The 71169-nt window shown below is 45.7% G+C and overlaps 2 protein-coding genes across 3 annotated transcripts; both read left to right on the top strand.

Moving 5' to 3' along the window:
* Positions 1 to 23009: 23009 nt before the first annotated feature.
* Positions 23010 to 23453, top strand: LOC130850206 (threonylcarbamoyl-AMP synthase-like). The gene has a single exon (XM_057729603.1). It carries the CDS (start codon positions 23073 to 23075, stop codon positions 23451 to 23453), a length of 381 nt encoding a protein of 126 aa, XP_057585586.1. The 5' UTR covers positions 23010 to 23072.
* Positions 23454 to 27697: 4244 nt separating this feature from the next.
* Positions 27698 to 70754, top strand: PARP1 (poly(ADP-ribose) polymerase 1). 2 transcript variants are annotated; one of them, XM_057728511.1, is made up of 23 exons: positions 27701 to 28046; positions 32423 to 32588; positions 40445 to 40560; positions 42141 to 42355; positions 43947 to 44046; positions 45876 to 45992; positions 46605 to 46781; positions 49195 to 49339; positions 50861 to 51001; positions 51897 to 52139; positions 52462 to 52530; positions 52723 to 52855; positions 54753 to 54948; positions 59038 to 59166; positions 62046 to 62129; positions 63611 to 63733; positions 64277 to 64405; positions 66047 to 66145; positions 66638 to 66790; positions 67719 to 67846; positions 68623 to 68684; positions 69803 to 69917; positions 70198 to 70754. In XM_057728511.1, exons 1-23 carry the CDS (start codon positions 27927 to 27929, stop codon positions 70277 to 70279), a joined length of 3042 nt encoding a protein of 1013 aa, XP_057584494.1. In that variant the 5' UTR covers positions 27701 to 27926; the 3' UTR covers positions 70280 to 70754. The 2 variants fall into 2 exon arrangements, with proteins under 2 accessions (XP_057584495.1, XP_057584494.1); XM_057728512.1 differs by lacking the exon at positions 66638 to 66790 and having other exon boundaries at positions 27698 to 28046.
* The last annotated feature ends 415 nt before the right edge of the window (positions 70755 to 71169 follow it).

The following is a 71169-nucleotide window of genomic DNA, read 5'->3' as shown; positions in this document are numbered from 1 at the left end:
TCCAGCTCTAACAGCCTATGGTCCTATTAGATCACACTCCTCCTGCCAACCACAGCTCTCCTGGAAATGGGGTGACCATATAATTTGTCATCCAGGCAGGACTCTCTTCCAAGAGAAATACTAAATAAGACAGACACCAGGACTGCAGATGTAAACTGAACTTTCCAATGCAAACCAGGACGAATGGCTGTTCACCTATAAAGAGGCAACTCTTTGGAACTATCAGTCACAGAATGAGGACGTACTCTCATAACCTCAACACTTTCCATGTTTGTCCCAAGGATAGAGTGAAGAGGGAGAGAGTCCCTCTGTCCAGAGTGCCTTGATTTGGGTTCCCAGAAGCAGACCTGACACAAGGATTTGGGTAGTGGTTTATTTTGGAGTGGGAGGAAGATGGGGGAAGAAGTGAGATACAAGGGGACTGATCAATGGGACTCCCTGGTAGCAAGTGGTTGAGAATCTGCCTGCCAATGCAAGAGACAGGGGTTTGATCCCTGGGCCAGGAAGATCCCACATGCCGTGGAGCAACTAAACCCATGCACCACAACTCCTGAGCCCACGAGCCACAACTACTGAAGCTCGTCCATCTAGAGTCCATGCTGTGCAACGAGAGAAGCCACCACAATGAGAAGCCTGAGCAACGCAACGAAGAGTAGCCTCCACTCACCACAACTAGATAAAGCCTGCATGCAGCAAGGAAGACCCAGTGCAGCCAATAAGAATAGATAAATAAATAAATAATTTAAAAGAAGGACTATCACGATAATAGGCTGCTTTATCAAGCTGCTTCCCGCTGAGGGCAATTGACACTTAATCCAGAGGAGAAACCCTGGGAGTTCCTGAATGATCCCACCCCCAGAGCGAGGGAGCTGAGGTATTTCTACATCATCAACCAGAGCAGATCCCAGCTGCTGGAATGGAGGTGGGGGGGTGTCCTGAGTAGAGGAGGCAAGGAAATGTATTGGGGGGCACCCACAGAGACTACTGTAATGGGCTTGGGGATGTTTTCATGGTATCGTATAGGCAATGTTTCAAGAAAAAAGAAGGAAGGAATAAGAGATGGCTTTGCCTCATACTTATTTAATAAAAAACTGGGGCTCATAAACATACAGTGAACCCATGAGCACCCCCAAACCCACCACCATCACTGATAAGAGGGAAGGATTCTTCCTCACTCTTGATGAGAAAGATTTTCTAAGCACAGTCTTGGCCTTTCTTTCCTCCTTAAGGATGCTCCACAGGAAGTGGTCCTATGGGGAAACACACAGGTCCCCCTGGGCCAAGGACACCTGCCCCTCCCTGTCTTTGTTTACCCTATGGAAGACTCCTGCAATCAGAGGGACAGCCCTCAGCAGACAGGCACTGAGATGGAGGGGGTTTCCAGCCCAAGCGGACAAACCCGTTACATGTAGAGTCAGACTTTTCAAGGGCCATGGGCTCCCCAACAGGTTCCTTCCCACCTCTGTGGACAGATTGGGTCAAAAGTGCTACGGAGAGCTTCCATGTAGCTTTGTGTGTTTGAAACTTTGTATTCTGAGCTATGTGAATGTGTATATTATGTGTAACCCTTTTAAAGAATAATGCTAGTCATGTACTCATCATCCAGCTTGAGAAATAGAATTATACCAATAACTTTCAAGCTCTCTGAGTTGTATTTCCCTCTATCCCCCCAGAAATAACTGCTACTGAATATGTGTGTGAATCACTTCCTTGCTTTTTTGTAATGTATTGTAACATATATGTGCAACTTTAAACAATACGTTGTTTTGTTTTCCCTGGTTTTGAATTTTATATAAATGGATCCAATACAAATGAATTATTCTCTGACTCTTTTTTTCACTCAGCATTGTGTTTCTGAGATTCGTATGTATTGATATGTAGGCTGTAATTCGTTCAGTTACATTGCTGTGTAATATTCCACTGAAAGATGGGCGGTTTCTGTTTGGGGCTGTTATGAACAATCCTGCTGCCAGCATTTCTGTAATGTTCTCGTCTTCCTGATGCTCGTGGGCAGCGGAACTACGGGTTAGAGAGATAAACAAGTTCAACTTGATTAGGCAATGGCTGGTTGTGATTTCATTCTGCACTGGGGTTGGCTCTAAATGGGGCAGTTGCCATTTATTTATTCTGCAAACATTTGTTGAGTTCTTTTTGTGCCAGTCACTGTGCTAGGTGGAGTTTCAAAAATGAGCCAGATACTGCCTTTGTCCTCAAGGATTCACAGGTTAGAAGGAAACACCAGCTGTGTGAGCAGATTATTATAAAACAGGACTTGGCATATGGTTAAGGAGAGTTTAGCCTAGGCCCTAGGCAGCTTTGAGAGAAGGCCTCTTTGGCAGTGTCTCCAGGGCACAGTCCCTGGGTGTGGAGAGGGGCCTGGCGCATCCTACCTCATCTGCGGTAGAATCCAGCTGACCAAGCCTGTCTCGGGTTGACCTGGCTTCCTGGGTCTGCATCGTCACTAGTTTGCTCACTGCCACTTCTGTATACCCCTGCCCATGCCTTCATCTCACAATAAGACAATGCTCCTTTCCAGAACACTAGCCCTCGGCTCATATAGATTAATCATATTCCTTGTTGGGGCACAGTGGGGAATCCTGTGCTGGAACTGCTGTGCTTTCTCTACTCTGCCCTCGCTAGCTGGATGACCTTTGGGAAATCACATTACCTCTGGCCTCAGCTGTAAAGCCAGGGGACCAGAGACAGCTCCAAGATCCCTCCCTATTTAAAAAGTCTGGAGGTGGAGAGGTGGGGGGGAGGAGGTTGCTATTATTGCATTCCAGAGAATTAAATTTGACTCAGTTTTTTCTCAGTAAGTCAAATAAGAAATCACACTGCAATAGAGCTCTACTGTAATTCAAACAATCAAATCTTAAAACATTAAATTATTGGTATGTATTTAGTTCTAACTAAATTTCCTGCCCTCTGAAACTGTTCAGAAAGAAGAATCACTGATTTTGATGCTATATTTTTAAAAAAGAATAGTTATTGAATAAATCATAACAGTTGAAAGGTGCCTCTGTGTGAATGTGGTTAGGAAATCTGCACTCTGATTAGAATTATGTAATGATTTCCAAAGCAGCTCTGTTTCATAAACACCAAGATTCCCAACCGCATCGTAATGTAACTGTGACTTGGGGAAGCTAATACTCTGTTGAACTGGGCAGCTACATGTAGCTTTATTTTCTTCCCTTTCTTCCTTTATATGTTTTTTAAAAGAACAAAGGAGTAAAATAAGATCAGCTCAGTCACTGAGAGAACAGGAACAGAGATCTTCAAACCAGAAATGTGAGAATGAAAATGTACATTATTTGTGGCTTTGCTCTCACCCGAGAAATGAGCTTGCTGCCAGCACTTAAGTTCCTGCATTGGCCCCAGACCTAGAGACGAAGCTTTGATCTCCTGGCAGTTCTTTCTAGAACATTTCAGTCCATCACAACAAAGCCCCATTCTTGACAGAAAATCAGCATCCAGGACAATTGTGTGGGCTTAGCAGGGAACATAATTTTTTGAGGCAATTGCGAGTTTCTTTATGTCAGCCTTGCGTTTCAAAATAACTAGGCTTATTTGCTTTGTGAGAAATGCACTCAGGAGAAACTGGCCTCCGTGGGCAGGGAGGTGGGGCAGAGGCACTGGGCACAGTGCTGGGGCTCAAACCCACCAGCTGAACTGCATCCTCTGCTGAGGGGCTCTGTTCTTCACCAGGCCCTGTTGGACTTGTCCCCACTTCTTTAAAGGCAAGTCAAAAAACACTTTTTTTTACATATTTATATATGTGTTCAATCATTCATTCATGAAACGAATGTTTACTAAGTGCCTGTCATGTGCAGATGTGAGCCTAAGGGTTAAGGGTACAAGAGAATTCATGTGTTAAAACTTACCTATATTGCCACGTAGGAGAGCTGTGTTACTCACTCATTCATTCATCCATTCATCCATTCACAGGGTGTTGCAGAAATCGATCCCACGAGAAACCAAGCACCACACTCGGAGGGTTGGAGAACTCAGGTTTATTGAGCTGGCAGACCCAGACGAGCTAACGCTCCAAAGTTCTGGGCCCTGTTCCAGGTGAATTCTCTCCTTATATAGGTTAAGACACATAGCTACAGTTGGCATTAATTGATTGGCTACTCAGTTTTCATAGGTTACAGGTGATTACAGAGCAGGGGAGTTGCTAGGGGTTACATGCAAAGGGTTTTCAAACAAAGGCGAGCAGGGGCAGGAACAGAACATTCCATACTTATCATCTTTTAGGTTCCAGTTGATTGTTAAAGTATTTTGTCCTCACTCTAGTGCAGCAAGCAGGTTTTACAGAAGCAGAGCAGGCATAAAGCTATTTTCTAGCTGTGTATGAACTCCAGGCTTCCCTCATCAAGGGCACTGCAGGTATAATATGAGTAAGACTCTCAAGGAGCAAGTGCCAGTCCTCAAAGAATTTGCAGTTCAGTAGGAAATGCAATTGCCATGGTGAGGGTCATTGTAAGAGGCTGCCTTCCATTCATTCACTCATTCATTTCTCGAGAAATGGTTTTTTCTAGATTGCCTGACCCAGGTGTCCCTTTGGAATAATTTACGTTAAGTGTTGCCAATCACTCAAAAAGTCCAGAGGGCCCTGTTACCCCTTTTTGGGGTGCGGCCTCCAAGGGTGACCTGCCCAGGACTCCTTGGCATGTAGATCTGGTATTGGGGAGTGGGAGAGAACAAAACTGCAGAGGCCCAAGAAGACTCTTGGGAGAAAAAGCAGACCCCCTCAACCTCTCCACCCACTCACCAAAACTTCTCTGACTGATAGAAATGGTTCCATCGGGAAAAAAAAAAAAAAAAGAAAAGAAATGGTTCCATCTGAGGTCCACAGCAACAATTGCCACTAGGGCCCCGAAGATGCCAGGGCTCAGACTGATGGGGGAGGGGTACTAGTTATAGCACAACTGTGGCCTATGTTTGGAACTAAACAGCTAGACTCCCATGGACATTCCCTGTCCCCCACCAGGGGTGCCATGAGGGCTCCAGGCTCAAGGTGCTCCTTCGGCTCATACTACATGTCTTCCTCGTGGAAGAGGAAGGAGGTAGTCCTTGAAATGAGGGGGAGCCCTGAAGTCATTCATGCTGCCACGTTTATGCCAGGTACTGCTCCAGGCACCTGGGACCTAGCGGTGAACAAGACGCACAGAGGCCCTGCACGTGGGCAATGTTAACAGATGCAGGAGTCTTGCATCCTTCCTCATCCTCGAAGTCACATGGCTTTGCTTTGTTTCTACAGGCTGCACATATTACTTATATAATCAGGAAAAACAAGGCTGTTTATATTGTAGCTTTTTAAAAAGGAAGACAAGCAAAGAAGAGTGAGGCCATATACGGCAGAGGCAGCCATGGAAACAGCCCTTCTCCACCCCTCACTCTGCACAGACCCCTGGCTTCAACCGCCCACCACAGTCTCCCACCATCTTTTCTGTCTTTCCTCATCGTGCAAAAGCATTTTTTCCTCTAGTCTCACTCTGTTAATAAACCAGGCAACACAATGTATGGTTAAGAACATTTGGAAGTTAAGAACAAACAGGGAAATAAAGCAAGACACGCTTATATCATTTAAAAAGAACTATGACTCAGAGTAGACAATATGGGGAATGTTTTTTAATAGGCAAAAGGTAGAACAAGAAATTCACAGAAGAAATTGAAACAGCCAATGAATATAAAAAAGATATTCAGAGACTTCCCTGGTGGCACAGTGGTTAAGAATCTGCCTGCTAATGCAGGAAACACGGGTTCCATCCCTGGTCTGGGAAGATCCCACATGCTGAGGGGCAACTAAGCCTGTGAACCACAATGACTGAGCCCCCGAGCTGCAACTACTGAAGCCTGTGTGCCTAGAGCCCGTGCTCTGCAACAAGAGAAGCCACTGAAATGAGAAGCCCGTGCACCACAATCGAGCAGCCCGCACTCGCCACAACTAGAAGAAAAGCCCGCGCACAGCAATGAAGACCCAACGCTGCCAAAAAATAAAAAATAAATGAATAAATAAATAAATAAATTTATTTTTAAAAAGATATTCAACCTTATTGGCAATCAAACACTATTTTTTTAAATTTTTGTTTATTTATTTACTTATTTTTGGCTGTGTTGGGTCTTCATTGCTGGGTGCGGGTTTCCTCTTGTTACAGCAAACAGAGGCTACTCTTCACTGAGGTGCATGGACTTGTCATTGCGTTGGCTTCTCTTGTTGTGGCACATGGACCCTAGAGCACATGGGCTTCAGGAGTTGAGGTGTGTGGGCTCAGTAGTTGTGGGACACAGGCTTAGTTGCTCTGCGGCATGTGGAATCTTCCCAGACCAGGGATCAAACCTGTGTCCCCTGCATTGCCAGGCAGATCCCAACCACTGGACCACCAGGGAAGTCCAATCAAACACTATTTAAGTGTTGGTAAAAATGTGGAACTAATGAAACTCTCAGTGTTCTTGAGGGTGTAAATTGGGACAACCCTTTTGGAAAACTGTCTGGCAGAATCAAGTTAAATGTTTGTAAACCCTATAATTTAGCAATCCCATGCCTAGGTAAATATCTAACAGAAATTAGTACAAAGAAGCACCAAAAGATATGTACATTCCAGTGGGTGGTAATGAGACTTGAACCAGCCAAAAACAGCCTGAATACCCATCAACAAAAGAACAGAAGTACATTGAGGTGTGGTCACCCAGTGGAATAGTGCAGAGCAATCAGATGAACAAAGTGCAAACACACACCACCATGGGGTGAATCTCACAGACATACTAGTGAGCAAAAGAAGTCAAGCACAAGAGAACACAGAGTGTGAGTTTCCACTTGTATGAAGCCTAAAAACAAGCAAAACTATAAAGACAGAACCCGAGCCGTGGTTGGTGGGAGGTGATAGTGGGGAGGAGGCATGAGGGGTGCTTGTGAAGGGCTGGGAATGTTCTATATTCTGAACTGGGTGGTGGTCATGCGGGTACATTCACTCCGTAAAAATTCATCAAACAAGTTGCTCAAGATGTGTGCACTTTATTCTTCAACGACATCATTACAAATAAAATCAGGGAATCATTAAAGTCTCAGAACTTAAGGGATTGTGCATTTCCCCACACTTTCACAATTTTCAGTGGATATTATTAGTCTCAAGCGCTGCTGGAGGAAGTATACATCGGTACAGCCTCCTCGAAGAGCAATTTGCCAGATTCTCTAAACATGTTTAATTCATCATTCCACTTCTAGAAATCCATCTTAGAAATCACAGCGGAGGTGTACAAAGACAATGTGTAAGGGTGAAAATGGCAGCATTTTTTTATTTTTTGAAGAACAAATAAAGAGTAGGGAACAATGTAAGTATCTATAAAAGCCAAGAAAATTAAGGGCAACAGACTGATAGCATGTCATCTAATATCCATCCCACCCCATACCCCATGAAGTCAGAGAAGAAATACTTTAAAGTAATTAACAGGCCAGTAATAGCACAGGAAGACAGGAAAGTGCGCCATCGGTGGGTTCTGATCACCTTCTCATCACACCGTTGGTGAAGGAGGGATCCCCTGCCCTAAATCGTATGAGATGGCTAAACACATGACATCTGACACTGGGCAGATGAGGACGACACAGTCTATTGGTCACCTACATCACAGCCCAGGGCGGAGGACACCAGGAAGGGCCACACTGGGGCTGCACTGGGGAGCAGAGTGAGCAGGCAGTGACGGTCAGAGGCAGGCTTTGTAGTGACGAGAAGGTGAGGTGACCCTTGGTTCCCACAGGAGGATGTGATTGGCTTGTTTGAGCAGATTTTCAGACGGGCAGGAAGGTGAAACCCCCTCATTTGAGGCTGTGGACAAAGCACGTCTCTTGCCATTTCGGAAAACAAGGATGTTGTGGCCTTCAGGTCCTCAGCTACTGCAGCCACCCCTGATGGTGTATCCTGAGGGTATTCAGGATGAAGAAAAACTGGATACTGATCCTAGATAGTTAAAGCATAATTTTATTAAGCCCAGACTCTTGCATCCTCCCAAACATAGAAAAGCACTAAATTCATTAATTTGAGATGTCTGGTTTTTCTTTAATTAGCAGTAATCTTTTGATGTTTGACTACCTGTTTTGTTTTTATTTTTTTGTTGTTGTTTTGTTTTGTTTTGTTCAAAAACTCCTACAGATCCTGGCTCCTCCTTTGTCTCTTTCGAACAGGCCCTCAGAGCTATCTGAGAGACTGGCTGCCTCCTGGGCTTAAGTTCTCAGTAATGCAGCAAATACAATATAATTCTCAACTTTTAGGTTGTGCATTTTTTCCAGTCAACGAGATTCAGGTGGGTAGGGTGCCGCTGGACCAGCTGATAGAGGAACTAGCCAGTGGGGAGGTTTTTCTGCTTATGGGTGGGGGAACACACTGGTGAGAGCCGGGGAACTCAGAGTTGGGCCCTGGGAGGCCGAAAGATGGCAAAGCAGCACATGGCATCCCAGGCCTTACAATACACGGTGGACCAATACCTCAGGAATTCCCAAACCATAGAGAGCAGACAGGGCAGGGTGTGTGGGGAAACCCTCAGATGACATCACAGGAGAAGTTGCTGCTGGGGCAGGAGTGCGTGTTGGAGGATGGAGGGGATGAAAAACTCTCACCTAACTGAGAAGACATCTTGAGACTAAAAAAATGAGGCAAGCAGCTGCATACAATCAATGGGTCAGTTTATTACCGGGTCACTTATTCACAGGGTGGGATCGGGATGAGTGGACAGTGATCCGGAAGCATTTGCAGCTGCACTCTGCACCTGGGACAATTTTATAGTTAACCTAGGGAACAGGGGTAGGTGCTTGGAAACAGGATGTGCATTCCTAAGTCAAGATTTACAAATGGGTAACTAGCTTCGTGGGCGCCAGGAATATGTCAGGGAAAGTTTTCATCATTGTCTGGGGGATAACAGAGCATAGAGGCTACCTGGTCCTAATGATTATTGAACAATATCTATTAACTACAGGGCTTCCTAGGTGGCACTCTGTTTGAGAGTCCGCCTGCCAATGCAGGGGACACGGGTTCGATCCCTGCTCCAGGAAGATCCCACATGCCGCAGAGCAACTAAGCCCGGGCGCCACGGCTACTGAGTCTGCGCTTTAGAGCCCGTGAGCCACAACTGTTGAGCCCATGTGCTGCAATTACTGAAGCCCACGCGCCTGGAGCCCATGCTCCGCAACAAGAGAAGCCACGGCAATGAGAAGCCTGTGCACCACAACAAAGAGTAGCCCCCACTCACCGCAACTAAAAAGAAAGCCCGTGCACAGCAAAAAAGACCCAACACAGCCAATAAAAATAAATAAATAAATAAATTTATTAAAAAAAATATATCTATTAACTACAAAGCCCTTGACAACAGAGAAGTGATTCACTGCACAGGACAGTCCTGGGTAGGGTGAGCAGAAAGATAGGAGAAACTGTCAGGGCCCAAGATGGGGTCAGTTATTCTAATAGCCATATAGGGGGTAAGGAAAGCTGCACACCCAGACAACAGCTAAGGGGAGGAAGAGGGGTTCAAGGGCATTCGTCAAAGCTATGAGGGCACATCTAGGGTAGGTGTGGGGACTGGAGAGGCTCTCATGGCTCCAGGCTTCTGCTGACCCCAGGAGGGTTGTGGGAACTCCTGCAGGCAGAAGACACCCCCCCCCGGCACCCCCATCGCAGGAGCATGCACCCACCCTCACCTCCCCACCCTGCTCCCCACGTACAAAATCACCAGTCATGGGCCATGGAAAACAAAACTGGAAATAAATATGTATATAACCTCTAATACACAAATCAGCAGATGACCAAGAATCACTTAACATTTGAAGACTGCCAACACTGTGAAAACCACACACAGCTACAGTAAAACCCAGCAACAGCTCTGGCTCAGTTCAGGCGATTGGCCATGGCACCCTTCTTCCCCACACCTCGATTCGCTAATAGGGGCAAGGTAAATCTTATCTTTGGAGGAGACGGAGGGTAGGGGTATGGAGGAGAGAAGAGCCAGGTAAGGAAACAGCAAGTGACCCTCTTCAGAAGTGGAAGGCGGGGGTTGGATCCCTGTGTCCCAAGTATTCTTCAAATCCAGTTTTCTCAATCAGACCAACAAAAGAGGAGATTCCTGGAAATACTACTGCTGTCCAGAAGTCCCAGGCAGTTGCAGAACTCCAGACTGTCCCCATCGATATGTAAGCCAGAGAGGACAATTGCGACCAGGTAGTATCAAAGCACAGCTATGACCAGGATGAATTTGGACCCACAGACACATCCCTAGAAACACCAGCTGGTTGTGGTTGAAAGGCTCAGAGCAATCCTTTTATTAAGCTCACAGCTACACAACCCCAACATTTTACCATTTGTGTTTTTGGGGAGACCCTTATTGTACTATGGTAGGGTCTAATAGTACCAAACTCAGAAGAAGAACTAATACCTAAAGAAACGCTATTAAAAGAGCAGTAAATGCAAGAGTATACCCCCCCAAAAAAAATCAACTAGAGATACTAGAAAGTAAAACATGTAATGGCTAAAATAAAAAAGCCAATAAAAGATGGAGTGGAGAGCACAGGTGACACAGCTGATGCTCTCATTAGTGAGCTGCGAAACTGAGCTGAGAAAGTTTCTCGTCAACCTGCAAAAAGTTAAGGAAATAAACAAAATGTTATGAATTTGTGAAGATATTTCTAAAATGGAACAAAGTAAATAGTCAAAGAAATAATAGGGAAAATATTTTCCCAAAACTGAAGACCCAGATTTTTAGATGCAATGGCCACTTGGTATTAAGGAAGAAGAATAATTCAAAACATAACTGTAGGGGCTTCCCTGGTGGTGCAGTGGTTAAGAATCTGCCTGCCAATGGAGGGGACATGGGATCAAGCCCTGGTCCAGGAAGATCCCACATGCCATGGAGCAACTAAGCCCGTGCGCCATAACAACTGAGCCTATGCTCTAGAGCCCACGAGCCACAACTACTGAAGCCCTTGTGCCACAACTACTGAAGCCCAAGTGCCTAAAGCCCATGCTCCGCAACAAGAGAAGCCACTGCAATGAGAAGCCCGTGCACCACAACCAAAAGTAGCCCCGCTCATCGCAACTAGAGAAAGCCTGCGTGAAGCAACGAAGACCCAACACAGCCAAAATATAAAAAATAAAATTAATAAGTTAATTGATTAAAAAACAAAACAAAACGTAACTGTAGCAGACTGCTGGTTGTCCACAGAAATCTGTTCCATCCTTCTTCTGGGACCCAGACTCAACTGCATCCCCATCTCCCTTGTACCTAACGTGGCATGTGACTATTGGAATGGGAACTCAGGGCATATGTGCAAATTTTGACTCACATGCTTGATGATGAAATTCCTGGCACTGGCTTTGGGCCCTCTTTGCAGTCAAAATTGCACACTACTGTATACAAAATAGATAAACAACAAGGACCTACTATAGCACAGGGAACTATGTTCAATATCTTGTAATAACCTACAATGGAAAAGAATCTGATGAAGAATAGATGTATATACATGTATATATATATATATGACTGAATCACTTTGCTATATACCTGAAATATTATAAATCAACCATACTTCAATAGAAAAATAAAAAATTTAAATTAAAAAAATTTAATCATGTTTCTTTGTGTTGTCTTTCATTTCTTGATCAACTCTCTCAGTGTGTTTGATTTTTTTTTAAACAACTTTTGAAAAAGAAGAATAAGGTTAGAGGTCTCACATTTCTTAATTTCAATTCTTATTACAAAGCTACAGTAAATCAAAACTGTGTGGGACCTCCCTGGTGACACAAAGCAACTAAACCCATGCGCCACAACTACTGAGCCTGTGCTCTAGAGCCCGAGTACCACAACTACTGAAGCCCGTGCGCCCAGAGGCTGTGCTCCGCAACAAGAGAAGCCACCGCAATGAGAAGCCCACACACCGTAACAAGGAGTAGCCCCAGCTCGCTGCAAATAGAGAAAGCCTGCACGCAGCAACGAAGACCCAACACAGCCAAAAATAAATAAATAAATTTATTAAAAACAACAACAACAACAACTGCGTGATAGCAGCATGAAAGCAAACATATAGAGCAATGGAATAGAGTACAAAGCCCACAAATAAATCCTCACATGTATGGCCCAAATGATTTTCAGCAAGGATGCCAAGACATCCAGTGGGGAAAGGACAGTCTCTTCAACACATGATGCTGGATATCCACATGCAAAAGAATGAAGTTGAACCCTTACCTTGTACTGTATACAAAAATCAACTCAAAATGGATCACAGGCCTAACCATAAGAGCAAAAACTATAAAACTCTCCAGAGAAAAAACATAAGGGAAAAGCTTCATGAAGCTGGATTTAAGAATGATTTTTTGGATATGACAAAAAGCACAGAACAAAAATAAAAATAGATAAAGTAGACTACATCAAAATTAAAAACTTCTGTGCATTAGAGGACACATCCAACAGAGATGGAAACCTGTGAAATGAGAGAAAATATTTGCAAATCATATATCTGATAAGAGGGATAATATTCAAAATATACATAGAAGTCCTACAACTCAACGGTAAGAAAACAAACAACTCAATTACAAAATGGGCAAAGAACTTGAACAGACATTTCTCTAGACATACAAACGTCAACAAGCATATTAAAAGGTGCTCAACGTTACTAATCATTTAGGGAAATGCAAATCAAAGCCACGTTGAGTTACTATCTCATACCCTTTAGGATGACTACTATTAAAAAAAAACCCACAGAAAATAACAAGTGTTGGTTAGGATGTGGAGAATAGAAATCTTTAAGCATTGTTGATGAGAAAGTAAAATTGTACGGTTGCGTGAAAAACAGTATGGTGGTTCCTCAAATTTTTTTAAATAGGATTACCATATAAGCCCAAAATATCAATATATATTCTGGGTATATACCCAAAGTAATTGAACATAGGACCTCAAACAGATATTTTTCATAGCAGCGTTTTCCACAATAGCCAAAAGGAGGAAGAAACCCAAGTGTGCATGCACAGATAAACAAAATGTGGTATATACGTACAACGGAATAGTATTGTCCTAAAAATGAAGGAAATTCTGACACATACTACATTACAATATGGTTGAAACTTGAGGACACTATGCTGAGTGAAATAAGCCAGACACAAAAGGACATATACTGTATGATTCCACACTTGTATGAGGTACCTAGAACATACCTCCAATTCACAGAGCCAGAAAGTAACATGAAAGCCAGGGGCTAGAGGGAGGAAGGAATGCGGAGTTGTTGTTTGATGAGTATAGTCTTCCAGTTTTACAAGATGAAAAGCGTTCTGGAGATTGATTGCACAACATGAATTTAACACTACTGTTGAATATATTCTCCTTAAAATGGTTCATACACTTAAACACGGTTAAGATGGTAAATGTTATGGGTATTTTATCACAATTAAATTTTAAAAAAACCAACTTTTGGCTAGTTGATATTTTCTATTTTACCTTCATTTTCTATTTCACTGATCACTGATGTCTGCTCTTATTTATTTTACTCTGTCTTTATACTTACCTTGAATTTATTCTATTGTTTTTTGTTGCTTCCCTTTTTTAACTATTTTTTTTAAATTGAAGTATAGTTGATTTACAATTTTGTAAAAGAATATATACATTCTTTTTTTTTCAGTTCTTTTCCATTATAGGTTATTATAAGATATTGAATCTAATACCCTGTGCTATTCAGTAAATCCTTGTGGTTCATTGTCACTTTTTTAAACTTTTTATTGGATATTTTTGATTTACAGTGCTGTGTTAGTTTCTGCTATACAGCGAGGTGAACCAGTTATACATATACATGTATCCACTCTTTTTTAGATCCCTTTCCCATATAGGTCATTACAGAGTATTGAGTAGAGTTCCCTGTGCTATACAGTAGATCCATATTAGTTATCCATTTTATATATAGTAGTGTATATATGTCAATCCCAATCTCCCAATATATCCCTCCCCTCTTCCCCCCTGCCACCGGTAACCATAAGTTTGTTTTCTACATCTTTGACTCTATTTCTGTTTTGTAAATAAGTTCATTTGTATCATTTTTTTAGAGGTCACATGCAAGTAATATCATATGATGTTTGTCTTTCTCTGTCTAACTTACTTCTCTTAGTATGATAATCTCTAGGTCCATCCATGTTGCTGTAAATGGCATTATTTCATTCTTTTTTACGGCTGAGTAATATTTCACTGTATACACATACCATGTCTTTATCCAGTCATATGTGGATGGGCATTTATTATCACTTCTTTTTTTTCTTTAAGAACATTTATTGAGATGCAATTGACATACAATAAACTGCATATATTTAAAGCATACAATTTGATATTTTTTTCTTATTAGTAATGTATGTATAGCAATCTCCCAATTCATCCCACCCCAACACCCCCTGCTTTCCCCACTTGGTGTCCATATGTTTGTTCTCTACATCTGGATCTCTATTTCTGCCTTGCAAACCAGTTGATTTGTACCACTTTTCTATATTCTACATATATGTGTTAATATACGATATTTGTTTTTCTCTTTCTGACTCACTTCACTCTGTGACAGTCTCTAGGTCCATCCATGTTGCTGTAAATGGCATTATTTCATTCTTTTTCATGGCTGAGTAATATTCCATTGTGTACATGCACCACATCATCTTTATCCATTCATCTGTGGATGGATATTTATTATCACTTCTTAAATATGGACATTAGCTCACTCATTTTGAGGCTTTCTTCTTTTCTAATATAAGTATTTAAGGTTATACATTGCACTTAGAGGGCCAGTCTGGCTGGATTCCACAAATTTGAAACAAAATGTTTTCACTATCATTCAGTTCTGGGCAATTTTAATGTTTTTAATTTAGTCTTTTTTTTTTTTTTAAGAATTACCATTTTTTTTAATCAAGGTATGATTTACACACAATAAAATACACAGATCTTAAGCGTCTGGTGAGTTTCAGCACTTGTAAACCCCCAAGTTGTTAAAACCCAAATACAAAACATTTCCATCACCCCAGAAAGATGCCACATGCTCCTTCTGGTCAATACCCGCCCACCCACTCCTGCTGCAATTACTGTTCTGGTTTCTATCACCAGAATCATACAGTATTAATATTTTGTAGTTGGCTTCTTTTACTCCATATGATGTTCTTAATATTTACCTTTACTGTTATCAGTGGTTTATTCCTTTTTGCTGCTAAGGCACAGTCCTTTGTAAGAATATAGTGTAACTGGTTCTCTATTATCCTATTGATGGATGTTTGGGTTGTTTGCAGTGCCTGGCTATTGTAAATAAAGTTGATTCGATTCTTTAAGTCTTTTAACGAAATATATTTTCACTATTCTTGAGTATCTAGGAATGGAATTCCTGGATCATGGCACAGACGTACATATATGATTTTATAAGAAACTGTCAAAGAGTTCTCCAAAGTGGCTGTTCCATTTATAATCCCACCAGCAACGTAGAGGAACTTCACTCCTTCCACATCCTCACAAACACTTGAAATCGCCAGCCTTTTTAATTGTAGCTGTTCCGTTGGGTATGAAATAATATCTCATTACGGTTTTAATTTGCACTTCCTGCTGACTCATGCTCTTGAGCTCCTCACATGTGCTTGTAAGCCATCCACACATTTTCTTTCCTGAGATGTCTATTCAGGTCTTTTGCTTATCTATATTAGGCTGCTTGCTTGTTCAATATTAACATACAGAAGCTTTTTATATAGTCTGGATTCAAATTCTCTGTCAGATACACCTGTTGCAAATATATTCTCAAAGTCTATAACTTGCTTCTCTGGTGCCTTAACCGTGTCATTTGAAAAGCACAAGTTTTAAATTTTGATGAAGCACAATTTATCAGTGTTTTCTTTTACTGAAGCTCTCTTGATCATACAGACTGATACTTTACTTTTAAAATGTAACTCACATTCTTTCTCTAGGTCCTCACACCTTTGTCTGTGTTCAGACCCTCCCCAAACTCCACCTCAGATGTTTCTCCAAGTTGAAGCACTTTAAATCATGAGTGCCTCCTTCAAATTGGTGCTTGTTTCACTAGCATGTGGGTTTTTTAACTACAGTAGTATCATCATAAGAGGGGTTCCTTTGCCAGGCCCATCAAGGTGTGCAATTTCTACTTCCACTGACACATCAGCTTTTCCTGTTCTTGCCTCCTTTTCCTGTGTTGTCAAAATGTGGAAAGCATCCTGAGGCCTTGCCTGTTTTCTCCCTATTTTGTCTCTTTTTCCTCTTAAGGTCTTCCTGATCTCTACAATTTATGGTGAACGTGTTAATTTGCTAGTTAATTCTGTCTTTTCTCCTGTAACAGACATATTTCCCTCTGAAGTCTCTCTCTGATCAATACTACACGATTTTGCTGTTGGAAAATCTCATGGCAAATTGATTCTTGTTTCTTTGTGTGATCTTTTTCTTTACATAGGTTTTTGCAATTTTCTCTTTATTTTTGGTATTCTTATACCTCTGTAGGAGTCTATGGGTGGGTTTTTCCTTTTCTCTCTGGAATTCTGTGGATCTTGCAATTGAAGGCCTTTCATGTTTGTTGACTCCTTTTTTTTTTTTAATTTTGAGAAATTACCTTCATTATTTCTTTTTCCTTTTTTTAATTTTATTTTTTTATGGCAGTATAGTTGATTTACAGTGTTGTGCCAGTTTCTGTTGTACAAAGTGACTCAGTTATACACATATAGACATTCTTTTTTTTATATTCTTTTCCACTATGGTTTATCACAGGACATTGAATATAGTTCCCTGTGCTATACAGTAGGACCTTGTTGCATTATTTCTTTTTTTTAAATTAATTAATTAATTTTATTATTTGGGTCTTCATTGCTGCGCACAGGCTTTCTCCAGTTGTGGTAAGTGGGGGCTACTCTTTGTTGTGGTGCACGGGCTTCTCAGTGCAGTGGCTTCTCTTGTTGCAGAGCATGGGTTCTAGGCTTGCGGGCTTCAGTAGTTGCAGTGCGCAGGCTCAGTAGTTGTGGCGCACGGGCTTAGTTGCTCCGTGGCACGTGGGATCTTCTGGACCAGGGATGGAACCCATGTCCCCTGCATTGGCAGGTGGATTCTAAACTACTGCACCACCAGGGAAGCCCCTATTACTTGTTTAATTAAAAGCAACTCTATTTGTAATTAAAGTATTTATGGAAAATAAGTGAATAAACTGTTTCAAAAAACAAACAAAAGCACAATATACATATAAAATCTAAAAAATATAACAAAAATATAACTCAGGATAAAGTATATAGCCTTAAAAACACATTGGAAAAAAAATAAAAATAAGTGACAACTCAGGGAGGGAAGGAGGTCAGATGATGAAGTAGAACTTTTGTCTTTTGTTCTGTACATGTTTGTATTCTCTAAATCAACTCTACCCAAAAGAAATATAATGCAAGACACATATGTAATTTTCAATTTTCTACTAGCAACATTTTGTTTTCTTGAAATATAGTTGATTTACAATGTTGTGTTAATTTTTGCTGTACAGCAAAGTGATTCAGTTATACATATATTGCATATATTCTTTTTAAAATTCTTTTCCATTATGGTTTATCACAGAATATTGAATATAGTTCCCTGTGACTACGAGCCACGTTTTAGAAAAAGAAACATAAAATTAATTTTAATAGCATACTTTATTTAACCCAATATTCCAAAATAGTAGCATTTCAACATGTAATCAATATTAAAAAATTACTAATGAGATATTTTACTTTATTTTTTTCATACTAAGTCTCCAAAATCCAATGTGCATTTACACGTACAACACATTTCAATTCAAAGTCACTACATTTTGGATGCTCGGTAGTCTCTTGTGGCTAGTGACTGCTGCATTGAACACAGGTCTAAATATTTTACACAAAGAATGCATTTGTATATCATGTGTGAAATATGAAACTCAGTATAGATAAAATACATATAAATAACATTATCACCTCTCCAAACAAACCAGCAAACCAATGAAATTATGGTTCATCTATATTATAAATTTGCATGCAGCCATTGAAAGAAATGATATCTCTGGGATATTAAAAGATGTAGAGTATAATATGTACCTAATACGATCGTGTGTGTGTGTGTGTGTGTGTGTGTGTGTGTGTGTGTGTGTGTGTGTGTGTGTGTGTGTGTGTGCAGAGAAAGAATATGGCAGGATATAGGAGGAACTATAACCAGTGATGAGTGATGACCTCCAAAGTGTGAGAACAGGGAAGGACTGAGAGTAAAAAGGCTTTCATTCTTTATTCTATTTATGTCTGTATTATTTAATTTGTTGTTTGTTTTTGCTGTTTAGTTTTATCAAAGGAAAACCACAATAAATCCCTTAAGCTCAGCCTCTCTCTCACACACATCCTTCTCCCACAAGACAACAATATTTGGGCTCAGAGGCTCCTCAGGCATCTCTTTAGGTCCTGAGAGACGGGAAGCAGGTGGGGACACATTTCCCTGCTCCTACTCAGTTGCCCATCCCCACACACACCAGGAAGTGGGGTTCCTTTGTTTGTTTTTCTTTTTTAATGGTTTCTTTCTTTCTTTCTTTCTTTCTTTCTTTCTTTCTTTCTTTCTTTCTTTCTTTCTTTCTTTCTTTCTTTCTTTCTTTCTTTTTTAGCTGTGTTGGGTCTTCCTTGCTGTGATGGGCTTTCTCTAATTGCAGCTTGAGTGGGGCTACTCTGTTGCGGAGACGGGCTCTAGGTGCACAGGCCTCTGTCGTTGTGGCACATGGGCTCAATAGTTCTGCCTCACAGGCTTAGTAGCTCTGCAGCATGTGGGATCTTCCTAGACCAGGGATCAAACCCGTGTCCCTTGCATTGGCAGGCAGATTCTTAACCACTGCGCCACCAGGGAGGTCCCCTGGGGTTTCTTTGGAGCTGGCTAGACGGCTAAGAAAATTGAGGGTGCTTGAAAAACAAGGATTTGGTTAAATAAATATTTTCTGAGGGCCAACTAAGAGCCAGGCATCAAGCTGGCATAGAGACGGCTTCCCTGGTGGCACAGTGGTTAAGAATCTGCCTGCTAATGCAGGTGACATGGAATCAAACCATGGTCCAGGAATACCCATAGGCCTCAGAGCAACTAAGCCCATGGGCCACAACTACTGAGCCCACATGCTGCAACTACTGAAGCCCAGGTGCCTAGAGTCCATGCCCCCAACAAGAGAAGCCACTGCACTGAGAAGCCCACACACCACGACTAGAGAAAGCCCATGCACAGCAATGAAGACCCAAAGCAAAAATAAATAAAAAATAAATTTAAAAAAAAAGAAGCTGGCATAGAGAAAAAAAAGGAGCAAAACAGAGTTTCTGCCAAAGAAGAGCTGAAACCTAGTGAGGGGCCAGCTCTGGCCACAGCTGGCTGAAGTACAAGGAAGGGCCTCGGGGACAATAGAGCTTTCAGCACAGAGAGAAGGATGGAGGAGACAGTGGCCTAATCTGTAAACTGAAAGGGAAAAGGCAGAGGCTCAGTTCTCATCCTGGCTTTAATGCCCGGTGAGCTTGAGCACGTCCATTCATCTCTCCACGTCTCCATTTTCTCATCTGAAGATGAAAGCATGTAACTTGAAAAGTGAACCCAGAGCACTGAGCACAGGACTGAGTCTACCCTGAGAGGAGAGGGCAGCTGCCATGCTGTGAGGGAGCCCAGGCCACACGGAGAGGCTGCGTGGAGTTGTTTCAGCCGGCAGCCCCGGCTGACATCCCAGCCAAGAGCCAGCTGCAACCACCAAAGGAAGCCTTTGAGTTGATTTCAACCTCATTCCCCTCTGACAGCGACCACCTGAGAGCCTGCGGGAGACCCACCTGGCTGAACCCAGCAAACCCCCAGAAAAATGACAGGTACTGATCAGGAGTGACTTTTCTTGTTTTTCACCTTGTAGTTTTGAGTGGTCAGTTAAGCAGAGAGAGAAAAATACAACAGGGAAGCAGCGAGAGGTGGGAGGACAGCAACAACTGAATACTCCATTTAAATGAGAAACTTCCATTTGGCTCCAGCCAATTGTTGCCAGCTGAGAATGCAAGGGCCCAGGGTCCCCACATTTCAACACTTTCAAGTCAAAACAGGAATTCAGGGTTTGAAATGTTGATAAACAGTTCACAACCATTTTAAGCCTATTCAAGACAATGCCGTAGGCCACAGGTGGCCTTCAGGCCACCAGCTGTCTGGGTCTGGTTTGGCAAAGAGGGGTGACTATTGTCTGCCTAGCCCCTTCTTTCTCTGGGGACCTCCCTTACCCCATCCACATGGCTGTAGGCAAGTCCCCATGTTCTTACATGACTGTACCTCTGGGTCCCTGTCAGCTGGTCCAGGGGTGGACATCTGACTCACACTGGTTTCATCAGAATTCTCACCTGCAATGTCTCATGCAAAAGGGAGGGGTAAAGACCCCCCCCCCCCCGGTGGTGGAAGCCATGAGAAAGAGAGGTCTGGAGACGATGGTGGCCTTGATCTCTGCCATATGTGGCAGAAGCCAATCTCCTATGAGAGGAAGATGCTCCAGAGAAGCAGAGAGAAGAAGCAGAGAGAGTCCCAGAGGCATCTCAGTCCCCAGATCCTTCCATCTCTACTGTCCAACTGCATTTACTCCTTCCCATGGTCTGGCTGATTCTTCCCTCTGTTCTATAGCTACCCCAATACCCCCTCCCCAGATCCTCCTTTTGGCCTATCTTCTTTCAAGCCAGGTTTCTGTCACATATAATCAGAAAGTTTTAATACAGGGATTCAACAGAGGGTTTTGAGTAGGGTAGAAGTCATGATCAAATTTGTTTTTAAAAAAGATAACTTTGGCACTGGTTACGTTGGAAGAGGGTGAAAAGAATAATGCTGAGGGGTGACGTGGTAAAAACAATGGCAGAGGGTGGGAGAGGAAAGGGCAGGTGAGGCAGCAGAGACCAGGTCTAAATGACCAAGGGATGTCACAGACCTGTCGGGGTCACGTTCTTATATGAAAACTGCAATTAAAAAAATACCTAGAGACTCTGCCGAGGCAAGTGAGAGCAAGGGGCACGGAGCAACTCTGTGCCTCCCTGAGGAAAAATAACTGAACACGGGCAGAGGAGGTCCTAAGAAGCCTGAGGCCAAATGCCATCACAGGCACTCTGTGTAAACTTGCCGGAAGGAGCCCAGGAAAAACCATCCAGATGCTTCGGTCAACTTCTCAAGATGTTCTTTAAAGTGCTCAGGAAGGTGGAAAGCCTTGTCTGCCAAAAAGGAAGGAAATGGGAGACATGTCAAGAGTGAACAAGGCCCCTTATAAAACAGAAATGAAAACTTTGATTCCTCCCAAAATGGAAACAAAAAGAAGTTCAGGGGACTTCCCTGGTGGCACAACGGTTAAGAATCCACCTGCCGGGCTTCCTAGGTGGCTCAGTGGTTAAGAATCCGCCTGTCAATGCAGAGGACATGGGTTCGAGCCCTGCTCCAGGAAGATCCCACATGCCGTGGAGCAACTAAGCCCGTGTGCCACAACTATTGAGCCTGCGCTTTAGAGCCCGTGAGCCACAACTACTGAGCCCATGTGCTGCAACTACTGAAGCCCACATGCCTAGAGCCACTGCTCCGCAACAAGAGAAGCCACGGCAATGAGGAGCCCACACACCACAACAAAGAGTAGCCCCCACTCACCGCAGCTAAAGAAAGCCTGCGCACAGCAAAAAAGACCCAACACAACCAATAAAATAAAAAATAAACAAATTAAAAAAAAAAAAGAATCCACCTGCCAATGCAGGGGTCACGGGTTCAAGCCCTGGTCTGGGAAGATCCCACATGCCGCAGAGCACCTAAGCCCATGTGCCACAACTACTGAGCCCTTGTGCTGCAACTACTAAAACCTGTGCACCCAGAGCCTGTGCTCCGTAATGAGAAGCCCATGCACTGCAACAAAGAATAGGCCCCGCTTACCACAACTGCAGAGCCTGCGCACAGCAATGAAGACCCAACTCAGCCAAAAAAAAAATTCAGGGATTCCCACCACCCCAAAAGCCTCCTTTGGCCTCTTTCTCATCTTCTGAGTACCATCCTCAAACCAAAGGAGATCCTGGTCTGTCTATTAACAATGATTCGAAAAACTGGGAGAGATGTGAGTGACTGTGCTGCAGACGGCAGGCAGCCTGAAAAGAAGGCTGCCCAAAAGAAGGAAAAGTATCAAAAGGATCTTGCTGCATCCTGAGCCAAAGGAAAGCTCAAGTGGCAAAAAAATAAAAGGATGCTGTCAAGGCTGATCCAGACAAGAAAAGAAAGGTAGAGGAGAAAGACAAAAAAGGAGAGAAAGATGAGGAGGAGGAAGATGAAAACGACAAAGTTGGAGATGGTGGCGATGAATGAAGTGGTTCTAGGGCAACATTTTTTTTCTTTCTTGTCTAGTAAGCATTTAACCTCCCTGGATACAATCCATTCTTCTTAAATTTAAAAAAAAAAGAAAATTGAAATGTAAAGCTATGTTAGATTTTCTTTTAAACTGCTCCTTTTGGTGCGGGGCAGTTATCGTTAATAAGAATTCCAAAATAATTTCTATGCAACCCTGTCCTGGTGATATTTTCCATGGCCACTAGCCTTACCTAGGATCATATACGGGTTGTAAATCAGCATGGGAATTCAAAGCAGGTTCTTCAGGTGCACAGGACAAATTAGTTGTATAGGGGCATGGTCATTTTTTCAGTTGTCTCTCAAGCAGCTTATGTGAAATAATTGTTCTGTTACTACTCTGTAGTTAGGGGTGGGGGAGTTGTAACAGTTTTGTGACAGTCTGAATGGTTGGAAGCAAATATAATAGTTTGTTAGTTTTTTTTAAAACTATTTTATGGCATTATAATAAGAAGCAAACACAATAATGTTTGGGAAGGCCCTTTGTAAAACATGAAACTATATAAGTGTGAAGGAACATTACTATTAAACAGGTGGACTGTGCAGAGGAAGTGCCAAATGTGGATTCATTCATTCATTCAACAAAATATTGGTCTGCCAGGCCTTGAATGAGATCAGGGGCACAGCATTGAACAAGGTACTGCCACGTGAGTGTACCTGAGGGGCTCCTGAACAACCTGTTGCCAGGATCAGTGACCCTGGTGATGGAACGCTCAGAGGAGCTCAGCAAGGACTTGAACCCCTTCACTCCTCTTGTGGGCATCCAGATTCCTGACCACGCCTTCATACAGGACTTGGCCCAGGTGTTTGGGGGACCTCTTGCTCTCACCATTGCCAACCTCAGCTCCCAGGCCAGCTCTCTGAATGTCAAGGAACTTCAGGATCTCTGGCCTCACTTGTCCTTGGTCATTGATGGGGGACCAATTGAGGATGTCCAGAGCCCTGAGTGTCGACTAGGCTCATTTGTGGTTGACTTGTCTGTGCCTGGAGAGTTTGGCATCATTTTTCCAGGTTGTGCCCTAGAAAGTGCTTCAACCATCCTCCAGAAGTACGGGCTGCTCTCCTCACACGAATCCTGCTTGTGAAACTCCTGTGGCGGGAGGGCCCAAGGACTGGTGCTGGACACTATGTGTCTGACTGCTGGTGGCTGGCAAGGCCTCATTTGCAAAGACCGTTGGGGCTACAGTGTTACTAGTCTGACCTTTTAAGGCAAAGTGTCTTTCTGAGCACTACAGACCAGGCCTCAGAAGCTGCTGGTTAAGCCTCACACCTCGTTGGGAGGTTATATTTATCCATAATTTCATATATCAGTCAAAAGCTGAATAGAGATTTTAAGAACATTCCTAGGATGGCCTTGTTCTGATGAGTTTCTTCTTCTTTTGATTTTATTTATTTATTTATTGGCTGCGTTGGGTCTTCATTGCTGCACCTGGGCTTTCTCTAGTTGCGGTGAGTGGGGTTACTATTTGCTGTAGTGTGAGGGCTTCTCATTGCAGCAGGTTCTTTTGTTGCAGAGCACGGGCTCTAGGCACACAGGCTTCAGTAGTTACAGCACTCAGGCTCAATAATTGTGGCTCGAGGGCTCTAGAGCGCAGACTCAGTAGTTGTGGCACATGGGCTTAATTGCTCCGTGGCATGTGGGATCTTCCTGGAGCAGGGCTCAAACCCATGTCCCCTGCATTGGCAGGCAGATTCTTAACCACTGCACCACTAGGGAAGCCCTTCTTTTGATTTTTGAAAAATGAAAAAAAACAGTTTGGGATCTAGTGAGAGCCTCTTCTCTGGTGGGTAGCGGCATCTAAGGTTCAAATTAGCCAACGCATCAGCTGGTGCTTTTTAGAAGCATCTCAACATGACCAAAGTAATGAGTTTGTGCTCCCGAAGCTGGAACCAGGTTCAGATAGAAACTGTAGAGCCATAGACCAAATACTGCTTCCTCTGAACCAGGGGGCTGGTTCTGTGCTATAATTGCCTGGTGGAGAGTCATCATTTTGGTCTAATGTGGCAAGTAAGCTCAGTTGGTGGAGGGGTAGGGGGTCCAAATTAAAGAATATTGGAAAACAAATCTCTACTGTCCTATTCAGCTGCTTTTTTCTTATTTATTCATAATATAAATTATAATGAATTATACCAATAATACCTTTATTTAAATCCAGTGTCTACTCCGCATTTTTTATCTTCATTCATATGTATATCAAGTGTTAAACAATTATTTTTTGACATTTGAACTTTGTTTTTTTCTTTAACAGAAAAGAATGCTACTAAATATCTTTGTATATGTTTAAAAATATATGTATATTTTGAATGCTTGGCACTGTTCCAGGCACTGAAACTATTACTATGCGCAAAATATATTAAAAAAAACCCTTGCCCTGGTGGAGTTTACATTTGGTGAAAGAGACAGACAATAAACATATACATGTGTATGAAATATGCTTAGGAGTAATAAGTGCAAAGAGGAACATAAGCAGGGCAAGAAGGTGAAGATGGAGTGCTAGCAAAGCATCTTAGCTGGGGTGGTCACAGTGATGCGTGAGCAGAAGCTGAACGAAGAGAGGGAGTGAGGCCTGTGCTCACTGTTCAAGACTGTTCCGGAAAAAGTAGATGCAAATCTCCGAGGTGGGAGTGAATTTGCGGTATTTGAAGAACAGGAAACCGGGGTGGCTGGGGCAGCAGGAGCCCTCTGGAGACAGTGACAATGAAGTCAGGGTAGCAGCCAGGGCACAAGTTTAGCCACAGGAAGAATTCTGGATTTTATTCCAAGTGTGATAAGAAATCTTTGGAAGGTTTTGAATGTAGAAGTAACACAGGTGAGATCTAAAGTGACCTCACATGCTTTCGTGGAGAGAAAAGACTGTAGGAGGACCGGCATGGGAGGAGACTGTCTTGGAACCACCAAAGATGATGGTGGTCTGGACAGTGGTCCTGTGCTGATGGGAAAGCGGTAAGAAACTATTGAGGTCAGGAAGTCAGGATTCAGTGATGGATTGGATGTGGAATAGAAGAGAGAAGGAGTCAAGTTGACTCCAAGGCATTTGGCTTAAGTAATGAAGACAACTGTGGATCATTTCCTGAGGTGGAAAGCAATGGGGAAGGTTTTGAACATCACTGGGTGTCCATATGAGACATCCAAACAGAAATATCAAGTAGGCAGTAGAATATACCTGGCTTTCCTTAGTGTCCTAAGGCAGGAATTCTTTTTTTTTTTTAATTGAAGTATAGTTGATTTACAGTGTTGTGTTAATTTCTGCTGCACAGCAAAGTGATTCAGTTACACACACACATATTTTTTTTCATATTCTTTTCCATTAGGGTTTATTACAGGATATTGAATATAGTTCCCTGTGGTATACAATAGGACCTTGCTGTTTATCCATTCCATACATAATAGTTTGCATCTGCTAGTCCCAAACTCCCAATTCAACCCTCCTCCTTGGCAACCACGTCTGTTCTCTATGTCTATAAGTCTGTTTCTGTTTTGTAGATGAGTTCGTGTCATATTTTAGATTCCACATACAAGTGATATCATATGGTATTTGTCTTTCTCCTTCTCACTTCACTTAGTATTATAATCTCTAGGTCCATCCATGTGGCTGCAAATGGCATTATTTCATTCATTTTTATGGCTAATATTCCATCCTATATATATATAGATAGATATATCACATTTTCTTTATCCATTCTTCTGTAGATGGACATTTAGTTTCTTTCCACATCTTGACTTTTGTAAATTATGCTGCTATGAACATAGGGGTGTATGTACCATTTTGAATTCCAGTTTTGTGGAGATATATGAAGGGCAGGAATTCTTAACCTTTGTGTGTGCACCCAGGACCCATTTGTCAATCCAGTGACGTCTACGGACCTCTAACACAATGGTAGCTTCTAGATACACTATCAGGCAAGTTATCTAAGAAGTTACAAATCAGAAAGCCTCAGACCAAATTAAGATGCTTGAATTGTGGGGCTTATTAAATCAATTGGAAACACCTGACTTAAACCTCCTGCAGCAAGGGGAACAACATGGGGTGGATAACATACCCAGGACAGGCTACAGGTGAGATGGAGCACACCATCTAAACCTGTGGTCATGCAATGTTTATTCGTTCTGTCTTTCTGTTTCTCTCTGTGTCCCCACGCCCCCCCCCCCACCCCCATCAGCCAATCCCACTGACAGTGGGGTTAGGAAGACCAGAGCTGAGGATGCTCCTCAACAGAGAGGACCTGGAGTCAACTCACAGTCACCTATCAGAAAGACACAGGGGCAAGTATGCCTGGCCACAGATGTAGCTCGGCAATCAGCCTGCTGAACAGACATAGGTTTTATCTGCAATTCTTGGGCAGAGCATATGGCAGCCAGAATGGGACCACAACGTTATCACCAGTGAGTGGCCATTAGAGAGGACATAGTTGCCAACCCAGAGGTTGAATGATGATGCTTTTTGATTTGGTTACTCTCCAAGTAAAATTCTTCTATTTGTTCCATATATTCCACTTACTCTATCTACCTTCAACATATCCAACAGGTCATTACTTAAGCTTCTTGCCTACGTCTCACAACCTACTTGCCTACTCAACATCCATGTCTCAAAAGCTTGCTTCTTCTCTGTGTTTAGCAAGTTTTGTTTCATTCATCCTGTTTATTTTCTTGTCCTCTATAGAACGGAATATTCTCAAATACAGCACACTCCGTTATAATAATGTTTTAAATGATAAAATAAAATGCACAGAATTTTAAAAGAAACCAGTTATGTAAAAATACAGCTCTACATTAAATAAGATCTAGCAGAAGCAGGTCTTTCACCTACTGCAATTTAAGTAGTTATGAGCTTAATACTGAGTTCTCTCCAACACCTGTAAAGCGATACGAAAGCACCTATGGTAACCACTGCTGACAAAGTCACAGGTATTGCTAAGACTCCCGGAATTTGTATCCATACAACAAAATCCATAATGAAGGCGAGGCTAGATTTCAGCTAGTATTCCGCCCCAACGGTCTGCAGGCTGCAGTTAGAAGCCCAGCCAGCCCAGGCTGACCTCTCTTTGACAGATAACCATATTCCCCAGCCAGCCCAGCGCCTTCCAGACCTGTCTGCCCTCCGGGGAGAGAGGATACACGTATTATAAAAGGGACAAGGGTGGAATTAGCTGTGAAGAACGTAAGCCTTCTTGGGGACAAATGGTTAAAGGGGTGGCGCCCCGTCGGTCGAAAAGCTACGGGCGCGGGGCGAGCCAGGGCCTCTGCTCCCTGCAGCCCCTTTCGAGCTCGCGCAGCCGCAGGCGCCGGGGAAAGGCCTGCCCCCCGGGCCGGCAGGGGGCGCGCGCGCCGGCGGCCCCTCCCCGTGAACGCGGACGGCGGGGCGTGCCGCCGCCAGGCATCAGCAATCTATAGCGAGCGGCGGGTGATCTGCGCGGCGTGCTCGGCGGCGGCGGCGGCGGCTCTGGGTTCTCGGACGCCGGTGGGGAACAGACCGGCGGGTGAGGCGGCGGTAGCAGCAGTGGGTGTCCGGGTCGCAGCGTCGGGCTCCCGGAGCTGCAGCGGCGGCACAAGGAGGAGCATGGCGGAGTCATCGGACAAGCTCTACCGGGTCGAGTACGCCAAGAGCGGGCGCGCCTCTTGCAAGAAATGCAGCGAGAGCATCCCCAAGGACTCGCTCCGGATGGCCATCATGGTGCAGGTGCGGGCGGAGAGGCCGCTGTGTGCGCGGCGGGGGCTTCCGCGCGTCCGAGGAGGGTGGGGGGAGGGCTGGCTGGGGGCCGCGGGCCGGGCTGGAGGCCCCGAGTCCGCGCTGGGCCTGCGGGCGCAGCTGCTGCCTCTCGTCCCGTATGGCCCGCCGGGTGGTCCCTTCCGGGGGGTTTTGTTGATCTTGCAGGAAAAGCCCGGGAAATGCGGTGTGGAGCTGGTGATGCCTTTTACTTTGTGAAAATAAGGAGCCGCTTGTATCCTTATTTCTGGGTTGGCTTTATTGCCATTCGCCTTAGGAAGAAAATGTACGCTAGTCTGGTTTTGACCTACCTTGTTCTGGAAGATTTTTGTCCTACATTGATGGTGACGACTGGCAAGTGAGGGTTTTGGGGTTTTTTTTTTTAATCTATTTTTGGCTATCATTTCACCACCCGCTCACACTCATTTTTTTAAATTATGCAAAACTATGCAAGTCGGTGTCATTTCAGTACAGTGCATTCACTTTTGGCCTAATTTATGATTTAACGTTTTCCCCAGACTTACCAAGTTCACAGACACGTTCTCTTGATGCCTTTGCAACTGTCTGGTTTGAGTAAGAGTGGCTCCTGGGGTTCCTCAGCTGCCCTTCTTGACAAATTTGGAGTTTCCCTCCGGTGGTCCCTGAGGCTTCCCATATGGTGGGAGGGGTGTTGGAGTCAGGTGATGTGCCTGGAGATTCCTGCCTCTTTCGGCTTCCAGCTCCTGTATGCCTGGGTAATCATGGTTCCCACCTGCCCTGCCCTCCCCAACTCCCAATATAAAGCTTTTTTCCAAGCTTTGTGCTCATGGTCAAAGTAACTTGATTTTCCCTCCGGATGGTGAGGCAGAATGTGTTTTAGGAATGATCAGATGGCACTGCTGCATTTGCAGTATTTACAAGGGTGGAGCGGACAGAGTACCAAAGTGCACTTAGGCTGTCTCATTTCATACTATGGCAGGGACTGGAGTTGTCATCTTGGAATCATCCTCAGGGCCACCCAGCTCAGTACCTGGCACACAGTACTTTTTCATTCAGTAAAAACTCGCTGAGCACCTTTTAGGTTCCAGGTACTGTTAGGTACTAGGGGCACAAGGAGAAACTCCACCCCGGGAAGCTTCCAGTTTGGTTAAAAGGGTGATGACTGGTAAACATTTCTGTACAGGGCTGGGTGCCACTTGATGGAGCTGTACCCTAGGCATGATGTACCCAGGATGGGAGCTCGCGACAGAAGTGGCAGGAAGTTGAGGATGGAGAGGTGGACAAGGCCTACCGTTTGAGGAGCCGTATCTCCCACAGAGCATCTTTTCATTTCACCCTAATGTATGGGCAGCAGATCATACGAAGTTCCTGTTAGTGGAGGGGTTCTTAACCTGGAGTCTGTGGGATGGCAGATAGAACTCAAGAGGTCCGTGAGTTTCGATGAGAAAAAAACATGCATCCATCCCTATCATCACTAGACTTTAGTTACAATTCATTTTTCCCTGCAATTAGGAATATAAGCTGCAAAGCAAAGGTATATTAGCAGTACCTGTGATTTTTCTCATCAATAGTAGATACTGTTATTTTCATATCACTTTACAGTTGTTGGGGATTTCTTAAAATAACAATTTACACTCGTCACTACAAGATCACAGTAGTTATTAAAGTGGATACTATATCTTGTTATTTAATGTTGTAAAGCTTGTAGATTACTGTATCCCAGTAAACTTTTTAAATGTTCTGATAATTATTTCAATATAATTGATTTCCTTTGTGAGCCTGTGTATTTTATTGTGCATATTTAAATGTTAGTCTGAGAAAGGGACACCCATTGGCTTCACTGGACAGCCGATGAGGACCCGTTCTATTGGGAAGGACAGACAGAAAATCTCAGTCCATCCAGTGTGTGGAGACAAGAAGGACACTGGTGAGGAATGAAGAGGGTTGGCTCTGTCTAGCAGAGTCAAGGCGGTTCCACTGAGTAATCATTTCCTGAACCAAAGAAAGTTTAGCATTCTGGGCCCTCCTTCTTCATACTTGATAGTGAAGGAAATTATTATTAAAATTAAGTGTGCTTTTCTCTAATTGTAATTGGGGGTGGAGTTTTAACTCAGAATGCAACATTGGTCTTGTAGGCTGAGCTGATGAAGGCCAGAAAGAAAGAAGCCATTCTTCCCCCCTCCCCACCACCTCCCTTGGATTTAAATACCTTCTTTTACATTTGTATGGGAGGATTGTTCTCTGAGTATCAAATACCTGATACTTTAGCTGGCATGCCCTGGGGCAGCCTCGAGGGGATGAACTGAGGGTGTGAACGGAGCCTTCTAGCCTTTTGACTTATTGGTGTTCTTGGGAGGGCCTGCAGCCAACTGCATGTTGACTTTCTTTGTAGTAATGGTCATTTCACGCTCTCTGTGGGGTAGGCTGGCCGTGGTATAGTCTCCTTTTATGGCCTGTTTCTCTGGAAACAGACTGAGAGTGGCTGGGTGAGGACCCTGGTGCATGGTAGGCGCTCACGTTTGCTGAGTATACAGCCAAGGATTCTGCTCGCTCGAGCCTAGTAGCTGCCAAGTGGAGGCAGTCGTCTTGTGACCTTGGTACAGGTCCCTTCCTGCTGTATCATTCTCAGTCCTCAGTTCTACAGTAAAGCCTTCCTTGGTTAAGGGATCTTTTCTCTTGAGGGAGGACAGGGACCCTAACAGTTCCCCAAGCTTGTGCTGTGAGTACGCCCTTGTGCAGACCTCTCTGGTGACTGGCACTGCTGGTGATTGGGAGCACAGCACCCAGACCAAAGTGTAAGGGTCAGGTGTGGGGCCCCAGCAGAGCCAGGAAGAAATGCCACAGCCGTGAGTTCCAGTGGGGGGTTAGGGTCGGGAACAAATGCCACGGTTATGCGTTCCAGTGAGGGGTAAAGCCCTGAGCCACGTGTCCCCCATTGCTCTTAGAGGAGGTGTAGACGGGTCTCACGGCAGGAAGAGCCAGGTCAAGGCCACCGCAGATGTTGTAACAAGATGTCTAGATGCTTAACGATGTGTCAGCTGCCTTGGTGAAAGTTTGAGAGCCAGGGCACGTCTGCTCTCTGAAATGCCATTTGTTGTCTGGTTGGGAGTGGGGAGGGCTGTCTTAGGTTTGGAGGGAGCATCTTTTCTACCACAGGAGTTCCTCCATCCCACCTTTCTTCCTCTTTCCTCCAGACTTGGGGCATACCACACTCTTTGAGTGCCTACTGTGAGTGGACATTGCCAGTAACTAGCAAGACAGGAATCTTGCCTCTCGGGGAGCTTCTAACCTGATGCAGAACAGACATTGATCAAATAATAACCCAAATGGATCTTAACTCTGAGGGGGTATAGGAAAGGGGCGTTATGGGACCTGAGGAAGTGCTGTTCGCTCCGGGTAGGGCTGGGCAACATTCTGGGCCCAGGGGACAGCCAGTGCTGCTGTAAACCCAAGCTACTTGATGCTGAGGAGTCCTTGTGCCCCAGCCTTACTAACCGTATATTTTAATAACGTATATTAAATATACGGTATATTTAATACCATATGTTAAATATATGGTGTATTTAATACCATGTATGTAAATCCGTATATTAAATCCTACCTCGTAGGAGAGGGCCAGTTGGGGGATCTTGTCACTGCTTTTTCAGAGTACTTCCCCTGTCCTTACAACTCCATCCTGAAAGTTCTACATGGTATTTATTTTTAATGCTGTTTTATGTCATCTGCTTGACATTTAGATTTATGTTCTATCAAAGCAGATGTTTGAGGCCTCGCTTGCTTCGGTCAGAACCGTTTGTATATTTTTAAGTACCTCTTCCTACCGAGTGGTATAGAGCAGTGTAGTGGAAAGAACTGTGGTCACGCGTTCACGTGGTTGAGGCTGAGTCACTTGCTGCCTGTCTGACCCCCCACCCCAGGCAACAGTGAAGTGGGGGTGCTGGTTCCCCAGGGGCAGCTGCAGAGTGTCCCATGATGGCTGGTGAAGGGCAGCAGGGACCTCCCTGCTGCTGGGGGTGGGGTGCCCCCCCCTCCCTTTCACTCTCCCTCGTAGAAGTCCTTCATTCCATTCCACACACATTTGCGTGGCTTGCTGCCAGCGTGACACTTCTCTGACACATTTGCTAGGTCTGGTGCCTTATCTGGGACTCATTCCCCATCGTTCTAAGTGCACAGAGCCCTTTGGACCACGCGGGCCCTGGCAGCCTGGCCTTGGGGGTGGGGCCTCTCCCCATATGAGGGTGCAGGACGCAGGACTTGGGTCTCCTGTGCCCTCACCAAGCTCTGGGTTATGGTTACTGAGCCTGTGACTGAAACGCAGGCTGGGCCTGAGGCTCACTGATCTTTTTCCGCCTCTGATTCCGCCCTTCTAGTCGCCCATGTTCGATGGGAAAGTCCCGCACTGGTACCACTTCTCCTGCTTCTGGAAGGTCGGCCACTCCATCCGGCACCCTGATGTTGAGGTGGACGGGTTCTCCGAGCTCCGCTGGGACGACCAGCAGAAGGTCAAGAAGACAGCTGAGGCTGGAGGAGTGACTGGTGCGTGCACACCAGGGAGGTGCAGGGATTGCCCCAACCCCGAAGCTTCCCTGGGTGGGGGGTCCTTTCTGTGAGAGCAAAGGAAAGATCCTTTAGCTCACCCCTCTCTTATTTCAGCAGTGCTTCAGTGACCCAGTGTTGTCCTCTTTGGTGCAGGATATTATTTTTCCAGGTGCTTGAAATGTAGCCTTTAAATTTGTTATGGTGGTTGTCTTTAATAGACATTGTTTTTAGGGTAGTTTTAGGTTCACAGCAAAATAAAGCAGAAGTTACAGAAAGTTCCGGTATACCCACAGAGGCATGACCTCCACCACCATCAGCATCCCCCAGCAGATGATTTATTTGTTACAGTCACTGAACCTACATTGACACATCACCTAAAGTCCATAGTTTGTATTAGCCATCACTCGTGGTATTGTGCATCTTACATGGGTTTGGGCAAATGGATAAATGACGTGTATCCATTGTTATAATGTCATACAGAGTATTTCCACTACCCTATAAAATTCCTCTGTATTCCACTTGTTAATACCTCCCTCTCCCAACCCCTGGAAACCACTGATGTTTTTCCTGTCTACATAGTTTCATCTTTTCTAGAATGTCACATGGTTAGAATCACACAGTATGTAACCTGTTCAGATTGGCTTATTTCACTTAGTAATATGCATTTAAGGTTCCTGCATGTCTTTTCACAGCTTGATAACATTTCTTTTGGGCACTGAATAATATTCTATTGTCTGGAGGTATCACAGTGTATTTATCTATTCACCTACTGAAAGACACCTGGGTGCTTCCAAGTTTTGGCAGTTATAAATACAACTACTGTAAATGTCCACGTGCAGGGTTTTGGGTGAACCTAAGTTTTCAACTCATTTGGATAAATACCAAGACACACAGTTGCTGGATTGTATGGTAAGAGTATGTTTAGACAGCGAGCTGTCTTCCAAAGTGGCCAAACCATTTACATTCCTACCAGCAGTGAATGAGATTTCCTATTACTTCATGTTCTTAGCAGCATTTGTTACCAGTGTTTTGGATTTTGGCAGTCTAATAGGTTTGTAGTGGTATCTTATTTTAATTTGCAATTTACTAGTACCATATAATGTTGAGCATCTTTTCACATGTTTACTTGCCATCTGTATATATTCTTTTGGTAAGGGATCTGTTAAGATATTTTCCCATTTTTAATCAGGTTCATTTTATTGAGTTCTTTGTACAGTTTAGACAGCAGTCCTTGATCAGATGTGTCTTTTGCAAGTATCATCTCCCAGTTTGTGGCTTGTCTTTTTTATTCTCTTGGCACTGTCTTTTATATAGTAGACAGTTTTCATTTTAATAAAGTCTAGCATATCAATTATTTCTTTCATGTACTGGGTCCCGTATTGTATCTAAAAAGTCATCAGCATACCCAAGGTCATCTAGATTTTCTCCCATGTTATCTTCTCGGAGTTTTATAGTTTTGTGTTTTATCAATACATTTAAGTCTGTGATCCTTTTTTTTTTTAAGCTCTTTATTGGAGTATAATTGCTTTACACTGTTGTGCCAATTTCTGCTGTACAACAAAGTGAATCAGCTGTATTTATACATATATCCCCATATCCCCTCCCTCCAAAGACGCCTCTCACCCTCCCTTTCCCAGCCCTCTAAGTCATCAAGTTGATCTCCCTGGAGTTGATCTCCCTGTGTTATGCAGCAGCTTTGCACTAGCTATCTATTTTACATTTGGTACTGTATATATATGTCAATGCTACTCTCACGTTGTCCCAGCTTCCCTTTTGCACGCAGCACCCCCGCCCCCGTGTCCTGAGGTCCGTTCTCTACATCTGCATCTTTATTCTTGCTCTGCCACTGGGTTCATCAGTACCATTTTTTTAGATTCCATATATCTGCATTAGCATACAGTATTTGTTTTTCTCTTTCTGGCTTACTTCACTCTGTATGACAGATTCTGAGTCCATCCACCTTGCCACAAATAACTCAATTTCATTCCTTTTTATGGCTGAGTAATATTCCATTGTATATATGTGCCACATCTTGATCCATTCATCTGTTGATGGGCATTTAGGTTGCTTCCATATCCTGGCTATTGGAAATAGTGCTGCAGTGAACATTGTGGTACGTGTTTCTTTTTGGATTATGGTTTTCTCAGAGTATATGCCCAATAGTGAGATTGCTGGGTCGTGTGGAAGTTCTATTTTTAGTTTTTTAAGGAGTCTCCATGCTGTTTTTCAAAGTGGCTGTACCAATTTACATTCCCGCCAACAATGCAGGGGGGTTCCCTTTTCTCTGCACCCTCTCCAGCATTTATTGTTTCTAGATTTTTTGATGATGGCCATTCTGACCAGTGTGAGGTGATACCTCATTATGGCTTTGACTTGCATTTCTCTCATGATCAGTGATGTTGAGCATCTTCTCATGTGTTTCTTAGCCATCTGCATGTCTTTGGAGAAATGTCTGTTCAGGTCTTCCGTCCATTTTTGGATTGGGTTGTTTGCTTTTTTGATATTGAGCTGCATGAGCTGCTTGTGTATTTTGGAGATTAATCCTTTGTCAGTTGCTTCATTGGCAAATATTTTCTCCCATTCTGAGGGTTGTCTTCTTGTCTTGTTTATGGTTTCTTTCGCTGTGCAAAAGCTTTTAAGTTTCATTAGGTCCCATTTGTTTATTTTTGATGTTATTTTCATTATTCTAGGAGATGGGTCAAAAAGGAACTTGCTTTGATGTATGTCATAGAGTGTTCTGTCTATGTTTTCCTCTAAGACTTTTATAGTGTCTGGCCTTACACGTGATCCATTTTGAATTGACGTTTGTGGCAGGTCTTCTTCAATATCGTATTGGCTTTTCTGGGTCTTCTGCTTCTCCGTATGAGCTTTGGTCAGTTTGTCAGTATCCACAAACTTAACTCACTGAGATGCCTTTAAATTTTAAACAGTCAGTTTTTTGGGGGCACCTTTTGAAGGAGATCTCCTGAGACTGCATTCTCATTTCTCTGCCTTCCTGTGAACTGACCCAGTTTTTAACTGTTATAGTGCCTCCAGGCTGTTGATGGGAACAAAAAGTTTAAATTGTCTCATACCCTATAATTCAGAGAGAAGTATCAGTAATATTGTGGGATGTCTTATTAGAAAATTATTATTATTATTATTATTATTTTAATTTTATTTATTTATCATTTTTTGGGGGGGTACACTAAGTTCAATCATCTGTTTTTATACACGTATCCCCGTATTCCCTCCCTTCCTTGACTCCCCCCCTCAAGTCCCCCCCACCCTCCCCGCCCCAGAGAAAATTATTTTCTATTCAAATATTGATGCATGTGTGTTTTCATTCCTGCAGAAATAGGATTCTGCCTTAAGTATTAACTTTTTTTAACATTCAATCACCCTTTTTTGTGGTAAAATATACATAACACAGTATTTACCATCTTAACCTTTTTTTTTAAGAACTTTTATTGAGATGCAGTTGACATACAATAAACTGCATCTATTCAAAGTGTACAATTTGATATTTTTTTCCCCACCAGTAATGTATACATGGCAATCCCAATCTTCCAATTCATTCTTAACCATTTTTAAGTGCACATTTCAGTGGTATTAAAAGTGCATTCACGTTGTTACGCAGCCGTCACCACCATTCATCTTCCAGACTTTTCCATCTTCCCAGCTAATTCTCCATGCTCATTAAACAGTGACTGCTCATCCCGCCCCACCCCCGACCCCCATCTCTGGCAATCACTGTTGTTTCTGTCTCTGTGAATCTGACTACTTCTGAGTACCTCGTATAAGTGGACTCATACAGTATTTATCCTTTTTTGTTTGGCTTATGGTATATTTGTCCATTTGTGTCTGACTTATTTCACTCAGCATAATGTCTTCAGTGTTCACTCATTTGGCGTGTGTCAGCATTTCCTTCCTTTTTAAGGCTGAATAATATTCTGTGTGGCTGTATCAGATTCTCTTTATCCATTCATTCGTTGATGGACATTTGGGTTGTTTCTACCTTTTGGTGGTTGGTGAGCGCTGGTATACAAATACCTGTTCCAGACCCTGCTTTCTGTTCTCTTCTGTATATACCTGGAAGTGGAATTGCTGGATCTGTGGTTATTCTGCGTTCCGTTTTTTGTGTAAACTGCAGTACTATTTGCCACAGCAGCTGCGGGATTATACATCCCCACCAACAATATACGGGGTTCCAATTTCTCCACATCCTTAACACTTTTATCTTCTGGATTTTGGGGGGTTTTTTTGGTTTTTCAGGATTTTTTTTTTTTTTAATAGTAGTCTTGCTAATGATTTGAAGTGATCTCTCGTGATCTTGATTTGTATTTCCCCGTACCTACCTATTGCATTTTACAGCTTAATATTTACCCTTCAGGGTAAAAGTTACAGATTTCCATCATTATTGTTAAAGGTACATAGTATTTGTTTATTGAGGTCTTGCTGCATTTTGTACATCATTCAAGTATCTGACATATGTTAATTTCATTGAATCCTTGCCGCAGCCCTTTATCAGTTTTTCCAGTTGAGGAGCTGAAACACTTAGAGGTTAGGTAAGTGGCCTAGGGTTACACTGGTGGTAAATGCCTGAGCCAAGATTCAAATGCAGACTCTCGCTTTTGAAACTAGAGTTTAAACCATTTGGCTCTATTACAAATAGAACTGCCTCAAATTTCTTGTATATCCTGGGCACCTGTCCAGTTATTTCTTTAATTTGAAGAGGGGGGAATACTGCTGAAAGAAATGAACTGTTTGAAGGCCTTGTGTGTGTGTGTGCCAACTTGCCTTTCAGTTCCACTTGTACCAACAATATGTGATGTACCCATTTCTCCACTTCCGCACCATCCCTGAGTATTTTCATTCCTTTTCATTTTGCTCCTAGTGAGATAGAACATTTTGTCGTGTTGATCAGTTGTTTGCATTACTGTGATAGTTGTGTGTGTCCTTGCCTCATTTTTCTTTTAGGCTGTTTTGTCTTTTCCTTAATGAAATGTGAAAGAAACTAATTCTTGGTCTCGTGTTTTGCAAATATTTTTCCTAGTTTGACATTTTTTCTTTTATTTATTGGATGTTTTGTCACATTGAAGCTTCATCTTTGACTAAGTGTTCTTGTCATATCTGTTTTCTCACAGTACATGTTTTTGGTATTTTGAAATCTTTCATCTGGAATTTTAAAAAAATACAGTTATATGAACAGACTTTATGTGTACAGTTCAGTGAGTTTTGACAAATGCATACACACATCTAACACACCATCAAATTTCTGTTACCCTCTCCTCCCCCACCCCCCCCAGAAAGGTCCCTTATGCCCTTTCTGAGTCATCCTCCCCTTCAGCAAGGTAACTACTGTTCTGATTTCTATCCCTGTGGCTTAATTTTGTGTGATTTAGAGTTTCGGGGAAAACCAATAGTGCATATTTCTCTCGTAAGCTGCTATTGCTCAGCGTAATGTCTGTGAGACTCATCCAGGTTGTCTAGAGTGTCATCAGTTCTTTTTTTATTATTGAGGAGTAGTCCTTTGATTATATCACAATTTGTTTATCCATTCTCCTGTTGGTGACTTTTAGGTTATTGACAGTTTGGGGCTATTACAGCCACTAGGAACACTTGTGTACAAGCTCTGTATGTACAAGTGCTCTCATTTCTCTTGGGTAAATACCTAGGAATGGAGTGGTAGATCGTACAGTAGATGTACGTTCAGCTTTTTAAAGAAAGTGTCAAACTGCTTTCCAAAGTGGTTGTACCATTTTACATTGCCACTAGCACTGAATGAGAGTTTCTCCACATCCTCGCCAGCACTTGGTTTGGTCACTCTTTTTATATTAGCCATTCTAATAAGTGTGTAGTGATATCATGGTTTTAATCTGCAGGGGTCTTTTTATTCTTGAGTTGTTAGAATTCTTAGAATATTTTAGGTGTGTGTCCTCTATTAGATATAAATAACGCAAAAACCTTTTCTCAGAGGTTTGCCTTTTTGTTTATTTACTGACATTTTTTTGAAGAGCAATAGTTTTTCATTTTGATGAAGTCCAATTTGTTGGGGGTTTTTGTTTGTTTGGGGTGGGGGGTACTACTTTCTGTCTCCTAAGAAATATTTGCCTACTCTTTAAGATCATTGAAGGATATACTTCAAAACTTCTGGAAGTTTTGTGGTTTTAGCTTATCTTAAATTATTTTATTTAATTTTATTTATCTTAAATTAACTTTGTGTTAGGTGTGAGGAACACTGTTGTTGTTGTTGTTTCCCCATGTGGTTATTGTTTTGTTCCAACACCATTTGTTGAAAAGACTTTGGCTTCCTTGTCAAAATCAGTTGACGATAGGTCTGTATCTGGTCTCTATTTGGTTCCATTGATTCTTGTGTCTACTCATACTCCACTGTTTTAATGACTGTAACCTTTTAGTAAGTCATGAAATTTTGTAGTGTAATTCCTCTAAATTTGTTCTTTTGCAATAATATTTTTAATATTACTAGGTTGTTTGTCATCTCCCTACAGATTTTGTGGTAAACTCGTCAATTTCTCCCTCAAAAAAGCTTGCTAGGATTTTGATTGGCATTGCATCAAATCTGTAGATCAAATTGGGGATTATTGACATCTTAATAAATTGAGTCTTTCGACCCATAAACATGATATTTATTTCTTCTTTAATTTCAGCAAAGTCTTATAGATGCAGTGTAGAGAGAGGTCTTGTATGTCTTATTAAATTTATCTCTAAGTATTCTGTGTATTTTAATGCTGTTTAAATAGTAGTATGCTTTAATTTCTTTTTCTAGTATGTTTACTGTCAGTATATAGAAGTGTTTTGTATTGACCTTGTGCTCAGCAAATTTGCTAAACTCACTTAATGGTACTAGTGATGTTTTTGTAGATTCCTAAGGGTAATCCCAGTTACAATCATGTCATCTACAAATAGAGATGGCTTTACTTGTTCTTTTCTAAACTTACACTTCTTATTTCTTTTTCTTGCCTGAATGCGCTTGCTAGAACCTCCAGCACAGTGTTGCCTGTGGTAAGAGAAGACAGCCTTGCCTTTTTCCTGATCTTGGGAGAGAAACATTCAGTCTTGGAATTTATTTTTATATAAGAAAAGAGTCTAGCTTTTTTCCGAAATGCTTGGCCATTTTCCCCCAAGATTCTTTATTGAATGATTCAGTCTTTCCCTACTAATTAAGAGTGCCACCTTACCACATATTGGATTCTTTTTTTTTCTTTTGATTATGGGGTTTTCGTTTGTTTTCTGGTGTTATCTGTAAGCTCTCTTGCTTTTGTTTTTTTAATCGAAGTATAGTTGATGTACAATAGTATATAAGTTACAGGTGTGCGACTCACAGTTTTTAAAGGTTATATTACATTTATAGTTACTATAAAATATTGACTGTATTCCCCATGTTGTCCAGTATATCCTTGTAGGTCCACATATTTAATTCTTACATATGCTTGTGTCTGGTTCTGTATCAGCATACTCCCTTTAATTCAACATGCAGCTTTGACAAATGAGAGTATAATGGAAATTAGAAGGCAGAGTTGGAATTTAGCATAGTACAAGGCTTTTATAGTAAGCACTTAGAATAAGTTCTTTCCAAGGTGAGGAAGGGGGCTGCAGAGGAAATAGACGGGGATTGTGAGACCACCACCAGCTAACATTGTGCTGTTTCCAGAAGCCTGTCAGAAAATTTTTTATTTTATTGCCAGTAAAGAAGCTATATTAACCAACCACAATGGTTAGAAACAAGCATAGCTGAGATGGACACAAGGTGTCCTGGTAGAGGAATCCCAAGAGGTAGAGGAGGAGGACAGGGGCTCCTTGGAGCTACACTAAGGCTGTTGAAATGATTGTGGCTGTGTTTGATGTTTCAGGCAAAAGCCAAGATGGAGTTGGCAGCAAGACGGAGAAGACGTTGGGTGACTTTGCAGCAGAGTACGCGAAGTCCAACAGAAGCACGTGCAAGGGCTGCATGGAGAAGATAGAAAAAGTGAGAGCTTGGGACTTCACCTGTCCGACTTTCTGGATTTCGAGTGTTGGATGTCATTGGATATCTCCGAAGAAAAGAAAAAGTAGAGGCTTTAGGAGCTGGCTCAACACTAGTGATTAAAAAAGTGAAGATCTTAGTAGAGACAGGAGATGACAATGGCTTTCCTTCCAGGCAGGTCTGGCCCTGATCATTCACGGTCTAGCCCTCGTGTATATCGCTGCGCCTGCTCTTAGGAGACCTGGGAGAGTTTGGAAAACATTTGCACAAGGGGTCTCTCGTGGGCTCCGCAGTGACGTGGGGGAAGCTGTGTTCTATGGTAGGATTAAGTTTAAGGAGTATGTTTGTTCCGTGGTGTGAGCCTCCAGGAACTTAATCAGGAACTTCATTAACTACCCTCCCCTGCCAACTCTCGTCCCTGAAGACTGACAGCTGGTCGGGGGGAATGATGGCTGAGTAGCACGGACGCGGGTGGCCGGCCTGTGCCCTTTAGCTTCATTACCCAAGATCCTCTGATCATAGGTAAACATTCTGGTTGATTAATTCAGGACATTGATTGAAGGTGTCTACCTCCTCAGTATTGTACAGGAAATTGAGGTGAGTCAGTGGGTATTTAGAAAGGAAAAACATGAAATTGCTAGATCTTCTCTTCCAGCTACCTTCAACCACAAGAATTTGAGGCGAAAGTTAAGGTTCCAAAGGGAACGCCTGAGGCTGTGTGCTGTTGAGTGTTGCTTGTCCTTAAGTGGAGTGGTGTCAGTGCTCCTTGTTCCAGGGTTTCTCATCTGGGGCTCACAGGCATGAAACTCACTAGGAGTGTCAGGCCTGAGAATTGTAAACCTGGGCAGGATGGCAGGAGTGGATTCTAGCTTACGGGTTGATTACTACATTTTAAGGGGGCTTCATATGCGTAAAGAGACTGGAGAGTCTGGGTGGGGGGATTGCAGAAAATCCCTGCTAGAATTGGGGCCTGCTCTTCTGGGCCTGCAGTATAGTGTCCTAGGTGTTGTTCTTATGTCTGCACCAGGTCAGCAGAACATCCTCAGGGTAATGTTATTACTTCCTCACTTGCACAGGCAGCTAGGTAGGAGGGTAACTAGTTGGACTTGACCCCCCGCCTTTTTGGGGGGGTGCTGCATTTAGTCTTCATTGCTATGAGCGGGCTTTCTCTGGTTGTGGCAAGTGGGGCTACTCTTCGTTGTGGTGTCTTCTCTTGTTGTGGAGCATGGGCTCTAGACTCCTGGCTTCAGTAATTGCAGCACACAGGCTCAGTGGTTGTGGCTTGCAGGCTCAGTAGTTGTGGCACACAGGCTTAGTTGCTTCGCAGCATGTGGGATCTTCCTGGACAAGGGCTCGAACCCGTGTCCCCTGCCTTGGCAGGCAGATTCTTAGCCACTGCACCACCAGGGAAGTCCTGACCCCATTTTAAATAGGGGTGCTGAGACTTGAGAGTAACATAATCCTTGGTGATATAAAAGAGCCAAAACCTCCCAGCCTTTGGTGTGGACCTGGTCACCCCTGGGCCCCCGATGTTTGACCATCCTTCCTTATATCTCTTTGGTAACACGTGGATTTTCCTACAGGGCCAGGTACGCCTGTCCAAGAAGATGCTGGACCCTGAGAAGCCCCAGCTGGGCATGATCGACCGCTGGTACCACCCAAACTGCTTTGTTCAGAACAGGGAGGAGCTGGGCTTCCGGCCGGAGTACAGCGCGAGCCAGCTCAAAGGCTTCAGCCTCCTCACCGCTGAGGACAGAGAAGCTCTGAAGAAGCAGCTCCCGGGCACCAAGAGTGAAGGGTGGGTGGAGGGGCAGCGGGTGGCCCATGGGGCTCCAGGGAGGGGCTTCACACAGGCTCAGAGTCCATACCACTCCTGTGTTCCTCTTGCTACCCGTCAGAAAGCTGGGGGTTCTGTTGGGGGGTGGGGAACAGCAGAGCCCCACCCCTTCCCCAGCTGAGGCCCCACAGGACAGAGCAGTGCATTTTCCTGCTGCTCCTAGTAGTCTATTCCCCGTCCCTCATCTGACCTCCACGGACAGGCGGAGAGCGAGTCCCGCTTTCCCCCTGCTCTATCTGAGCATTCACTGGCTGGAGTCCACCACCACCTTTCCTCTGACTCCTGTGTGACCCACTTTCGTGTCCCTCTAACATCCTCGTGTGTGGATGTGTCCCTGTGTGTGGGGGTCTCTGAGAATGGTGCTGGGAGAATCTTGACTTTTTAAATGGGGGGGTGGGGGGGGGGGCCGTCGATAAGCAGTTACCTGGCTGAGAGTTCAGAGTGGTGTGAGTTCCGCACGGGGTTAACGTTTAGGTCCTGCGTTCCCTCTGCGGGTCGCGCAGCCCAGCTGCTTGGTGACGCGCACGAGGGGGCGTGGCAGCGCTGTGGTGTGCACCTTGCTCCTTGGACAGTGTGGGGTCGGGGAGACCCCACTCCTCCTCATCAAGCAGCCTTCACACACTATTTCGGTTCAAAACACACAGGTTTATTGCACAGCACATGTGGTTCTGGAATGTGAAAGCTGGAAAGTCAGACCCATAGATTTAAAAATCTTCAGGGCACTCTGACATGTGATGTAGGTGTAGACATGCACAAGCTCACACGTACACTGTAACAGCCAGAATGGGTTGAGCACTTTGGGTGTGCCGGGCACTATGCTAAGCCTTTTACAGAGGGTATAGCTTTTAACCATCAAGGTAAATGACCTTACAATGTAGATGATACTCTTTCCCCCGTTTTTATGGATGAAGAAAAATCCTCCCTCTTGATCTCAGGCCTGTGTGATGGCTGAAAGTGAGTATTAAGCACCGTGGCTGACCTGCCCTGTTTTCTAGGGGCTGCTGATGACCCTCAGTGGCCTCTCTCACGTCAGGGATGATGCTGCTAAACTTGGCAATGCTTGCTGGCCCAGCTGAGGCAGACTGGTTGGCAGTGCCTAGACCTCTGCTGCTTGTTGGGCTTTAAGTGGCAGCACAGCCTTACCCCATCTGAGAATAGCCTCTCGGCCTCAGGAGCAGCCCTGTGTCTTAGATTGAAAGGCTCAGCGCCTGGCACTGGTGCTTTGTCTGTCTGCAGTGCCTGCCTTCAGCTGTGGTCTTACCTCTGGCATAGTCCCTGCTAGAACCTTTCAAGCTATCTCATCTGTGCTGCGCCGGGTTGTTCCAAGGCTCTGGAATGACCGCTGGCCCCTCCTGGCAGCAGAGTGCATCCTGAAATAGATGAAGTCAGCTGTAGACACAACCTGAGCAGATGGCGAGCTCCTGAGTGAGTGCACCACGGGCAGGGCCTGGCCAAGCCGAGTTAGAATAGCGTTAAGATGCTGTGTCACCCGAGATGTTGGCTTTCAGGGTTTTAATGGCTCCAGTTCTTTCTCTTACATCCTTTGTCTCAGAAAGAGAAAAAGTGACGAGGTGGATGGAATGGATGAAGTAGCCAAGAAGAAATCTAAAAAAGAAAAAGACAAGGAGAGTAAGCTTGAAAAGGCCCTCAAGGTGAGTCCCAAGCTGGGTGTCTCTCTTGCTGTTCAGTCTCAACTGCCTTCCTCATTCTGGGGAGAAAGTTCGAGGAGGTGCGTGTGTCCTGCTTAATAAGACTTCTACAAATTCCCAAATTGATAGCTGTTGTTAAATAGCCTGGCTTTTCCCCCCGGTTCTCTTCCCTCCTCCCAAAGCAACAGTGCTTATGGGAAAGCACCCACAGTGGGCTCGAGGCGCCAGACCAGTGCCGTGCTCGGCAGGAGTTGAGCTGTTGCTTCCCACTGAGCAGCGCCACGCTGGGATGGGCACGTCATGCTTCAGCCACACAGTGCATCACTGTGCATCCCGGACCTGTGGCACATTGGAAACTGGGTATTGAATTCAGGGATGCCAAAGGTTCTTGGCACAGACAATGGCTGGGAGAGATAACGTTCTGTGTTTTTTAATGAAAATCTCTTGTTGAAAGAGAAATTAGAAGGCATATAGTAAAAGGAGCAAACTGCCCATTAAATCAGTGGTCACTGACCTGAGAGATTCATCACTGTGTTGGTTACACATGTGTCAAAGCAAAGTAAAAATTATTACCCAAAAAAATCATGAGTGTTTGGGAAACTAGGGGAAAGCAGTCAGTCTTGTCTTGGGAGCGTGGTTTCCCTGAGCCGTGTGCTGGGCTTCTACGCGAGTATCCCGTTTTCGCTGGTGGTATTAAAAATTAGAAGCAAGTTCTGGTCTGCTTGTAGCTGCTTGGTAAGAATCACAAGTTTGGTGTGGTCGTCCTTCAGTTAAAACTGCGTGAGTTTTCTGCCACCCCGGCTGTGGTGGGGCTGTGATGCTCTCCTGCATTTGCCCTTCCGTGGGTTTGGTGTTCTTCCCTGTCTCCAGTACTGTCAGAGGTAAAAGGACAGTCAGAAAAGAAGCGCTCCACATGCTCCCCACCCTGGCACATCCATTGGTGCTGGCTTCCCATCGTCGATCATGTAGATGAGATAGTTCTGCTCCTTCGACCTGACCTTACATGCTTACACTTTCCCTTCGTGCTGCCTCGTCTCTGTCACCGGTCGCCCAGCACGTGGTCCTGCAGGGATGGATGTTATTAAGAGCCCCTTACAGAGGCTGGGAAAGGGCGCGAATGTGTGGGATGCAGCTCTGTCAGTTGAGTTAAAATCCTCCTCACGCGGCCCTGGGAGGGCCGCCATTTTCATGTTTTGCAGAGGTGGGGGGGCTCTGAGGCCGAGACATGAGTAACTTGCCCACGACCCTAAAGCGGGAGGAGGCTGGCCCCGGCCCCGGCTCCGGCTCCAGCGTGGGGAGGCTACTGCCTTCCTGGGCAAAGAATAAGTGCCGTGACATGAAAAGTGTCCCACGAAGAGTAAGCACTGCATAAATATTACCACAGAGAGTGAAAGTTCCATTTTCAGAAGCGCTTAAGTCTGTTCCTCTGTGATACGGAGGAGGTGGGAGGCGTTGTGGGCATTGTCTGTGCTCCCTTTCAGGGGCTTGAAGAGCCGCCCCCTCCTCCCTGAGGTGCTGGGTGATAAACCTGGTGCTTCGGGCGTGTTCCCGTGTGTCCTGGGATTTGTCTCTGAGGGGCTGGTTCTGGGGGTGCCGGTGCCTGGGCTGCAGCCTCCCCACCTGGCTGGGGGCTCCACGAGTGCCTGTGCCCCAGGCCGCCACTGCTGGCGCACACTGGGAGCACAGTCCTGGGGATGCGGCAGCTTCGGGGCAGCTCAGCTGAGTGCAAGCCTGTGGTTGGAGGTGAAGTGAGACCAGGGTGGAGTGTTCCTCTGGTTGGGTTTCTTTCCTTGAAAAGAGCTGGTCTCTCAGCTGCTGGCTCTCGTGCACAGGCCCAGAACGACCTGATCTGGAACATCAAGGACGAGCTAAAGAAAGTGTGTTCGACGAATGACCTGAAAGAGCTGCTCATCTTCAACAAGCAGCAAGTGCCCTCTGGGGAGTCGGCGGTGAGCTGCCTTTGTGTTACGGGAGCCGCGAGCCAGGCGGCCAGGCCGTGTGCGGTGACTGTCCCAGTGGAGTGTGGGAGGCCCTCCGGTTGAACACTTGCTGGTAGTAATTGGAAGTGAAATTCCATAGTCGTGTTGCATGGTCATCGCCATTGAGATCGCCATTTGCGGGGGCAGGAAGGGGCAGGTGCTCAAGGACTGAGGTGGGCTGCACATCTGCCTTGTGTGTTCATGCCGCAAACTTTGGCCCGAGGAGCTGTCTCTGCTGCCTTCTTCCCAGACTCCGAGAGGGCTGTTTCCCAGCAGGCCCTGCCCTGCCGTCACTTTGGTGCAGAAACAGTGGGTGCTCTGGGCTCTCCCTTTATTTCTAAATCACTGAGGGAAGGGGGAGCTGCAGGAACACTTCATGTGTGAAATAAGGTCTCTTAAAGCACAAAAATTCAAGCTCCAGCTGTAAACCACCTCCCCTGGGGAACGTTAAGGTACCTTAGGGCAATCCCTCCCTTCTTTTTGAGCAAGTGAAATCCGTGCAGATTCTTCATCCCACATTGGTAAATGTCCTCTCCTGGGGCGGCTCCTTTCCTCCCTGACATGTTTCTTCACTGGCTTCAGATCTTGGACCGAGTGGCCGACGGCATGGTGTTCGGTGCACTCCTTCCCTGTGAGGAATGCTCGGGCCAGCTGGTCTTCAAGAGCGATGCCTATTACTGTACCGGTGATGTCACTGCCTGGACCAAGTGTATGGTCAAGACACAGACTCCCAACCGGAAGGAGTGGGTAACCCCAAAGGTAAGTGTGGAGGGTGCGATCCTGGGAGCTGTTTGCAGAAAAACCTGGTCCCACCTTCTGGGCTGGTCCACACTCCAGGTCACCACGACTGCAGTGCAGAGTTTCTCAGACCTCTTTACATCGAAGCCATCCTCATAATCAGAATATAAAATTATGTCATTAGTTCTGTACATTTGCAAACTACACAGATGTAGAACCAGAGCACTTCCAACTGGAGCACAGGTTTGTCCAATTGGTGTAAAATCCTCTTGCTTGCAAAGACCATGAGTTATTTTTAATTGTTTCTCAAGTGCCTACCCTCTGCCAGATACTGTTCTAGGCACAAGGGACACAGTGATGAACCAGTGGTAATTCCAGCCTTTATGACGGGAGAGCTTTTCTGAGGACATTTCCTTGCCTTGGTGCTAGAGGGGTAATTGGGTCCAGAGTTCACGTGACTCTTGTTGGTCTCTCTCTCTTGAATTCTCAGAACGCAAAAAACCTCACTCAGGGAACCTTGTTTGGAGCCGCGCTGGTGGGGAGCCAACAGCGTCTTGGGGGGGCTGGCTGCTGGAAGGACTCCCCTGTGCCCTCAGACTCCATGCGAGCTGGCGCCCCAGCGCCTGGGGCAGTCGAGGCTCTGCTGCTCACTGGGCTTTAGGATTTGATGTCCATCACGTTCCCTCACTGCCTGTGCCGCCTTCCTGGGGGGTTGTGCATTTGGCCCAGTGGCACATAGTAAGCGCTCCGTAATTGTTGCTTGTGGGTCGCAGTGGCACCAGCACCTCAGCTTCCAGAGCTGAACTCCTCTTTCCCTCTGGCCCCTTGCACTCTTTCCTTCCTTGCCTTCTCTGTTCACTACCGTAATTACTGTATTCCTTTCTCTATACTCTTGCTTGCACAGTTGCTCTAAAACACATCTGATCTTGTCATTTCCCCACCCTTAAGACCTTACAGTGATTCCCCATTTCTTCTAGAAATATTTTCCCAGTTTTTATGAGAACACCAGTGTTACAGGCCTGTTTGTGGTATTTGTATCCCTTTTAATATCTTAGGTTGGGAAAAAAGTAAGATCGTAATACGGACTACAGTATTTAGTATTTTATATGTCAGTTGCACTGCATCATGTATATTTTTAAAGGGTTCTTTTAAAACGGTGCCTGCATGTGCAAGACATTTTGTCAGGTGGACAATGCTTACTGCCCACGCAAATTCATGGATTTACAGACCATGTGTAGGGACTGTGCTGCCCCCAGGGGCTTTGACCAGATATGAAGGTCATCTCCTTAGCCTGAACCCCCCCAACCCCTCCATGATCTGGCTCCCAACTGCTTTCTGCCACCTTTTTGCTCCCCACCTCTCGCACTACCCCCTCCCCACTCCCTACCCCCCCCCGCCCCCCCCCCCCCCCCCCCATCTCTCATTCATTACACTCTCAGTAGTGGGAAACCAGTAGGGTTCCCAGCATGTCATGACATCAGTCAAATGCCTTTACTTAGACAGCCACCCGCTTTTTCAGCTCCCAGCCGACTGGAGGGTCACTGACTCCGAGGAGCCCTCCCAGCGTTCCCTGTATTGCATCACTTCAGCATGCCTCTGGTTTAGAAACTCACTCCTGTGTAGAAGTTGCCTTCATATATCTCTCAGTCAAGGCTGAGCTTCTTCCTCAAGAGCAGAAACTCTTTCTAAACTCACGGTGTTGTGTGGCACATGTTAGATGCCCAGCACGTGTTTTATCTACCAGGCAGTCATTGACCATGGATGTATCAGGGAAGGGCTGTTTCTTGATGGGATGAAGACTTAGGAGGGTAGTGACCTGGTATCCCTGAGCCTGGTGTATGTGATGTTTACTGAGTGACCACATAGAGCACAGCCCATTGTGAATCACCTGGGGTGCAGGTGGACCATGCTGGTGGCAGAATTAGTATTAAACAGCGACTGTTGTCGGGCTCCCTGCATCCATGGTCCTCCTTCTGGGAAGGGAAGGGAATTGCCCTGATTTCCTTTCTGCTAATAATCTCTCTGCTGGGGTGTGGGGAGTCTGGGTGGGGCTCTTGGTCTTGGAATGGGCGTGTAACCCCAGGAAGAGGCGTCTTCACTCTTGAGGGGAGGAACTCCAGAATGAGGCCTACGGGTTGTAATCAGGTTCCGTTGGTGGTTCCCTGACCAGATTATCAGCTGGGTTTTTTGGTTTTGTTTTTGTATTTCTAAGGAAAATATTTTTTCTCTTAAAGCCGCACAGTACCAGCTCTATTATAAACGTAGACACACTGAATATAAATACCATATCAGCAGTAATACTGTATTTCATACTAAAAGCCTCATATTTTCCTATTTTGTGTTATTATTGTAAAAAGAAAGATTCTCTCTTTTCTCTATCAGGTGGTTATCTCAAGGGAGGATTGGTTTCTTAACTAAAACTTATGTTCCTCAGGAATTCCGAGAAATCTCTTACCTCAAGAAACTGAAGATCAAAAAGCAGGACCGTATATTCCCCCCAGAGACCAGCGCCCCAGTGGCGGCAGCACCCACGCCCTCCGCAGCCTCGGCGCCCGCTCCTGTAAACTCCACTCCAGCAGGTACCGCTCCAAGCCCACCTCAGGTCGGGGAGGGCTGGGGCCCTGATCTTCAGGTGGAGAGGGTATCCACCTGGGTTCTTTGTCTCAGACGGACACCCTGCGGGGAAACCTTGCCCTTGTTTCTCCCCACCCCGTCCTTAGCAGGAGGAGGAAGGTTGGGAAGGGGGCGTCTAAGAAAGGTCAGGTAGACAGTTACCTGCAAGGGCGTTCAGACTATCCTGCCTGACCCTGTGCTACACTACAGAGCACCTTTCCAGGTCTCACTCAGCTTTGTGCTGCTGAGGCCGCTCTGCTCCCACCAGTCATCCCGAGCCTGATGTAATGCTGGGTCTCTGTCGCCTACAGAGACCTGCTGTACATATTGTGATCAATATCAGCAAGAAATACTCCACACCAACAAAGACAGTGAGGTCAGTTTGTGTTTTTCTGGCAGAAGAGACCCGCTGTCTTTGTTTGCTCAGGGACACGTGGCATAGTCTAACGGTTATGGCGTCCGTGTAGTGGGTGGAGGATGATTCTTCCGTGAACGTGAGTCCAGCAGTGACCTCCCTCCGTCCCTGGGGAGGGGACGTGTGGGTGGTCATCCACCCTGCGGCGTGCAGCCTGGGTCCAGGAGCACATGTGGTGGGCCAGGCAGGGTCGGTGTCCGGGCCCTGCCCTGAGGGCGCCTTCTGCTCCCCCCCCCCCCCACCCCGCTTGCTGTTCACAACTAAGCGATTCTGTTCCCTGCAGAGACCTCCGCCTGCTTTCAGTTAAACCCTGTGGGTGTCCCTGGTTGTTTGCCCTCACAGGGATGGCTTAAAGGACTCCACTGCACGGCATCTCTTGTGGAAATGTGTAGCCAGCTCTATACCTTCCCATTTGCAACACACAGAAGGCACACCCCGACCCAGGTCTTTCTGGCCTGAGGTCAGTGCTGGACACCTGAAATGCCAGGGTTCTTTGTGCCTGAATTGGTTCTCTCAGCTCAGTGTGGTCATGCTGACCAAAGCTTTCAGTGACCGCCATGGACGGGGCTACTTTTTTACATGGGGTTGATTAGTAAGTATCCCGTGAGAAATATAGTTTGCTTTTGGGTGTGGGGTAGGAAAAGAATAACAGAAGAAACTGAGAGTTCACATGACCCCAGCTTCCCACCACTGCCCAGCCTCTTGGTCCTTCCTTGTCCAGCTTTGGAGCAGGCACAGGGCACCCCCAGCCACCCCTGCTTGAGGCCTGTTGTGGAGCAGTGTCAGTGTGTGGCTTCTCCCTCGCTGGTCCTTTCTGTGCCAAGTGCTAGGCGTAGTTTGCTGTCCGGTCTGTCCTCTACTTTCCTGATACTCCAGCTCTTTTCTTCTATTTACATGGACTTTTTCCCTAAGGACACCCGCTTTTCCCTGATCAAAGAGGGTGCTGAGGCCATTTGGGGGTCTTGTGGTCATTCTGGCTTTTCCCTGGGAGCTGGTTTCCTGCTCCTCCCCCCACCCCACTCCCCCGCCCTGGGCAGCAGCCCTGCCTAATGATCCTGTTCTCCCGTCCCAGACAAGCCGTTATCCAACATGAAGATCCTGACTCTCGGGAAACTCTCCCAGAACAAGGATGAAGTGAAGGCCATGATCGAGAAACTTGGGGGAAAGTTGACAGGGACTGCCAACAAGGCCTCCCTGTGCATCAGTACCAAAAGTGAGTTTAGTCTGCCTGTGAACCAGAGCGGGGAACCCTGTCTCTTGTGGTTGCATTGAGAAGTAAATGAGGTGAAGTCCGGAGTGCAGCGTCACACAGAGGGACTCAAAAACTGTGTTTCTTATCACTGGCATTGTTCAAGTTCCCTGTGAAGGGTCATGGGCACTTGTACTTGGCGTTGCTGCTCCGTGTTGTGGTCTGTATTCACGTTTAAAACTCCCAAGTAAAGACTGTAGCCCACTTTTCTCATCGACTAGCACTATTCACAAGATGTTGGTAGGTTCATCTCCAGAACAAAAAAGTTCACAGCTTAAATAGGTTTGGAAAATGCAGAGTTAAACAAAGGTAAACAGGTTTCTTTGCTGATGACCATTGTAAGGCCAGAACACAGTACACCGCTCTTTCTCTATGGAATACCTGTTAACATCTCATTCTGTAGAAGGGTTTGGAGAAAGCAGCTCTCACTCATCACACCTTAGAAAAGAGGGATGTTGGGACTTCCCCTGGTGGTCCAGTGGTTAAAAATCTGCTTTCCAATGCAGGGGACAAGGGTTTGATCCCTGGTTGGGGAACTAAGATCCCACATTCTGTGGGGCAGCTGAGCCCACGCACTGCAACTACTGAGCCTGTGCTCTAGAGCCCGTGCACCACAACTAAGACCCAGCGCAGCCAAATAAATAAATAAATTTTTTAAAAAAGAAAAAGTTACATTATTTAAAGGGGGGGATGGGGGTGGTGCTGCTGGTGAGAGACGGTTGTCAAAATGAACAGAGGCCCCGAGCACTAGATTTTGAAGGAAAGGAGAGCTGTGGGTGGTGAGGGTTGGGGAGTACCCAGTAAATAATGACCCTGTAGTGATTGAGATTTAAAATTCTTTTCCTTCTGATTTGAACAGAGGAGGTAGACAAGATGAATAAAAAGATGGAAGAAGTAAAAGAAGCCAACATTCGTGTTGTGTCTGAGGATTTCCTCCAGGATATCTCTGCCTCCACCAAGAGCTTTCAGGATTTGCTCTCAACCCACCTCTTGTCCCCCTGGGGGGCCGAGGTCAAGGCAGAGCCTGTTGAAACCGTGGCCCCAAGAGCAAGGTCAGGGGCTGCACTCTCCAAGAAGAGCAAGGGCCCCGTCAAGGAGGAAGGTGAGGCCCCGGCTTCCCTGCCCTCCCGTGGCCCCATCCTACCATGGGCCGTGGCCTCTCCCAGGCCAACCAGGTCTGCCTGGGCAGAGCCTGTCCCTTTGTGCCCCGAATAGTCCGTTGAGTGCTGCCCACACCAGTTTTCTCAGTTCATTTTCCCTGGGCACAGAATGGCGGGAACTTAGGGGTGGTGGCAGGCAGCGCACAGATGCCGTGTTGACATCTGATACAGTTGAAGATGACCTGCTTGCCCTGCCTGCCACCTTCCCCTTACAGTTTCATTTATTTTTAATTTAATGTTTACATTTCTTTGTCCCCTTCTAAGGTACCAACAAATCTGAAAAGAGAATGAAATTAACGCTTAAAGGAGGAGCAGCTGTCGACCCTGATTCTGGTAAGGAAATGGGAGTGAGCAGAGTAGGCTGTGGGCACCCCATCATCGACTGGGAAACCGTGTGAGACGGGGCCATGCCTCGCCCTCCGGCCTCATGCCTCCCCAGTCCTGAGAACACACGCGTCTTGTGGGGAACCTGCAGACCCCCTTCTCCCTGTGGACGCGGAATCGCAGGAGCTCTGTCCACAACAGGTCTGGAACACAACGCGCACGTCCTGGAGAAAGGCGGGAAGGTCTTCAGCGCCACCCTCGGCCTGGTGGACATCGTTAAGGGAACCAACTCCTATTACAAGCTGCAGCTCCTGGAGGATGACAAAGAGAGCAGGTGCGCCGGGGACGGGAGTGTCCAGAGGAGCTGTGCTTCTGAGAGAGTGGGCCCTGTGGTGCTGGACTCTCAGTGCACCTGGGGGACCTGCCGCTTCACGAAGAACGCGGGTGTGTTATGAAGCCAGCAGTGAAGGAGGGAAGAGGCCGTCACCCCCAGACAGCCTTTCTGTCCTCACTCGTCACGTTACCTCGAGCCCCACAGTTAACTAAAGGCATTTGGGTTTGCCTCTTTTTTCATTTTTTATTTTTAACATAGAGGAGCCAGGTAAGAGCCGGTTCTGAGGTGTTGAGGGGCTGGGCTGGCTTGACCGTCCACACTTTTCTAGTTGGGGTGGTCCTCTGCGAAGTCAATGGGCCCTCATTACAGCCAGCATGGAACAGGAGCTATGTGTACGCGGAAAAGGTGTGTGGAAGGAACTCTTGTTAAATCTTAATGGTGGGGAAAAAAACACTTTCATATATTAAACTGGGCCTTTTCTTTCTAGCAAATGAAAACAATTTACCCATTGGAACTCCAGGAGGTCCAAAAAGCTTTGCTCATTGAAAGGCAATGAGGGTGGCAGCCCCAGGGAGAGAAAGTCAGTGCCTGGTGCATCTTGGCCAGCCGCAGGTTGTAGGCACTGACAGGCTCAGGCTCTTCCCATCTCTAAAGCCTCTCACCAAACCTTTAATTTAAAACGTGAACATCAGAAACAACCCTAAAAGAGCATGTAATATCTGTGTAGCTACTTAAAATTTCTGAAGAAATAAAATCCTACATCATTTAACTTATTAACTACTCTTGTTGGAGATTTGAAGGTCGAAATAGGGTTTCTTGCTTGTAAAACATACCTTCCAAAAGCTAGATGTGTATCAGAGTGCAGAAGAAGGAATAGGGCTTTATAGAAATATACTGAGTGCTGTAGTCTGTTAAATAATGGGCAGTGAGAGCAGAGTTGTCCACCACCAGCAAACAAAAAAATTCTAGTGGTGATTTTTAACACGTGCGTTATTCTGATGGCCTAGATTTATTGGTTTTTATAGAGAAAGGGCTATGTGGGCAGTTTGAGTCAGAAGATTTTTTTCAGGATAGGTCAATGCGGTGTCTTCCAAACATTTCCAGAGGGGAAAAAACCCATCAGAGAATGAATTTATATGCCTCTGGGCAGCAGCCCAGAAAACCAGCAGGAAGCCCCAAATTTTCTTTGAAATCTCTGATTTTATCTTTAAAATGCATACAGTTCTTTCTAGGTTTCTGATATATCTGTATTTATTGTGATATAAAATTTAACTTATGCATGATTTCCGCTAAGAAAAATGAACTTGCCCAAAGCTATGCAGCACAGCCCGTAGGATATGCAAGACTTGGCCCTAGATTGAGATGGAAACTGAAGATGATAGCCTGGGTCTGTAAGTGGCTGACCCTGCAGGCCACTGTCCCACCCCTTCCCATGTCATCACATCTCAGCCTCTGATCTGAGCCAAAGGTTCTTCATAATATTTTTAGTACATGTCGTTAATGATTGCATCACCTCGAATGCATGACTTCCAAGTGATGCTTGCTGCGTTTCTTTAGGAAGAGGAATTGGGTGTTTTTATGTAAAGGTCTATAGGCCTCAAGATTTACTCAAGTTTGGCTGCCAGATCCAAGGTTAACCTGTCCTTTGGTACTTCTTGTAGCCCATTTGCCAATATGATTTGGAAGGGCATTTTTAAATTACTTTAAACTTACAGCTCTCAGTTTAATAGAAGTAAAATAAAGGTCCTTTATTATAATACCGGTTCCTTTTGTTCCTGTTTGTCAGTCACCATCATTTTGGGATGTTTGCAGTTCTGGCAGAAAAGGGAAACCCATCCTGAAATATGACTGGCTGACCCATGAATTTGTATCTGATGGTCTTCCTCTCCTCACACAGGTATTGGATATTCAGGTCCTGGGGCCGCGTGGGCACAGTGATTGGTAGTAACAAACTGGAGCAGATGCCATCCAAGGAGGATGCCATTGAGCATTTTATAAAATTATATGAAGAGAAAACTGGGAATGCCTGGCACTCCAAAAACTTCACAAAGTATCCCAAAAAGTTCTACCCTCTGGAGATTGACTATGGCCAGGTAATCACTTCATGCTCTTACACTTTCTAGTTCTAGTAAAAGGAAGGAACACTCTATACTTTTGAAAACATGCCATGGATCAGATGGCATCATTGGTGAATCCTACCAAATGTTTAAGGAATTAATACTCGTCCTTCATAAACTTCCAAAAAAGAGAAGAGGAGGGAACACTTTTCAACTCATTATATGAGGCCAGCATTATCCTTGTACCAAAGATGGTCAGAGACGTCACAAAAGAACTACAGACCAATATCCTTATAAGTATAGATGCAAAATCCTCAACAAAATACTAAATGAATCTAGCAACACATGAGGATTTGTACACCATGACTGAGTGGGATTTATCCCAGGAATGCAAGGTTGGTTCAACATGCAGAAATCAATCAATATAGTAAAACTTGAATAGAATAAAGGACAGAAGCCACACAATCATCCTAATAAACACAGAAAAGGCATTTCATAACATCCAGTGCCCTTGCATGAATAAAATCTACACCATGAAGTACGAGATGGAATTTAGATGGAAACAGTGGGAGCATTTTTAAGGCTCAAGGAGGAACAGTCTTTGAAATTGCTCCCTAAACACAACAGGGAGTAACTCAGAAGATTCCAGATGAGCTTTCTTATCTGAAGCTATGCTTCATCATGGATCATGTGACTCGCTTTATCATCAAGACAGAATTATACTGACTTGATGTCCTCCACTAGGTCACAGGTTTTAGTCCCAAATTATTTCTCAGCAACTTCCCACTATTTATATTTGTAGCTTGACCATCTCCCTATATATTACCAGACAGCCTTCCATTGTCTCTTGGCTGACAGTTTTGTGGCCATTTGTTTTTGATGAAATGCTTACCTTGTTTCTATATGAAAATCTATAGCTTTTATCATGGGGGGTGGTGCACGTTTATTTTGCAGAAGGAAAGAGATTTATAGATAGTACAGATTTTAATTCCAAATCTTTGAGGCCTAACATGTCTCAAAGGGGGAATTCTCTAGTTTATAGAAAGCTACATGAGCCCTACAGTTAAAAATAGAAATTATCTCTTGTATAACGTTGAGGTGGATAACTTGGACTTTAGAGTTTGACAAACTTGATCTAACTCAGCACTGTCCCCTACTGAGTTTATTTTTCCCATTTCAAAAATACATACAGTTGAACAACACAAGTTTGAGATACATGGGTCCACTTATATGTGGAATTTTTTCATTAGTAAATACTGCAGTTCCACACAATCCGTGGCTGGTTGAATCCACGGTTGCAGTGCTGAGGATAGGGAGAAACCACGTATGTGGAGGGCCAGCTCTAAGTTATCCTTGGATTTTTGACTGCATGGAACGTTAATACCCTTAAGCCCTGAGTTGTGCAAGAGTCAACTATGTTTGTTTTTGAAAATTTTGAGAAAGACAAAGGCACAAAGAATTAAAATCATGGTATATGTCTTTACATTCTTTCACTTCACAGCTACTTTTCCCCACCGTAACACTGGAATCTTTCCCTATATACTGTGTTGTTACCACCAGCTCTTTGCCTTAATGTACCAGGAGCTTTTCCCCATGTCTTCTAGAGCAATGCTCTCCAGCAGAGATATGCAGCCACTTAGGCAATTTTAAGTATTCTAATTGCTACATTTTTTTAAAAAAGAACTTTTATTGAGATACAGTTAACATACAATAAACTGCATATATTTAGTGTGTACAATTTGGTATCCCAACCTCCCAGTTCATTACCCCCCAACCCTTCCCGCTTTCCCCACTTGGTGTCCATATGTTTGTTCTCTGCATCTGTGTCTCTGTTTCTGCCTTTAATTGCTACATTTTAAAAAGCAAAATGAAAGTGAAATTAATGCTAGTTTTTTATTTAACCCAATATGTCCAGAATATTATCATTTTGATATGTTAATATCATTGAGATATTTTTACTTTTTTTTTTAACTGAATCTTTGATAAGCTGGTATATTTTTAGCTCTTACAACACAGCTCAATTCAGAGTGGCCATGTGTCAAAACCAGTGGCTACTGTATTAAACTGCACTGAACTAGAGCATCATTTCTAACATCTGTATAAAATTCCATCCTGTGGGTGGCCATGATTTGTAATTTACCAAACACACCTTACCATCCTCCAATTAGACATTTAGATTATTTCCAGGAATTTGCTCTAATGAAGCTGATGTACATATCTCTGTGCCTGTGTGCTTATCTGTGCTTGTTACCATTAGAGATCCAGAGTATATGCATTTAAATAAGGCTTTTTAACATATTAATAATTTGCCTTTGAGTGAAGTAATAGCTAGAGGATAAGAGTGCCTTGAAGACTTGTGTTTCAATAAATGCTGGAGAGGATGCAGAGAAAATGGAACCCTCCTGCACTGTTGGTGGGAATGTAAGTTGGTACAGCCACTATGGAGAACAGTATGGGGATTCCTTAAAAAACTAAAAAGGGAACTACCATGTGACCCAGCAATCCCACTCCTGGGCATATACCCAGAGAAAACCATTATCCAAAAAGAAACATGTACCACAGTGTTCATTGCAGCACTATTTCCAATAGCCAGGAAATGGAAGCAACCTAAATGCCCATCAACAGATGAATGGATCAAGAAGATGTGGCACATATATACAATGGAATATTACTCAGCCATAAAAAGGAATGAAATTGAGTTATTTGTGGTGAGGTGGGTGGACCTAGAATCTGTCATACATACAGAGTGAAGTAAGCCAGAAAGAGAAAAACGAATACTGTATGCTAATGCAGATATATGGAATCTAAAAAAATGGTACTGATGAACCCAGTGACAGGGCAAGAATAAAGATGCAGATGTAGAGAACGGACTTGAGGACATGGGGTGGGCGGGGAGATATGAAGGGGAAGCTGGGACGAAGTGAGAGAGTAGCATTGGCATATATACAGTACCAAATGTAAAATAGATAGCTAGTGCGAAGCTGCTGCATACCATAGGGAGATCAACTCAATGAAGGGTGATGACTTAGAGGGCTGGGATTGGGAGGGTGGAAGGGAGTCTCGGGAGGGAGGGGATATGCTGATTCACTTTGGTGTACCTCAGAAACTGGTACAAGCAATTATATTCCAATAAAGAGCTTAATAATAATAATAATAAGGGGTAATATATTACTTGGGGGGAAAAAAAGACATGTTTCAGCATTAAGAGCAGATGCACTGTGCCACTGACAGCAGCAGCCCTGGGCACTGCTAGCACACAGGTTCCTCTCTGCAGCTTAATTAAGCCAAACAGATTCCAGGCTCAAAGTCCAGTGCCAGTTACCTTTATTCAAAACAAATACCAAATACTGTGTTACTTGTTAGGGACACTGTGATGGTCAGAGTACAATCCCTGCCCTTGTGGGCTCAAAGAGTCAAGATATTTTCAGTACAGCAGGGTCTTGGCTCAGCCTGGATTCCCTGGATGGCGGGGTAAAAGTGCTGTGCTATTCGATTATTAGGAAGAGCAATCCCAGGGAGCAGGGGTGAGAGGTGCGAACGAGGGAGGGTTGATGCTAGGATGTGCTTTAACACTGTGAAGCTGCCTGGCAGGAATGGGACTGGTTGCTTGATCCTCTGGCACTGTAGAGAAGGCTGTGTGGATTCAGTCTTGGGTGAGGCGGTGCAAGACAAGAAAGAGGGCAGGATTTGTCCATCAGTCCAGTGTCCCCTGGGTCCAAGGATCACCCTGATAGCTGCTCAGCACTTCCAGGTTGGGCATGAGTGGGCACTGGGCAAGTTTCCAGGCATCCCCAGCATGGGAGGAAGTGAGGGAGAGGTGAGGGCATGGGGGGAGTGTGGGTGCCTGCAGGTCAGCCTGTACAGAGCTGGGTGCTTCAGTGGCGTCTGGAATAAGCATCTGGAAAAGCCAAGAGGACTTGGGTGTGTGCACAGGAAGTGTTTGATCCTATACATGTTCACACGTGCTCCTCCTGGCAACTAACGCCAAACCTTTTCAGTTAACACTCAGCCTGTTTTTTGTTTTGTTTTGTTTGCCAGTGGCACTCTGTCCTGTATCCTTTCTCTGCCAGACATCACCACCACTTTGCTTGGTGTGTCTCTTCCTGATTTTCTTTTCCCCTAAAGGATGAAGAGGCAGTAAAGAAGCTGACGGTAAACCCTGGCACCAAGTCCAAGCTCCCCAAGCCAGTGCAAGACCTCATTAAGATGATCTTTGATGTGGAAAGTATGAAGAAAGCCTTGGTGGAATATGAGGTTATTATACTTCTGTTTTATTTGTGAGCATTTGCTGGGGGTGATGATTTGAGTGCCGAGCTGGCAACAAGTTCAGTGGCTGGTCTTCAGCCTGAGACATGCAGTAGCGCTGAGGCCTGGGGTGCTTGCTCTTTTGCCTGCTGTGAAATAGATGGTGTGTTGTCCCCTGGGTCCCCAGACCCCCTTGCACTTTTCCCCTTGTTGGCATGATGGAGTATGTGGGCATGGTTCTTTTGTGGCCCAACCAAATGGGCCACCCAGAGCTGTCATGGGAGGTCCAAGACGTAGTCCACTTGCAGTAAAAGAACTGCTGTGGCCAGCATTGACAGAAATGCAGAGGGCTTCTGGCACTTGCTTCATCAGATAAAATTCATACCAGCTGTTTTTAAGAAAAGGGTGGGATGGGGGTGATGGTAGTTGGATTAGTCATGTTTCTGTCCAGGGAAGAGTGGAGGGAACCGCAGCCAAGGCCAGGCATTTTCTGTTTGTTTCCCTGGGAGATGAGTGCAGAAGAGCCTCTTGTTCTTGCTGCCTCTGGCATCCGAACTCTTGAGTGCTGACCCCAGGGGCGTTCCCAGCAGAGGTGGTCTGGGCGCTGCTATCATCTGGCTGGCAAACAGACTCTCCCATCTTCCCCAGCCATCCTAAAGCTTCGGGATACTCTGGAAAACAAGCAGGGACCAGCTGAGACGGCGAGAGTTGCAGATCAGCCTTGGCCATTCCGCCCCTTCACCGGCTTGCCCCCTCCCTGCTGCTTCCTTCCTAGAGGCTCCAGCCAGCCTTGGAGGGGGACAGGACAGATCTGGGTGGTATAAACCACTGGCAGCCTCTCTTTCTCAGCCCTGTATCTCCCTGTCTGGAAATCAGCCTGGCAGGACTGCTTAGGCTCAGCTGTTGTTAGAGAACAGTGTTGGTTACATCTTAGACAACCCCTGACGGGTTTGAAGATGGCCAGTGCTTGTGCGGACGTCTTATTCAAATAGATATACAACCCGACTTCTGTCTGGGAGGTCTGACTAGTTTGAACAGCTTGTGGGTGGCCTTTGTGTGTGTTGAGGGTATAGGTTAGAGGAGCTAGGTCTTTTTTATTTTTTATTTGTTTGTTTGTTTATTGGCTGGGTTGGGTCTTCGTTGCTGTGCCTGGGCTTTCACTATGGGGCCAACAGAGGCTACTGTTAGTTGTGGTGTGCCGGCTTCTCAGTGTGGTGGCTTCTCTTGTTGCAGAGCACGGGTTCTATGCACACAGGCTTAGGTAGTTATGGCACGTGGGCTCGGTAGCTGTGGCTCGCAGGCTTTAGAGCGCAGGCTCAGTAGTTGTGGTACATAGGCTTAGTTGCTCCGCGGCTTGGGGATCTTCCCGGACCAGGGACTGAACCCGTGACCCTTGCATTGGCAGATAGATTCTTAACCACTGCGCCACCAGGGAAGTCCCCAAGTCTTTTTTATTTATTTTTTCTTTCTTTCTTTCTTTCTTTTTTTTTTTTTTTCTTTTTGGCGCACGGGCTTAGTTGCTCCACGGCATGTGGTATCTTCCTGGAGCAGGGATCAAACCCATGTCCTCTGCATTGGCAGATGGACTCTTAACCACTGCGCCACCTAGGAAGCCTCCAAGTCTTTTTTAAATAACCACCAAAATTACACAACTCAGAGAAATTGCTCCCCTCAGAGCATCTGCTCTCACTCTGGTCACACTGCCCTTGGTCGGAACATCCTTTGGAGTTCCTTCTTTAGAATTGCTTTAGAGCCAACTCATAGTCCATCCTGAGGTCACTCTGCCCTTTTATTGTACTGTGTTCTTGGCTCAAAATACATTATCTACCTTCTTCCCTGGACTGGGCTCCAACTACTTAACTCTTCCCAGAAACTAGCTCTCCCCTGGGGATGGACGGTATTGAGGGTGCAGAGAAGCTGACGTGCCGTGGCTTGTTGTCATTATTAGATGCTGTCACCACTAGCCCCTGATTGATGCTTGATGGGCTGTGAGCACTTTCATATCCTATTTCATTTAACCGGCATAGTGGTCTCATTTCTCAAATGCTTGTCCAGTTCCAGCTCTGTTCCAGGCCCTGCAGGTGCTGGAGGTGCAGAGGTGGGCAAGGTGCAGTCCCCGGGCCAGGAGGTCAGAGGGTTCACTGGGAACAACCCTGGAGACAGTGGCTCAGGATTCAGAGCGAGGGGCCCCATGGTGCACTGATGCTGGGGGGGCTGAGTCAGCGTTCAGGCAGGTCACTCCCACAGGGAGTGGGCGCCTCACTCGCTAGCTGGTGACCAGGCCTCTGGCCGCAGAGAGGCTTCTTCCACTGCACCAGCTCGCTGCCTACCTGGATGCTGCTTCCCGAGGTGCTGTGAGCAGCAGCGCTGTCGTAGGGACAAATGTTTAACCTTTGGGGGTGACGGATTTGAAGGGCGCACTATTGACTTGATGTCAGTATGTATGTTCAGCAGTGTGTCCTTTTAAAAATAATTTTCACCACTTTATGGTTCTTGTTTTCTGGCTGGGAATGGCCTTGGCTCTGAGATCCTAGGGAGGGCACACCTTCATCCTCACTTTGGAATTAGATGGGCGTCCTGCTGTGTCTTCTTCCAGAAGTGTGGGACTGTTTCAGCTGAGTGCAGGAGTGAGCGAGCCCTGCTTGACTTATCCCTGCCGTAGATGAAGTGAGCGGGATCTTCTCTCCCAGGCTCCCATCCCCTGCAGTGAGGGTGAGGCTGCAGAGCCTGTGGAGGTGGGTTATCGGGTCTCCCCAGGAGGACCAGAGAGACTTTTGACTGCTCCTCTCAGGGCCCAGGAAGCCTGGGGGGGTACTCAGTCCTGCTCTCCCGTCATCGTGCTGCACAGTGCCCGGCTTTCAAAGGGAAAAATCCCCCTGTCTCCTCAGATTGACCTTCAGAAGATGCCCTTGGGGAAGCTGAGCAAAAGGCAGATCCAGGCTGCATACTCCATCCTTAGTGAGGTCCAGCAGGTAAGCGAGGGACCGACCTCTCCTCCAGCGGCTGGCGGGTAGCGGGTCTCCTGGCCAGCCTCTTAGGGCGGGGTGTGGGGAGCGTGCAGCAGTACATGTACTCAAGGTTGATGAAACACATGTACTGATTCATGATGATTTAGGTGATTTTCAATTCAACAAGTATGACAAGTGCCTGCTACTTGCAGAAAGATGGTCACAATACTAATGAATTAGCCGTGTTTTCAGTTGTCAGGTATGCGGTAAACTCCCTGTAAACCTGATAGGGAATTTTGTTCTTCTGCCTCATAAAAATGTTCTGATTTTATTTTGTGTATCCTTAAGAGAGGCTGGGTTACTAGGAAATCATCAAACAGGAAGTTAAATATTGTCTTGCTTTCATTTGTGTTCATTCAACATCAACTTGCTTAGCATCTACCAACGCCCCCCAGTTTCCGGAGCCTGATGTAAGCCTCTGCCCTGGAGGGGCTGGAGGATTCTACTTCTATGTGGAGGTGGCGTGTGAAAGAAGAAAAGCACACAGAAAGCTGAAGTGGGACCAGGGATGTGGACTCTGGCTGGTGCTGGGGAGGAGGCCCTGAAACGTAGCAATTAAATCTGGTTACGGCCGGTCCTGAGCAGTGACCTCTTTCCTTGTTACCCACTGCCTGAGACCTGAAAAGGCTTTCCTCAGCCCAAGCTCTTTCCCGTTCCAGAATGTCCAGGTGGAGGGGCTGGGATGGTGTCCTTTGCCCATTGCACAGAGCAAACTGCAGCACAGGCAGAGGTTTACAACGTGGGCAAGAGTGAGAAGCCGACCTGGGGCCTGCACCTGCACGGTGCCAACTCATTGCCCCTTTGCCATCCCGTAGGCATCTACGGTGTCTGCCACATATGCAGTGACCAGTCCAGCTCCGCCATCTCTTTGTGCATTTACTGAGCACCTTCTGCGTAGAGCACTGTTTGGCATCATGGCATAGGGAGGGGCTCGCCTTTCTGTGCCTGGCCCTGGCCCTGGCCCTTCGGGGGCACTAAGGACGAATTCCCCATGTTAAAGATGAAGGTCAGTGGCCGAAGCGGCCTGACTGAATTTTATAGCAGTGGAGTTTTTTTTCTCCCCTTCAACGTTTTATTATGATATGTTTTCAAACATACAAAAAGTTGAAAAAAACTTATGGCAACATCCATGCACCCACCACCTAGATGCCACAGGTAACATTTTGTGTAGTGGTGGGTGTTTATGTGTCTGTAACTACACAGCTCTCTGTACAAGTGAAGTCGTGTTCTGGAAGCCCTGTGTGTGCTGAGCCACACAGTTTGAGGATGGGCTTCTCCCGCTGCCCGGTTGAGTGACACCCCAGGAAGGAGGTTTCCTGGCCTGTGTGCACAGCAGACTGCCTCGGGACTCGGCTGCGGCACCCAGCTTCCAGAGGAGAAAACCAGGCCAGGTGCTGGGGACTCAGTGCTGCTTCAGTCTGTTCCCTCTGTCCCCTCCCGTAAAGGCAGTGTCCCAGGGCAGCAGTGACTCCCAGATCCTGGATCTCTCAAATCGCTTCTACACCCTGATCCCCCACGACTTCGGGATGAAGAAGCCTCCTCTCCTGAACAATGCGGACAGCGTGCAGGTAGCACCGAGGTTCGGGAGGAGTCCCGGGCTGTGCAGGGCTGTGTGTTGCTCCTGGGCCACTGCCCCTCCGTGTCATGATCCCTGAGGGTAGCAGCCAGTGCTGGAGGCCCACCGCTGGGCCCTCGTTTTGAAGTGGGGTTTCTACCCCTACTGGGAGCCTGCCCTTGGGTGGAACAGTTGGTTTTTCCTGCCCTTGCTGGACCACATCAGTCTGGAGAAAAGGAGCCATAGGAGAGGGGAAGCATCTTCCTCCTTTCCCTCCCTGCTTCTTAAGGGAGCCAGTGATAGGTCCCCACCTGTCACCAGTGCATGCAAGAGGAAAAATGGTTCTTACCATCACCGTGTGGCTTCTGCCTCTTCTGCCCCAGGAGCCAGCCTCCTTAACATTCCAGAAATCCTTATGAGTGGTCACTGTGAACAGAGGATGGGCTGTCCCTGAGCATCTGGGAGGGACCTCTTTAGTTTCTCTGTTGGACGTTATCTGGGTGAGTCTCTCCTTCACCTTGGTACTTAGCTCAAGGATTTTCTTGTGTTCCTCCAGGCCAAGGTGGAAATGCTAGACAACCTGCTGGACATCGAGGTGGCCTATAGTCTGCTCAGGGGTGGTTCTGATGACAGCAGCAAGGACCCCATTGATGTCAACTATGAGAAGCTCAAAACTGACATTAAGGTAACAGGGCCCGCCCTTTCTGAAGCATCCAAACCCTTCATCCCAAGAGCAGTGGTCCCCAAAGTTGAATGTGTGTCAGGAGCTCCTGGAGAGCTTGTTAAAACCGATTGCTGGGGTGCAAGGGTTGACCATCCTAACAGGTTCCCAGGTGTTGTTTTTTGTGGTCCTCTGAGAAGATCAGAGCATCTCACCTGTAAAGAAACACTGTTTGCGAGGCAGGCTTCCAAGTCAAGGCCTCAATTTAGTGTGAAGACCTGTTTTTAAGGGGTCTTAAAGCTTTGTTTTTCCCCTTAATCTAGAGAGGGTCTCTGTTTTTAGAGATTGTTGTGACGTGAACACTACAAGGTCTGTTACTAGTATCCTGCTTCATAAGTGGAAGCATCTGATGGCAGCTGTAATAAAGCTATGATGCCTGGGTTCATGTTCTCTGGTGTTGAAGTGGCTCTTGGTGCACATAGTCCTTGAACTTGGTTTTGTTGGTGGCTTGGGCAGAAATCACCCTGCCTAGGCCAACCAGAGGAGAAATTTTTGCCTCAATTCCGAGTTTGCCATGGCCTTGAGCCTGGTCTCATATCTCCCATGTGCCTCACTTCCTCAGCCCCTGTGTCCTTCCCTGCAGTGTTAGGAAGTTCAAGTGCACTAGGATCTGTTGAGCCTGGTGTCTTATGTCACTAAAAAGAGCCTTTGCTCTGTGCTTAGGACAAAGTATAGGTCTGTGGGTGGGGTAGGACACCAAATGCCATGGTTCTTCGTGAAGGGGTGGTTATTCTATCCATTTATGATTCTGAAGCTGTTTCATTAAGAGGCAGTGAGGAAGACCAGAATTCCTGAATTCTCTGAACTTTGGATAAGAATATGACAATGTAAGAGAGCACACATAGCCTTTCCCATAACACACTCATTTATTTAGGCAGAGATTCCGTTACTTGATGGTTATTTGGTGGGCATTTGCTCTGAGCCACGGTGTACATGGCCCTGAGGATTCAGAAGAGATGGAGCTTTCATCGCCATCGTCAAAACCCCTTGTAGGCTGTCGGATCCTTGCTGCTTTTGATTGCAAGTCTTGACTGCAGGCTGTCTCCTGGCCTCAGTGTTTTAACTCACGGTGAGCTGGACTGTTACCCGAGAGCCAGCTCCTTGTTGTAGAGGTTCCCTGTACCCAGACAGTGAGCCCCGTGTTTCTGGCTTTCCTCACATATCCCAAAGCATATGGTTTTAAGGCAGAAGGAATGCTGGGATCATCCAAAGAGGTGATGCAGAAGCCAGTGTTTTAACTCACGGTGAGCTGGACTGTTAACCGAGAGCCAGCTCCTTGTTGTAGAGGTTCCCTCTACCCAGACAGGGAGCCCCGTGTTTCTAGCTTTCCTGACATCCCAAAGCATATGGTTTTAAGGCAGAAGGAATGCTGGGATCATCCAAAGAGGTGATGTAGAAGCCAGTGCCTGCGGAAGTTGGGGTGCTGGCCCAGCATCTGCCCCTGAACATGGTAGGGCCTGGAACATGGACTGGCTCTGTCGCACCCGGGCTCCACATGGGCCGTATACTACCTGTGTGTCATCCGAGCCTGTGATTGTTCTTCCTGCCTCTGTGCAGCTCTCCTGGGGTCTCCCTTTCTCTGATTGCCAGGCGCCTTTCTTCTAGGTGGTAGACAAAGATTCTGAAGAAGCTGAGATCATTCGGAAGTATGTTAAGAACACTCATGCGACCACACACAACGCATATGACTTGGAAGTCATTGATGTAAGGCTCTCTCCTCCGGCTGCCCCCTTTATGTCCTGCCAGCTCTTCCCTGCTCGTTCCTCCGACCTGGGCCTGGGTAGAAAAGAGCCATTGACTTTGCTTTAAATAACCAGAGGAAGTGACTCCGTTGTTTGTGGAGCACAAAAGTTCATAGTCTTATGGTTTGGGGTTGGCTTTTTAAGGACATTTCCTACTCCGAAACCTAGTTTGGAATCAGAACTATTATCAGAGATTCAGAATAAAGTGCCTCAGGTGTGCAGCTGCTGCATGTAGTAGTAGTTAATTTTAACAGCTAGTTGCTGCTGGACGGGACCTTGACGAGCCCTGTTGCCCCATCCCAGCCTGATTGAGCCACCTTACCTACTGCAGAAGGCCTTACATGTCCCGGCTCTGGGAACTGGTCAGTTCTCCTGTGTCTAGTCAGATCTTCCCGTTAAGCAGAGTAACAAGTGGCTCCTTCCCCCTCTCTCCTTTATTTAATACTCCGACCAGATCTTTAAGATAGAGCGTGAAGGGGAGAGCCAGCGTTACAAGCCGTTTAAGCAGCTGCATAACCGAAGGTTGCTGTGGCACGGGTCCAGGACCACCAACTTCGCTGGGATCCTGTCCCAGGGTCTCCGGATAGCCCCCCCTGAAGCGCCTGTGGTATGTGCCTGGCCTGGGAGCGGTGGGGGAGAGGGGTGGGCAGTGAGCGTCTCTGCAGCTGTCTCCACTAGAGCTTTGTGGGAACTTGCGTGAGACGTACACGTGCCCAGGTGAGTAAGCGACCTTGTTTAAAGATGGAGGTGTAGCCATGGTTGATAAAGTGAATGTTGCCAGACATTCCTCTCCTCACCCTCGCTGTCGAGAGTTGAGCTGCACACGTATTGAGCACAGTTTCTGGAACAAAGGAAGTCAAGTGTCCAGGCCCTGCTTTGAATGCTAATTGGGTGTGTTGACTGGCAGAGAGCAGACTTTGGCCACAGGCCAGGCTGAGTTCAAACCTTCCTGTCCCGTCTCCTAGCCAGCAACCTCCGTGAGCGCCAGCGTCTGCCTCGGTGACATGTGCTGATAAATGAGTAGAGCCCAACCCAATCCTGAGCGATTGCAGTGTCACCTGCTGGATTATAGATGTGACCCACCAGTCAGGAACTTAGGAATAGTCTTCCAAGCCCCTCGTTTTGTAGTTGTAAAAAGAGGGGAGCGAAGAGGCTTAATGGCTAGACTCATTAATGCTCTGCAGTAGCAAACGCCTTAACCTCTCTGAACCTCATTTTCACTTACGAAAAGGAGTAAAAATAATAGCCACGTTTACAGTGCCAGGCCCTGGTCTCAGAAGCTGTTATTAACTCATTTAATTTTCACAGCAGCCCCCTGGGGTGTTTTTCCCCAGTTCAGAGAAGAAAATGGGGTCCAGAGAGGTTCAGTGACTTCTCTCAGCCCCTTGGTACTCAGCTCAGCCTGCTCCTGAGCACGGGCCAATACCCCCTGCCAGGGGTGCTGTTAGGAGGTGGGGGTGCTTGGTTCCTGGCACGCGGTCGGCACTCAGTACGTAGGTGGCGCTGCTAAATTCCGTCCCTTTCCATCCCTCCAGACGGGCTACATGTTTGGTAAGGGGGTCTATTTCGCTGACATGGTCTCCAAGAGTGCCAACTACTGCCACACATCCCAGGGAGACCCAATAGGCTTAATCCTGTTGGGAGAAGTTGCCCTTGGAAACATGTGAGTAACCCTGGCTTTGGGGCTGGTGGCACTTGATGGGGGTGGATGGGGTGAGCTGTAGGAAGAAGGGCTTCCCTTGGCTAGAGGGTGATCCTGGTAGAAATTCCCCACCATGATGAAGAGGACCCACCAGTTAGGCAGTGGGTAACAGACGCCAGTGTAGGTTAAGCAAACGAGAGGTACAGGAATGCCTCACAAGATTGAGGACAAGAATACAACCAGGCCTGAGGAACTGGCAATGTCCATTCTCTCTGTGGCCTGAGAGGTTGACTTGCACCAAGGATGGTCACCTCATAGCCCCTGTCCCCCGCTAGCGTGTACATTTTCTGTCTGAGACCACTTCAGATTGAACTAGAATCTCAGTCCCAGTTCCAGATTCCCTGAAGGGGAATTCTGATTGGCCCAGGTGGTTGTCCACCTTGGTCCTGTCAACCATAACCCAAAGAGAGCAGTTATGTAATAGACCAAGAGGAGTCCTGGGTTCATGAACTGGACAGAAATCTCCAGAACAGCCAGCCACACCACAGCTGTAAACAGGCCCTTTCCTGAAAGCGGTCCCCTGGCAGTGATCTTTGGCACAAACCATTCAAAAGGGGCTGCACCTCCAGTTTCTAGAGCCAGAGAAGGAGGGAGAGGAGCTCCTAGCAGGGAAGGTGGACTGGGTTCTCTGAGTGTTTATCTCAGCAGCTCCCCTGGCCTTGCTCTGCTAGTCATACTGTTAGCTTGAGAGCCTAGTGACCTTGGAGGCTCTTCTGAAACTCTCTTCTCTTAAATAGGTATGAACTGAAGCATGCTTCGCATATCAGCAAGTTACCCAAGGGCAAGCACAGTGTCAAAGGTAATGTGTTTCAGAGCTTGCTGTTACGGCCCCAGGCACCCTGGACAGCACAGGGAGGGGGCTTTCTTTCCCCTAAAGCCACGGTTCCTGTGGCTAGCTGTTACAGGTTCATTTAAAAACAAACACACTGGGGCTTCCTAGGTGGCCCAGTGGTTGGGAATCTGCCTGCCAAGGCAGAGGACATGAGTTCAATCCCTGCTCCAGGAAGATCCCACGTGCCGCGGAGCAACTAAGCCCTTGCACCAAAAAATAAAAACAAAAAAAACAACAAAAAAACCAAACACACAGGGCTTCCTAGGTGGCACAGTGGTTAAGAATCCTCCTGCCAGTGCAGGGGACACGGGTTTGATCCCTGCTCCAGGAAGATCCCACATGCCGCAGAACAACTAAGCCCGTGTGCCACAGCTATTGAGCCTGCGCTTTAGAGCCCATGAGCCACAGCTATTGAGCCCATGTGCTGCAACTGCTGAAGCCCATGCACCTAGAGCCTGTGCTCTGCAGCAAGAGAAGCCACGGCAATGAGGAGCGTGTGCACCACAACGAAGAGTAGCCCCTAGTCACCATAAAAGAAAGCCTGCTCACAGCAAAAAAGACCCAACACAGCCAATAAAATAAATTAATTAATTAATTAAAAAAAAACAAAAACAAACACACACAATTTGACTCTGTGGCTACTGCTAGTATCACAGATGCCACAGAAGAGTCCTGGTCCGAGCTCCAGTAACCAGGTGCACTGACTTTGGGTTTTAACCTGACTCTTAGCTTCAGCACTGAGGGACTTCTGGTGGCGTAGTGGGACCTGGAGCTTCTTGAATTGCTGCAGCTCGTAGTCCGTGATGATTTAGGACCTCCTAGTGCCTAGTGGAAGTGAGGGCTTTGGAATTCTGCTCAACAGAAAGGGGGTGGGGGCACTCCTGTGCTTATGAAAATCAGTTAAGGCTGATACCCTGGAACTTGATGTATACCTACAGTTTTATGTCTGGAAGAAGGATATAGGATGGGATTTGTATGTCTTTTAAATGAATGCATACACCCAACATAAAACAGACCTCATCTCTCTGGAGCATTTTCAACATCTGTTCCCATAAATCATATCACTTCTGCCTTCTGTTTTGCAGGTTTGGGCAAAACTACCCCTGATCCTTCAGCTAGCATCACTGTGGATGGTGTAGAGGTTCCTCTTGGGACCGGGATTTCATCTGGTGTTAACGACACCTGTCTGCTGTATAACGAGTATCCTTTCACGAGTGTGCTGTGTGAGCCCAAAGGAGTGTTCTGGGGCTGTGGAGTCACTTATACGCAGGCAGTTAACCTGGGGTGGGCTGGCTGGAGACTGTGGTGCGGTGTGGTGTGTGTCGTGGTGATGAGCTCCCCTCCGTGGCCTCCCCGGTCAGGGGGAGAGCCCGGAGCCTCCACCCGTGAGGACCCGCGGGGTGTGGCCAGGGGCCGGCTTAGGGGCAGCAAGCACGCTCTGCGGTGGAACCGTTGGTACCTTGACACGCTTCCCCTTCAGGTACATTGTCTATGATATTGCTCAGGTCAACCTGAAGTATCTGCTGAAACTGAAGTTCAACTTTAAGACATCCCTGTGGTGAGCTGTGAGGTGCTGCAGCCCAGTGACCGTGCTGTGAGTTCGCCTGACGTGCTTTGCACTGACTGACCAGGCAGAAACCTCAGCTGCGTTGCCAAGGGATAGTACCTTCACTAAATCTCCTTAGGATTTTATATGAACACTTGGTCACATGTTAAATGATTTTCCCAACTCTTCAAATCCCTTGTTTGGGGGAGAGGGTGGGGGTGGGGGGTTGTTTGGGGTTTTTTTCCTGCCAGCCATAACCCTGGTAGGTACAGCTAACAATAGAGGAAAAGTTGGGGAGGGTTTTTTTTTTGCTGAGTCTAGACTAGTCCAATGAAAAAACCTTGCAAGCCACGTTAGAACGTCTGCCTTACTGGTTTCCCCAGGGAAGGAAAAAATAATCTTCCACCCTTATTACTAAGTGTTCATCTTTAGTTTTGGAAAAATGTTAAGCATTTATTTTGAGGTTAAAATAAAAACTAATTTCATACTATCTAAATTTCCTTTTTTATTTTGCATTTGTTGTCACCCTTTTAGCTTTTTGTTGTTGTTTTTTGGTGAGAAGTGTGGGGAGACCAAAGGGAGGAACATTAACATTTTTCATACTTAGAAACAAAAAGCACTTTTCTTTTCTAGAGACACTTGAACATGGAAGCTCTCGGAACATGTAGTGTAGTAGTTTTAAGTTGCATTTGAAATTCTTCACTTTCCTCTGAGCATCTTTGTCTTCTAAATTAAAACTACATCACCAAAATACCAAAGGGCTAATAGTAATTCTGAATTAAAATGGAAATGGCTTCTGTACGTGCGTTTGGTCTCATTCTGACTGCGGATCTGTTAATCTTCACAGTACAAGGTCCACAAGGACTGTGGGGGATTGTTTGTACCCATATCTATGAAATCCCGGAA

The sequence above is a fragment of the Hippopotamus amphibius genome, chromosome 3 (genome assembly GCF_030028045.1).
Source record: "Hippopotamus amphibius kiboko isolate mHipAmp2 chromosome 3, mHipAmp2.hap2, whole genome shotgun sequence".
Lineage (NCBI taxonomy): Eukaryota > Metazoa > Chordata > Mammalia > Artiodactyla > Hippopotamidae > Hippopotamus > Hippopotamus amphibius.
The sequence above is the reverse complement of the archived record's forward strand: the minus strand, read 5'-3'. Positions and strand labels throughout refer to the sequence as shown.

Excerpts from the sequence above, each read along its gene's own strand:
- PARP1 (XM_057728511.1), top strand. The coding sequence starts at position 27,927 with ATGGCGGAGTCATCGGACAAGCTCTACCGGGTCGAGTACGCCAAGAGC. Across the intron at positions 51,002-51,896 it reads CCTGTGCATCAGTACCAAAA|AGGAGGTAGACAAGATGAAT; the intron begins GTGAGTTTAGTC and ends TGATTTGAACAG. Across the intron at positions 52,856-54,752 it reads GAGGATGACAAAGAGAGCAG|GTATTGGATATTCAGGTCCT; the intron begins GTGCGCCGGGGA and ends CTCCTCACACAG.
- LOC130850206 (XM_057729603.1), top strand. The coding sequence starts at position 23,073 with ATGGAACGCTCAGAGGAGCTCAGCAAGGACTTGAACCCCTTCACTCCT.